The 54105-nt window shown below is 54.2% G+C and overlaps 1 protein-coding gene across 1 annotated transcript; it reads left to right on the top strand.

Annotated features, from left to right (window-relative positions):
- The first annotated feature begins 5550 nt into the window (after positions 1–5550).
- On the top strand, positions 5551–39194 carry NALF2 (NALCN channel auxiliary factor 2). Its single transcript, XM_005229178.3, has 3 exons — positions 5551–6695; positions 30070–30241; positions 30794–39194. The coding sequence occupies exons 1-3, from the start codon at positions 5697–5699 to the stop codon at positions 31216–31218; spliced, it is 1596 nt and encodes a 531-aa protein (XP_005229235.2). The 5' UTR covers positions 5551–5696; the 3' UTR covers positions 31219–39194.
- The last annotated feature ends 14911 nt before the right edge of the window (positions 39195–54105 follow it).

The raw sequence follows: 54105 nt of genomic DNA, 5'->3' as shown, positions 1-54105 counted from the left end.
GCGGTGCTGCTCTGGCACAACATGCGTGTAGGTCGTCTCGGGCAGCTGGTGAGTCCCTCTCACCAGTGGCACAGGCTCTTGTTAAGGTGCCACCGTTAAAGCCCCCCTTCTGGGAGCACTGGTGGTGCTGGGAGCCCAGTCCTGTGGGTTTTCATGATCAACTGCTGCTGCAGCTGCAACCTGCACCCAGCAGCTCCCCTCTTCCCTGGGAGGAGCGGGATGCAAACATGGCCATTCCCAGAAAAAAGTGCAGGACAGTTTTCTCCCGGGCTATGCAGCACAGGTCCCTGGGCACAGGGCTGTGCTGTGAGGTGATGTGGTGGCACCAGCCGTAGGACCTGATGGGAAAACCAGCCCGTGGCCTGAAGGCTAGCTGAGAGCCCCCGCCACCACCCATTGTTTGGAAGCTGAAGCAATAGGAGCCCTTGCCCAAGGAGTCGGGAGCCTGGCAGGCCTGGCCAGCAGCTTGGCTATGTGGTCTGCAGGCTTTCCCAGGAGGGCCGTATAGAAGCAGGGCTGGACGCTGTTGACATCATCCCGGGTATGTCTAGAAACGCGGCCAAGCGGCGCCGTACGAGGGCCACTGGGGTCGAGAGGGCATGGAGCCAGCCTGGGGATGAGGATTTGTGAATGAGAGCAGTACAGGCAGCGCCAGTGGGGCGAGACTGTGGTGTGTCCCCTGGAGAGGGACTCCCTGAGCCCCTCTCCCTGGAGGCAGCCATCCCCTCACAGCCTGGCGCCAGGCAACAGCGAGTGGGTCCCATGGGCAATGCTGGGCAGGGGACTACCAAGGTCTGACATCAACGTGGAAAACCCTGGGCACTGGGGCATGGCTTCCCTGCCTTTCCCAGTCTCATTGCAAGAAGGTCCAGGATGTACATCCACTTCTTCCCTGCCTTCTGGCTATTACATCTGATTGCACTTGATTTACTCGCTGCCAGAGCAAGGGCTGCTGTGGCTGGGGAGCTCTCAGGGCCTCTGTATGAAGCAACCTCTGCTGCATTCTGGCTGCAGCAAAACATCCCACACCAGGGGCATCCCTTAGGAGATTCCCTGAAACCCTTGCAGTGCCTGCCCCAGCTGTGGGGTCCTCCACCTCCCACCTGGCTGGGAGATGGTGAGCAGCAGGGCTTGCTAGGTCTGTCACTGCATCATGAACGAGACCACAGTGCAAGGCTGATTCCAACTCTGTGCATGTATCGCTCCTGCGATGGGTGAAGTATCTCCTGCTGTCAGCCTCCAGCAGGGGCACAGGGGCTCTGCTTCAGGGTGGGATTTCAGTGACTCAGAGCCAGACATTGGTAGAGGGCTGTGGAGTGGCACTGGGCGGCGGGTGAAGGGGTCCAGGCAGGAGAGTTCACGTGCACACACGCACAAACAGAGGTGAGCACAAGCCTGAGCCCAGTAACCGTGTGCTGAGCCCTGGCAGGGGGTGAGGGCAGAGCCCTGCAGTTTGGAGGCTTGGCTGCAGGATGCACCAGAATGAGCATGGGCAAGGCTGCTCCTGGGGCAGGACCACCACCCCAGTGACTGCGTTGGCTGCAGGTCCTCCCTCCGCCCCACAAGGGGCCAGCCGTGGCCCCCCAACTCTGGGCTTTCCTCTAGGGCTACACCAAACAAGGGCTCTTGCAGGAGCTGGGGCACATGAAGTTGCATGCCCTGCCCCACACTTTTCTCTTGCTGGCTCAGGCCCCAGAGCAGTCAGCCACCAGCCAGGCTCTCTCTCTTCTCCAGGTGACTTTAATCACAGAAAGCAAAGGTTTCCCTGCACCCTGGGTACCCAGGGCCAGTCTAGAGTGGTCCTTCCCAAATGCTGACTGGGTGCAGAGGCAGTTCCATCACTGGTGCTGTGTGTGCCTGCCAAAACCCACATGTCGGCAGGGTGATATGGGTGCACATGCAGGCCTGGTGCAATTATCCCTCCTGCCACTGTATTGTGTCAGCCCCCAGGGTCTCTTCAAGGTGCTTTGACTGTGCCTGGGGATGTGTGTGCCCTGGTGCCTCTGATAGCTGCTTGGAGCTTGGGGTCCTCCTCATCATCATTCCTTCTGGTGCCTGGGCCCCCTCCTGTAGCAGCTAATTAATTTGCCTTTCCCAGTAGAGTACCGAGATCCCATAAAAGCGCATCATGGAGAGCCCTTCGCAAAGACCAGCCCAAAGCTTTGTCAGCCGCAGCGTGCAGTAAGGAAACACTGGCCTCATGCTGGTGGTGACTTCCTCGCCTGCTGGTTTATCCCCATCAGACGGTGTGCCTAATTAGTCAGTGGGCTAATTAGCATCAGGTAATGATAGCAACTTTCCAAATCCTTGTAGGTGCCAGCCCTCCCCGGGGAAGCCTCCTGAGCACCAGAGCAGAGGCTGGCCCAGGGCTGCCTCTCCCACCCATCTCTGCTTGGTTGTAAGAACATCACCAATAAACCACATTGCCCTTTGAATGCCAGCAGCAGCAGTAAATGGAGAGAAACCCGGGAAGGCTGAGCAAATGCACCCATTATCTCATGAAGGGCCAAGTGTAAACTGCTGTTTTTGCAATGCAAGAGCAGGGAGTGGGAGGAGCAGTTAATGTTTTCCCAGCAAGGGGAAACTCCTGGGTGGAAATAGTGCTGCACCCTGGAAACGGAGCCCTTCACCAAACAGGGCAGTGCTTGTGCAGCCTCGTCTCAGCTGGGTGATGCTGAGCAGGGTACAGGCTCTGCAGTGGAGAACTGTTCCCAGTGGGTATGGGAGTGACAAGCTCCCGTCAAAGCCCTGCGTGAGCATGTGGGGAAGCTGAGGCCGGGGCTGAGCTCAGCCTCGCAGCGTGTGCCTGCACGGGTGGGCTCCCCGGGAAGCCCTCCCCATGCCCTCCCTGCTTGCTGCTTGCCCACCTTTCGGTTGCATTCAGCCCACCAGTATGTGTTTGCCCCGGGTGCAGGAAAGGGACAGGAGTGCAGGGGAAAGTGGAGTCCTCTGCCTGGGGGAAGAGCTGAAATAAGATGGGGATAGCGGGGCTTTGGGGAGATAAGAGAGAAAAGGCTTAAAGAGCAGCTCCCCACAGAAGGCAGAGGGAAGGGAAGATCCACTCTGCTGACACAAACACAACCTAAAGCGCTGGGCTTTTCTGGGAGCCAGCTAGTCTTCAGCAGGGGTCACCAAACCCTCTGCTGGGAATGCGGGATGCTGTCTCCCTTCCTGCGCTGAGTGTCCCAGCGCCGGCACGTGGAGCACTAGAAGGGAAGAAGCTGCTGCCAGCAGCCAGGGCCAGCGGCCAGCAGTGCTCCGTGTCAGATAAACAACAGGGTGTGCAAAGGTTTGAGGGGCTCCATCATTATCTCTTCACAATTTTTAGGCCTGACAGCAGGCTATACTGCTGGCCTCCTGCCTGCAGGGCTCTCCCTGAGACATTTTGGATTCGCGCAGCACAAAACTTAACACACACCCCCGGGCTGAAACAGCAGTAGCTCACCGCGGGGAAGTGAAAGCCCTTGGGCAGCACAGCCTGTCAAGAGTGTGAAAAACTGCAGTCCCACGGCCGCTGCTTCTTGGCTCGGCAGCACAGCTTAGGGAGCCGCGGTCCTTGCTGGTGTGCCCAGAGCCTGTACCAGGTGTGCTCAGACTGCCTGAGTTTTTCCCTCCATACCTGGTGCCCGGTGCCTTTGTTTCCCATTGGAAAGCAGGGTGCTGGGCTCCATTCCCAGCAGCAAGGAGCTGCTGCGGTCACAGCCTTGTGCTTTGTACCCCAAGGAGCTCTGCCTGCACAGCACAGGCACCGGAACTGTGGGGGATGCTGCTCCTACACCATGCACAGGTCAGTGAGGCGTTTGTGCCCAAGGTATCGGAGCCACTTCATTGTGAATACAAAGGGAGCACAGTTAGTATTTACTTCCAAAATAATGGCTCCAGTGCCACAGCCATTGCTGCGATCCTGCGTGCAGAAGGCAGGTACTGGCAGGCCCAGGAGAGACACCCCAGCCCTGCAGGAAGAGTGTGCTCGGCTATTCCAGCATCTCATGCCAGCCGGGCCATGGGCATGCTGAAGGGGCAGGAAGGGACGCGGTGGAAGAGCCAGAGGGAAGCTGCCCCATGAGCTCTGCCCTCTGCTCCAGGAGCTGCAGGTGTCTGTGCCACGGCTCAGAGGAGTTCAGCCTCCAGCCTGGGCTGCAGTTTTCCTTATATCACTTTCAGTGATGTTCGACATTTGTTCGTTCCGGCTGTAAAACCTCTCCTGGCTCAACACCAGATATTTTCTTACCTCAGTGCCTCAGCCAGAGCAGAGCTAACTGTTGGAGTATGTGCAGCTCAGACACGGTGCCTTCGTGCCGAGTACACCCTTTGTGCTGTACAGCAGGAGGGGTGGGAGCTCGGCGCCGGCTGTACGCCCCCTGAGACGCCCTTGCTGTTGTAGACGGAGGCCGGTGGCCCGTGCCCTGTGGCGCAGGGCCTGCGTTCAGGGGAGGGTGGCTTTAAACAGGAGCAGGGACCCAAGGGATGGCCATAGCAAAGCAAAATCCTGCCTGGCTGGCCTGGGCCCGGCCATTTGGGCTCGGCAGCGCAGCGGCCAGGAGGGTTTCTGTGCATTGTGCTTATGTTAGAGCAGTGCCCCAGGCACTGGCTGAGATGACAGCCCTCCCGAGCAGGCAGAAACGCCGCAAGCTCCCCTTTGCCGTGGGGCTCATGCTCCTCACAGGTCAGGCTGGCAAACGGGAGAAGGACAAAGCCTCTAGTGACTTTCCCCTTGCCCGCAGCATCCCACCCACGCCAGGCTGAGGGAGCCCGGACAACCGGCTCCAGCACTTCTGACGCTGCCAGCACGGCTGGGTGGCACGGAAGGGTTGGTTGGCTTTGGGACGGAGCTGGATGGAACCCCAGAATCGGGAACACTTGCCACAGTTCCCGCGGCCGGGCTGGTGCCCCGGGGTGAGGACGGCTGTGTGTGCGGAGGAGCCTCAGAGCCGGCTCTGCCTGTTGCTTGGCGGACAGCCGGGTTCACGTGGCAGAGCTCCGTTCATTTTTCGCTCTCAGGAAGCCGACAGCCTCCCGGTTAACTTGCCCAAGAAACCCTGAGCGGGGCACCGGCTGGGCTCGGGACACAAGGAGCGGTGCTCCCGGGAAGCCGGCCTCCTCTTCCTTTCGGTGCCACCTTGGAATCCTGCCCCGGTGCCCACAAGCGGAGCGGCTGGGGGCTCCTCTCCGAGGCCACCGGCAGTGGGCCACGGCACGGCACGGCCCTGCGGCCCCCCGGGCGCCGCGTCCGCCGCAGCACCGACCCCCTCCCCGCGCAGGCTGTGTCTCCCGCGGCCGGGCCGGCGGCCGGCGCCGCAGCGGGGCTGCCCCGGGGCCCCCTCCTCGGCGCCCCCGCGGGCCGGCGGAGCCCCGGGGCCGGCGGGGTCCCGCGTGGGGGTGCCCCCGCCCGCCGCCCCCTCCCCGGGGCAGGCCGGCGCGGCGGCGGAGCGGCGGGGAGGAGCTGTCCTTCAGCACCACGGCACCTGCCGGTGCGGCGGGGGGCGGCGGGGCCGGGCGGCGGGGCGGCGGGGCGGCGGGGCGGGGGGGCCGGGCGCGCAGGCGCAGGGCGGCGCGGCTCCTCAAGGTGTTGGCGGCGCGGCCGAAGATGGCGACAGACTGAGGGCATGGGGCCCGGCGGCGGCGGGCGCGGCGGGGCCCGCGAGCTGGCGCAGCCGACGGGGAAGCGGAAAGCCGAGTGAGCGGGGGGCCGGGGCATGCCCCCGAGCGGCGGGCGGCGCGCTGCGGCCGGGGCCGGGGCCGGGGCGGGCAGCGGGAGCGGGGCCGAGCCAGCGCGGCGGCGGCGGCGGCGGCCGGCGGCCTGTAGGCGGGGGCGCGGGCATGGCGGCGGCGGCGGCGCGGCGCGGCGGCCGCAGGTGACAGCGGCGGCAGCGCGGCGTGCCCCCCCCCCCGCCGCCGCCGCCGCCGCCCCCCCGCGCCGCCCCCGCAGCATGATCCGCGGCGCCTGGATGTACCCCCGCGGGGGCGCCGGCGGCGGGGCGGTGTGCTGCGCGCCGCGCCGCAGCGACAAGCCGGTGGCCGACCCCGAGCGGGCGCAGAAATGGCGCCTCTCGCTGGCCTCGCTCCTCTTCTTCACCGTCCTCCTCTCCGACCATCTGTGGCTCTGCGCCGGGGCCAAGCTGCGGGCGCGGGAGCGGAGCGGCGCCGGGCGGCCGAGGGGCCGCGGGCCGCGGGCCCTGCTGGCGGCCGAGCCGGCGGGCGGCAGCTGCGAGGCCCTGCTGGGGAACCTCAGCCGGGCCCCCGGGCCCTGCCCCGCCGCCCGCGGCGACCTGGACTCGGCCTGCGCCCGGCTGCACGCCCTGCAGCGGCCGCGGGGCTCCCCGGCCGGCGCGCCCCTCCGCTCGCCCCCCGCCGCCGCCCCCTTCTTCGCCTCTCCCTCCTCCTCCAAGAGGACCTTCCTGCAGGCTTACTTTAGGAACTTCAACCTCTCCTTTTGTGATACTTACACGATCTGGGACCTGCTGCGGGAGATGGCCGGCCCGGACGGCCTGGACTGCAGCGTGGACAACCTGATGGTGGACTTGGTGGTGGCGGCGGCCGGGGCGCTGGGCGGGGAGGCCTGTAGCAGCTGCGTCCAGGCGTACCAGCGGCTGGACCAACACGCTCAGGAAAAATACGAGGAGTTCGACCTCTTGCTGGAGAAGTACTTGCAATCGGAGGAGTACTCGGTCAGATCCTGCCTGACGGACTGCAAGGTAGGAGGGTCCGTCCTGGGGTCCTCTCCTCACCCCCGCTGGCCCGGCCCGGTGCCGGCTGGGGGGGCCACGTGCCATCCCGCAGCCCCACCGAGCCCCGGGGTCCTGGCTCTCAGATGAGTGCCGCGGTCTCCCGCCTGTCAGCTGGGGGGCTCCCGCTGCCCCCCGAGCCCCCAGCCTGGCAGTGCTGGCGGCAGGGGTCCGGAGCCCCTGGGGAAGCTGGGACGGGGATGGTGGGAGCGGGAGGGCAGAGAGGGCTTGGCCCGAACTCGTGTGCACTCACGCGTGCCTTCCCGCCCACCCAGGCTCCAGGCATCCCGCTCCCCTCCAGCCTCGCCTGCGCAGCGCTTCATGCACGCGGGCCAGGACGGGGCAGGCATGGGGCCCCGCGCCACTGCCTCCGGCTCTGCCCAGCCATCGTTAGGCTGAGGTGTGCAGACGAGCAGTGACCTGAGATGAACCGTGGCACTGGAGCCCCTTCCCTGCACAAACCAGTTTTCCAGCTCTGCCACCCCTACTCCCCAAGGAAATGGGCTGGGGGGGCCGGGATGTGCCTGCCCCCTTGGAGTTTTCCCCATCATCGCTGACTGTCCCCAGCCCTGTGGCATGATCGGTGTTCCGAAAGCGAATGGATTGCCTCTCCCAGCGTCAATCAGAGTGAGCCTCAGCACAGTGCTGTATCCTCTCCAAAATGAGAGCCACAGTTGTGTCTCCTTCTGGAGCCCTGCTGTGGTTCTGCTGGATGCTGCCCCGCTCCTTCATGAGTCGCAGCTCCTCCAGCTTCTGCCTGCTCCAAGCTGCCTGGCTCACCTGTGCACGCTCCCTCCAGACGTCACCTCCGGGAAGTGTAATGGTCTCGATGATTAAACCTGCTTCCCTTTCTCAGAGCCGCGTCTTGGGGGAGAGGTGGCAGGGTGTGTTACAGCATCGTCCCCAGAGGGATGGTGGCAGAGCTTTCCCCCTGGTGACAGGACGGGGCTTGGCCACTGCTCTTCTGGGAGAGTTTTGAGAGACGCTTGGAGCTGTTGCTGCGTCGCAGGTGGCTCTCGGCACAGCACTTGTCCCCTGGGACAGCACAGGAACAGCACCGGGGCGCAGCGATGGGGACACCGAGGCGGTGTCTTTCAGCAAGGGCATGATGGCAAGATCCTGGCCGCCACTCTCAGGCCCGCGTTTCTGCATTGCTTTTGTAAGGAGCCGGGTTTGGAAAGGAACTAGTGCTGGCGTTCTGGGTCAGTGCCAGGCCAGGTAATTACAATCTGCTTGTCCAAATTCCCCCTGCGGTTTCAAAGGTACATAGTATTCAGCCTGCACCGAGCGGTTTGGTCCTGCTGCTCCGCTTCCGTGGTGAGTGGAGGGATTTGGCGCTGCCCGCTGTTGTGCTGCTTCTGCTCCCAGGGACTCAGCACAAGTAGGGTCTTCCCATGCCATGTCTGGTAGAGTGCACAGACACACTCGCTTCAGCCAGAGCATCCATCTCCGCTGAGTCTGACTTGCGCTCACTGGTAGAGAAACCCACAGAGAGAAGGAGACGGAGATAAGAAAATAACCATTACTTTTGGGTCTTGGGCAAGAAGATGTTCCCATGGACTCCAAAGCCCCTAGAAACAGAGCTGTGCTTAGATGAGTCTTCATTAAGCATCGCTGGTCTTAACATCCTTGATGAGAAAGCAGGAAACAAGCTTAGAAGATGCAGAGCTGCAGGTAGCAGCAGCAAGACATGTACCTCCTAACTCGCTCTGTGTCATGTTGACGGTTGCATCCTTAAAGCATCTGCAAGCACCAGCTTTGCAATTTCACGGGCAGTGTTTGGGAAGCAACAGGAGGGCATGAGCAGCAGGGCCAACATGTATGCGCTCGCCTGGGCCACCCACGAGGAAATTTCCAGTGCAGGTGGCCGAGTCTGCACGCACCGACCGGAGCCCTCGTGGCTCCCACTCGTTTCAGTCTGTTGTGAAAATCGGGTCACTTATTTAAGGTGCTTCAGTATGTATTTAGGTGCTTTACTTTAGACTTTCACAACTGTGAGTCTCAGCCTTGCCCTCTCGGGTGGCTCTTCCCTGTTTGTGAAATGAGGCTAATGCCAAACTCATCCAGTGTTGTGTTGACGAGTGAGTTTTGGCTTGATTTTGAGTCCCCTGGCCTTCAGCAGGGGCTGCAGTTACTCGTTGCATTGGGAAAATATGACTGGAAGGGTTTTTAAGGCAGTCTGAATTTGTGATTCCTATCCAGATGCTAAAATCACCCACTTGTAAGTGACAGCAGAGAGCTACTGCTTGATGGTAACAACATACGTGAGCAAATGACAGCGAAATAGGAGAGGAGTGAAGGAAAATATAATAGACAGCTTGGCCAATGTGAGAGGCTCCCGCAAAATCCTTGTAGCGGGAGTCCGGTTGCAGAGCACCCTGTAGCTGAGTAAACGGGATTTAAATAATATTTCTGGGGCTAGGTGAGTATGCAGGGCAGGGGACCACACTTGCTGTGAGAGCTGGGGTCCTGTGCCACATGGCTGTGTGCAGGGGATTAGTGCTGCCTTCCATTTGCATCTTCCTATTCCGTAACAGCAGCTGGAAAATAGAAGGTGAGGAAGCAAAGCAGCTCCAGCTGACCAGCACACAGCCTCCCTCTGCAGAGCCGCATATCCCCCCGTAATTTCATCCCCAAGGAGCAGTGCGGCTCAATAAACAGCACACACTGAGCTCTTTGGCAGCCGAATCACCCCGGGGATTTTGGCTCTTTATTGCATCTGCTTTAAAACAACAACAAAAGCCCCACCGGAGCAGCCAGTTCCTTACAGCAGCAGGTTTGACCCCGAGTTAAAAACTTGGGAACGGCTGAGCGTTGCGGGTTCGTTTCAGGAGACACACAAGGCACATCGTTCCCCATTAATAAATCGTCCTGAGGGCTGCCCTCGGTTTCAAGGCTCGGCAGGGGAAAGACAGGTGCTGCCGGGGGGGGTAAGCAACATCCCGAGTATCCAAACCCCGGATCCTGTCTGTGCCTGGAGCTTGGGGGAGCACTCGGGGGAGGCTGGGCCAAAATCTCCCCGGGCACTGCAGGGCATAAAAATACTGTGAAATGGTGGGGTCTCTGTGTAATTCAGCTGCTTAGATTACTCATTGCTGTAATATTCTCCTAGGCCTTTTTATTTTCTGCTTGGAAATAATTCCTGGGCAGATCCCACTTTCTGCATACACTGTTGTTGTTCCCGTGCAATGCCGTCAGCTTCCAAATCACACTCTGAAAATGTTTTACTTCTTACTCCTACAGCTAACACCAAAAATCCCTATGGCTGAGAAACAGTGAAACGTGAAAACACATTTCTTGGGTTTATTGTTCGCTTGCATTTTGTGTTGGATGGGGTTTTTGTGGAGGCTGACTGTCACAGCCCCTCACGGGCAAGGTCCCTGGCACCGTGCAAACAGGGGAGGGAGAGGACGAAGTGGATCTGCAAGGTCCATCCGTCTTCTAAAATACATTTTGCCTCTTGCCATGAAGACCCGAGTGCCAGCTGCTGGGGTCGTGGTGCTAGTTAGTGGTGATGTGCATAAAAGAGGTGGAAAATACTTGTGTTTGCTGGTCTGTAAAAGAGAAAATTCATTTAAATATTCAGGAGCAGCCATCTGCCACCTCCATCTCCCCTCTTCCTGCGCTACTTGTACCCTTTGGCACTGCAAGACATGATGAACTTTGTGCTCTGAGTGGTTGTGGTGCCACGTTGGTAGCATCCTTCAGAAGGGCTGGAGGAGGTCATGGCCTGGTGACGTACGTGTTGCAGCTGACTATCCCTCGGGAAATGCGGGGCAGCAGCAGCCCTTGCAGCACGCGAGCTGTCAGCTCAGGCTTTGCAGGACTTTAGTGCAGGGAGAAATCCCCATCCCTCTGAAGCGATGCCCTGTGGGATGCTTTTGGCCGGTTTGCGCCCTTTTATCCGAACAGGCAAAAAGCGGCGTCGCTCCAGCTCAGCCACCGCCAGATGAGAGGTTTGCTTCTGCAACGGCAGAGCGCTGTGTTTTTGCTGTCTCCCTCACGAACAGCCGCTGTGGAGAGCTCTCCTAAAACTGCATGCTCCCACCAATACTAGGGCAAATCAAGATCTATGGGACAAAGCCAGCTGAATTAAGGAGTCATTAGGTTGCAAGAAACAAAGCTGTGGAGAGAGAAGGACTGACAGCCAGGAGCTGCAGGGCCGGGGCTGGTAACAGAGCACTGATGGGAAGGCAAGGCTGGACAGGACCTGTTGCATCTCAAATTATATTAGATTACCAGGGTTTCTCTGCGTGCGTGGGCTGGTGGCTGTTGAATCCTGCTGTGACCCTGGCCAGATCTGTTTCTGCACCTCTGGTTTCCCCGTTACCTACCAGAGAGCCTGTCTGGGGGAGCCTGGCAGGGCAGGATTTCACGCCCAAGGCTTTCAGGACGTGCTGGTGTTTCCCTGCTGTGGGTGCCCAGGTGATGCAGTAAGAGGCAGAGGCTTGTGCCCCTGTAAGGTGCCTTGACATTGCACCTGGCACAGTCTTTACCAGGCGGCAAAGCCCCCACTGAGTACCTGGGGAGCTGGGTTCAGCTGTGGTGTCTGGGTTCAGCTCCCTCCAGGGGTCCTGTTCTCTTGCTCTTGTTTAGCCAGAAATAGCATCAGCGATTGGTGCCTCTGCTGAGCGTCCCTCCCTGCAGAACATCTTTTAGAAACCCAAGCACACCAGGGCCAGCAGCTTTGGGAGGGCCATGTCTTGGGGGCATCCCAGTGCTAGGGATGCCTCTTGGGGGAACCAAAGCAGCATTTTACCTTCACAAAAGCAGCTCAAATTGAGTTTGTCTGGGCTAGGCTTATACAAAACGCTGCACAACCTGGTGCACTCTGGCTCTGAGTGTGGATAGCGCTTTGCACGGAGGCTCGTACACAGAGGGGAGGTCCTTCAAGACCCACAGCAAAAGTGGTTTCACCAAAATCTTGCTTAATTTTTTTTTTAAAAAGTGTGGGGTTACATTAATATTACGGCTTCCAGAAAATCCACTGATGGGTGACAGCAAAGCTGCACCCTGGGCTACATCCCCTCTTGCAGCTTTAATGGACTCGTGGGTGCTGCACCAGGAGCAGTGGCACCCGGGAGGGGAGAGGCTGCTCCCAAGCACCCGGGCAGCTCTGGTATCTGCACCTGGAGGTTTTCCTCAGAAACAAGCCTGGATGGTGAGGTGGAGCTTTACTGGCATTTCATGAGGTGAAAAAAAAGTTCCAGAGTAATTCCAGTGGATCAGCGCAGTAAGTCATTTGGCAGCTTTAGCAAAACCATGTGCATGAGCTTAGCCAAGCATGCAGCTCCATGTTACACACTGATTCCATGTAAGCAAATTGTGTAAAGAATTTGAACAAAAGGAATGTTTGCGCTTAGGTATGCAGTTACGTGGCCACAGCCCAATTAGTGCGCCTTGTGTCAGGTGCCACCTAGATGCTTGAAAACAGAGATCAAAGATCAAAAAACAGAAGAACCAAAAAATGAACTGATGAAATGAATTTGCTCTGTAATTAAAAAAAAAGCATCAAGGTGTCAGGAATGCTCCAGTGGTGCCTGGGATGCGTAGGAGCACTGCAAGCTGGGAGGGAAGGGGGATGCTGAGCCGGTGCTTGGACAGTCTTGAGCTTTGCTTGGGATCGAGGCATCTCAAGATGCCTGGGTGTGTGCCGTGGGCTGGTGGCCGGACCTACATGGTTGCTGTGGGGCAAAGCAGCCTGGGGTGTGAATGGGGGCAATTTACCACTGATTTCCATGGTGGTTGCCTGCCTGCTTTGGGCTGGTTCATTGTCTATTGTTAACGTCTGTCAGTGGCGCTTAAGGGAAAAAAATAGGAGTTTATAAAGGCAGCAAGTCTCCGTGCAGCAACAGGCAGGTTGGCAAATGGTGCAGGGAAGAGTGCAAGGGAGGGTGAGAGATCTGTCTCCATCAAACTGTCACCAAGTAGCTACAAGTGACGCAGGCGCCAGCGCCTGTTCCCGCTCCCGTGTGCTCCTGGCTGCGCCTGCTGCCTCCAGTGCTGCATGCACGCACGCCCAGGCTCCTTTCTGCATGTGCCCGGCCCTGGGAGCACGATGCGCATGGAGGCTTCGCTCGCGGGGTGGAACGACCTCAGAGAAGCAGGCTCAGCTCCAGCAGCAAAGGCACGGTGTGATACTTCAGCAGCTAATGATGCTTTTTGGAAAGCGTCCAGTGTGCCATGGTCCCGTTGGGTGCAGGCAGCTTCTGGGAGCCAGTGTGCCCAGCAGCATGTGCGACAGTATCGGCAAAATGTGTGACCTGCTAAAATTTCACAACCCGCCCAGGTCCCCCCTTTTCTGTACGCATCCATTGCCATGGGCTGCCTGGGGTGGCCCAGACTAGGCATGGCTTGCAGTGCTGCTTTTTGTAACAGGCAGTGATGCATGGTGTCCCCACGGACAAAGGGATCTGCTAGTGTCACGCTGACTGCCAGCTGTGTGAGCATCCTTGCACTGCCAGGGGAGAGGAGGCAGCACCCTCCCCACAGCTGGGCACTGAGAGGTGCAAAAGGACGCGCACAATGTCTGCCTGAACCCAGGACATCGCTGGACCTGCTCACACAAAGGGTTTCACTGGGTCCCTGTCCGGGGGCAGGCATCTGTTGCATCAGGAAAGGGGCCTTTTGAGCACAGCGGGGGTCACGCACAACCTGGCCTCCCCCCATGGCAGAGACCCCAGGCACCACCACAGGGCTCGGTGCGGGGGAGCCCTGAGGACCACCCGCAGCAGCCCCAGCCCCTCCACACCCCAGGAAGCAGCGGGGGTCTCATGGAAACATCCCATGGCCCCAGGCCTGGCCCTGCGGATGCCCCACGAGGCTTTCCCCCTGCTTCCCGGCTCTGGAGCTGCCTGCCAGGGTTGGAGGCAGCAGAGGCAGGAGCGCAGGGTATACCTGACTGCCGGGGGCTATTCCTGCTGTCACTGGGATGCCATTAGGATGCGACTCATGCCTGGCTCCACGCAGAGGAAGCTCGGCTCGCCTGTCGTTTGAAGGGCAATGACTCAGGGACAGCAAATCTGTGAATGAGACACGGAGGCTGCTTGGGCGAGAAGTAGCCATCTGTCCACGCTGCCTCCAGCCCCAGCTCCTGTGGGCAGAGCCGGTAGCTGCCTGCCTGGGGGGGGCTCAACCAGTTTAGCCTCGCTCCTCTTCCCTGTTTGGCTTTTGCCCAGGCTTCTCCCCAGGGCCTCTCCCAGCCATGCTCCTGAGGTGTCAGAGGGAGGAGTGGTGCTGGGTGCGGGCAGCCAGCATGGGCTCCCCCAAACTCTCCTGATGTGGCTGTTGCGTTAAAAAAGGCAGCATGGAACAGCATTGCTGGGCAAGTTTTTGGCTTTCTGGAGACCCGCCTGCATAAGCATCCCAGTGCTCCTTGTCCCAACTGCAGAAGGGAAATCCTGCCTGCCCTGTTCATCTCCTCAGGTGTAAAAGATACATGTGTTTGGCATCTTGGCTGACATGTTATCTCTGCACGGCAGCTTCTGCAGCACTTGTGGTGGACAGAGGCTGCAGGAGGGTGAAGGGGTGTACAATGGTAAGGGGAGCTGGAGAGGGGGGACTGAAGCCAGCGCCAGTGGCAGGAACGGGATCTGTGTTTCCTCCAGAACAGGGAACCTAGTGCGCCTCGTGCCTGCGGGCACCGTGCTGCAGCAATCCCCAGCAGTCTCCACTATTGGTTGTCACAGAGGGAGTGGAGACAAGCAGAGATTTTCTTGGAAGTTTTTAAACAGGCATGTTTTAGGAAGGGCGGCAGGGGCTGACCAGTGCAGGGGGAGCAAGAGCTGTATTTTTGCATTTAGCATACTAAGAGTGCAAACTTCAGCCCCCTCCAGACCTGGGTCTCTCCCCGACCTGCTCCTGGTCTTCAGTGTCATATTCTGTGCAGCTGGATGGTAGAGAGTAAGAATGACCCCATAGCCAAGAAGTAAGCTGTAAAAGATCGGTCCTCATGGCTGAGGATATAAAGCAACTACCACCAGGCCAAGATCAGATGGGAGCTCTGCTCTGGATGGTTTATTCCTCCCAACAAGGTCTCCAGCATCATCCCCAAAGCCCCTGCTTCTGGGGGCCTCTAGGGATGAGTCAGGGCAGGTCCTGGTTTCCCTGGGCCCTCATCCCACCCCAGGACCCCTTCAGCCCCACTCCTGGGGGATCTCCACCTGCTTTCACTAGAACTTCCATTCTAGACCAGGGGAGCAAGCTAATGTCTTCCCATGAGATGCATCAGTTTCAAAGAAGTGGTGTATTCAAAAAGGGAATAAAACCTTTAGCCAGAATGTTCCCAGGCAGCCACATTACCAACCACTGCTTGCAGCTTGCCCACCACACAGACCTGCCTCTGCAAACCGGGGCAGGAGATGCTTGTGGAGGGAGGGAGAAGTCCTCATCCATGGCCACCTCTTCCCCTGCATATTCCCCATGCCTGGGTGGTCCCAGCACTTTGAGCTCTCACTGGGCAGGAGGGGTGGGCAGGCAGGGTCTGGCAGCCTGACTGAGCCCAGGGCAAGCAAGGTCAGCTGTTGGCAATGGTTATTTCACAAGCAGCAGCCGCTCTCTTCCCCTTGCCATGTGTGAGCTGTTACTAAAGGGCCTGCAGCCCCCAGTGTGGGGACAGGGGATACCTGGGTGTGCAGATGCTGGTTTGTGTTTGCAGAGTGCTCTGATGGTATGTTTGAGATGTTCCCTGCAGTCTCTGCTTCCACCTCCATCCCAAAGATGTCCAGGAACTCCTGTTCTTCCTGATCCCACCCAATTGCTCAGGCTGGCTGGTGGGAGCAGGCATGGGTAGGTGATGGGAGAGGTATTGGTGTGGTAGAGAAGCACGGCATGTTTTGCTGGCTCCCTGCACTGGCTGCCTGGTGCAGTCAGCATGATTTTGCTACTGGATGCAGTCTGCAGTCTCCAGATCCTTATTTGATCCCTGGGGTTCTTCAGCACATGGCTTCTAGCAGAAACACCATTTGTAGAAGTGCTGTTTGTTGCTTGTGTTTGGCAAAATTTTGTAACCTGTTCCATGCATCTGTCACCTCCGCCTTAGCCTGGCCCTGCTTCCTGTGGGACTGGCAAGGATCGGAAATCTCTGTGTCCAGGGAGTGTATCTGCCTGCCTACTGAGGAGGGATGTTTGTGCAGGCAAGGCATGTGTGACACCGAAGTCCTGTGATTTTTTTGCTGCCTCCTGCTTAGTTTGTAGATATGTGGTTTAGATCTGTACACCTGTAAGTTATTTGGATCTTTGTAACTCTGAGTGAGGCCATTTCTCTTAAGCGGGCAGCAGAGCTTCCCTGTCTGGTGCCCTGAGCCCAGCCATGCCCGCAAAGCAAGCCTGCTAGCTGTCATACCTGGGTTGGAAGCACTTGGTGTGTTGCAGCCTGATACTGAGCTGGTTGGACATGTGGAAAATACACCTGAGGAGGTGCTTGCAAAAAATCAAGGCATTTGACTGAATGGTGTTTATGAAATTTGCCCAGTGTTCCCCTCATACCTCTGCGGCACGGGTGGCAAAGCAGTGTCTGCAGAAGCCTCTGCATATGTATACAAGAGCAGCATTTGCCCTGATGTGTTACTTGTTTGTTGTCTTTCATTGCTTTTCTGTTAGAATGAGATTGACGGGGAACAGCAATAGCTGCCGGGATGGAGGGCTGGCTCAGAGCACGGTCCTGGGGCAGCAGTGAGCCCAGGGCACAGGGTGGCTCTCTGGATGCTTCTTGCTGGGCAGAGAATGGAGCAAGAGCAGCCCTGAGGAGAAGGACTTGGGGGTGCTCATGGACAGAAAGCTTGATGGCCTGGCCACGTGTGCTTGCAGCCCAGAAAGTCAACTGAATCCTGGGCTGCACCACAAGCAGTGTGGCCAGCAGGGCAAGGGAGGTGGTTGTCCCCCTCCGCTCTGGTGAGACCCTCCCTGCAGTATTGTGTCCAGCTCTGGGTCCCAATGTAAAAGGGACATGGACCTGTCGGAGCAAGACTGGAGGAGGCCACAAAGGTGGTCAGAGGGCTGGAGCCCGCCCCTCTCCTATGCCAGCAGGCTGAGAGAGCTGGGGCTGCTCAGCCTGGAGCAAAGCAGGCTCCGGGGAGACCTTGTGGCACCTTCCAATACCTCAAGGGGCCGACAAGAAAGCTGGGGAGGGGCTTTGTACGGGGGGGTGCAGTGACAGGGCGGGGGGGAATGGCTCTAAGCTGACCGAGGGCAGACTTAGGGCAGATACTGGGAAGAAATTCTTCCCCGTGAGGGCGGCGCTGGCAGAGGCTGCCCAGAGCAGCTGTGGGTGCCCCATCCCTGGGGGTGCTCAGGGCCAGGCTGGACGGGGCTGGGGGCAACCTGGGCTGGTGGGAGGTGTCCCTGCCCCTGGCGGGGGTTGGGGCTCGGGGGGCTGTCAGCTCCCTCCCAGCCCAAACCAGGCTGTGATTCTGTGATGCGATCTATGAAATGCAGAGGAAGCACTTCCCCTCTGCAGAGGATAAATAACTTTCATACCATGCTTTGGAAATTCAAGTCTCTGTGTATTAATGCTACCAAAAATGCCAGCCTCTTTGCTCACCCCCTTGTCTTGCAGCACTCTGACTGCAACTTGCTGCCTTCCCTCCTGCACCCATTTGCTCTGTGGGTGGTGGGGTGCTGGGCACGCAGCCCACAGGCTCCGTGTGCTGGCTGTTTTCGAGGGTCTGGCAGGCAGCAGTGGCCAGGGAACCCCCAGGGCTTGCCCACATCCTGGCTCTTGGCTTGGGAGGGAAAGGCAGCCTATGGGCAGGGCAGGCACAGGAGGACCAAGCAGATGTGCAGCTGCATTTGTGGCAGCATTACAGAGAGGAGAGGAGAGCCCGTGCCTGTCCTGGGCATGCTCCAGGGTAAAGCAGCAGGGATGGGGCTTCCCTGCAGGAGCGCATCCCTTGAGGCTCAGTGCCTGAGGAGGAGTAGTGCCAGGTAGGAGCATCTGCCTGCTGCTCACCATGGAGACTGGGAGTTATCTTGGGGTTTTCCTCACCTCCCTGGGTGCCATAAGGCCCCACCTGGAAGGGACGGGGAAATTTCTGCAAGTGGTGTTCAGCCAGGGATAAAAAAAAAAAAAAAAAAAAAAGAGGTTTCAGGTCTGACAGGAACCATGTCCAGTTCTGTTGTCTTTGTCAGTAGAAGCTGCCAGGAGTGGTGATAAATGTCTAGAAAATTGTTTGCTATATTTAAGGGATCTCTGCACACAAGTTAAGTGTAACAGGCCCTTGCAGCTGCCTAAACAACCCCAGCATCAGTGTGGGAGACTGTGCACCTCCCTCAAGACCCCGAAGGGTGCCTGCGAGCTGGGCTGCCGAGGCAGGATGCTCCTGTCTTCCCACTGTTTGCTGCGTAAGGGAGCTGGGAAAAGCCAGTTCCTGCTGCTCATCCCCTCCGTGAGGTACATCAGGCACGGTGTGAGGCAGGCCAGGTTCCTCCCACTGCGGGGTGTGCCTTAGACCCTGTACCATGTTGTATTCCTGTTCATGCGAAATGGGTCTGTGCGGGATGCTGCGTACCATGCAAGCACTTGAGCGAGAGCAAGGGGCTCCTGGCAGCACGCAGGATTGGGCCCTCACGTGTGCCAGTTGTGAGGGCAGCCCTGTTGTGACACCCCAGCATGACCCTTGCTGGGCTGGGCACTCGCACCCTACTGAAAAGGATGGTCCAGCCTAACTGCTTCCTTGGACGGTAAAAGCACCCGCTCTGCCGAAAAACTTCTTCCTTGCCCCCGTCAGCGGGTGGGTAATTTATGGCTCGTGGCACTGAAGTGTCTAGCCTTTATTTTTTTATATCCTATCTGATATAACAGGATGTTCTCATTATCTGTATGAATGTTTAATCTACTTTTGAATCCTGCTAAGCTCCTGGCTGCAGCAGTATCTAATGGGAGTGAATTCCTCTAGCAATGCTAATAGATTGCAGGGACCTGACTTTCCCTCTGTCTCAACTCAATGGTGTTCATCTTCAGCTTCCTAGCAGTCTTTAATTACTTTTAAAGTGATTGGGCTGATAGGAGGCTGGGCTGCTAACTAACCCAGAGGTTACCCGCAGCCTGGCCGGGGGCTGGCCGGTGAGTGCTGGGCACATGGCTTTCCGGAGCCATGCTGGCTAGGACAACTACGGCTCAGACGTGGCTGCGTTTGGAAGCAGCCCTCCTGCCTGCCTCCCTGAGCCCTACCACCTTCTGAGGCACTCTGCAAACCTCAGGAATTGTTTTAGGATGCTGGTTAATGGTCCTCCAGATTCTGTCTTCCTGCAGCCAGGCTCCTGCTGCCCAACGGGTGCTTGCGGGAGTGCAGCGCTCGGGATGGGATGCTTCCCCCAGCCTGTCCCCGTTGTCTCCTTGGTTTTGTAGCTGAGCCACGGTTCAGTTATAGCTGCTTAAAGAAGTGCAGTGCTGAAGTGAAATGCTGCTCTCCCAGCCTCTGCTTGGCTTTTTCTTGCCTTCTGCTGCTCTTCTTTCTCCTGTCACCATCTCTTGCCGTTAGCGTTTAGGTCAGTCACCTCTGCAGGGCAGCCAGGCAGGGCCGTGTGCTGGGGGGGCGGTTAAGGAGTGGTTATTCGGTTACTCTGCACCAGCATCTGTGTTGCTGGAGATGCTCGAGCCTCCTGTGGCCTCAGACAGGCTGCTCAGGGGAAATTTCATTTCTCATCATTGTCTTGCCATGACACTTGACCAGTCTGTAGGTGGGTAGCTGGAGTCGCTCATCCTTTGTTACTGGGTTATTCAGGTTTTGTTTCTGCCTTGACCCCGCTCTTGACAGGGATCAGTGTGGAAATGCTTCCCACGTGGCTGCACACCAGTGGTGGGGTTCTCTGCCTCATCTGCTTCCCACTGGCCTTCCCATGAAAAAGTGTTGTGTCAGAAGCTTCTCTGGGAGGCTAAAGGCTTAGTCCCGGTGCAGGGGTGCAGCCTGGCTGCAAGCACCGAGTGTTGGGCTCCTGTGCCCAGACAGGGAAGGGGAGCTCTATGCTGGAGCATCCCAGCAGCATCGCTGCCTGGGTAGGAGAGAGGGAAGGGCTGTGGTTCTGGGGACCTGCTGAAATGCATCCCTGGCTGCACAGTAACCAGAGTGTTTTCGGGAGGGAGGACTTGGCACATCCCCAGCAAGGGATGGCTGCATGACTGAGCTGTCCCCTCTCCCAGCTCCTCTGTGGCCAGCCTGTGGGAGCAGGACAGGGGTGGGTGCGCCCATGCCGGGGTGTGTCTGGGCCGGGTGGTGCTGGTCTGTTTTGCCATTTCCCACCCTGGGCTGGGGCTGCCATGGTGTGTTGGAGCCCTCACGAGCTGGCAGGGTCAGGGCTGCGCGGAGGGGGCTTGGTGTCTGCATGGCCTGGCCTCCCCCCAGCTCTGGGACATCTTCCCCCCGGGCCCTGCCATGTGGTGTCTCAGGGGAGGTGGAGAAGGACAAAGCCCTCCAGATGCTGAGGAGAAGCTGCTTGTTCCCTGGCCCCCAGTTGTTTGTCCCAGTCTCCTGGTATCCATCCCCTTCCCACGCATACCTTCACCCTCCCATCCTGGCCTCATCTTCCTGGCGAGCTGGTCTTCTCTCTCAACCCCAGCCAAAACCCTTCCTGAAAGGAGAGCATAAAGCAGCAGTCTGGGTTTACTGTATCTGCTCTTGCTCGACGGGCTCAGTGTGGGAGTGCTGGTCCCGTCTGCCTTTACTGTGCTCTCGGGCTTGTGTGCATCAGACGTTCCTCAGGACAGAGACTGCTGCTGGTGTTTGCGCAGCCTGTAGCACAATGGGGCCCAGACCTTCCTTCCAAGGCACTTCTAGAAGGAGCAGGCTCCATGTGCATTTTGTTTGGATTCAATACATTTGTTTTACAGCAGTGCCTGCAGGCAGCCCACCAAGACTGGGGCCACATTGTACTAGACACTGTCCAAGCGAGGGTAGTCACTGCCAGAAGAAATCACAGGGTGAGCAGAGGGGACAGATCCAGGGTGCAGCGGGGGACTGAACGCGCTGCCGACATCATGTATGCTAGAGCAAGAGCTGGGCACTGTGGGTTGCAGTGAGCAGAATGCTTCACCTCGTCATCATCCTCCCTTGGAGGAAGGACGCGTCTATCGCAAGGTGGAGTTTGATAATTAAATGAATATTATTTCATGGGGATTGCAATGTTTTCAAGCAGTGAGACGGTATCAAAAGCCTACTGCAGTGGGCTGGGGTCCGCAGGAGTGGGCAGGCAGGGCTGGGTGGCTGGAGGCAGGCAGCTGGACCGCAGGGGTGAGCCCCATCCGGGTCCCAATGGCCACGGGGCCACCGTGGCAAACCAGCGCAGGGCAAGGCAGGAGCTGCGGTGGGAGGGAAGGGGCTCCAGGCGCCGCTGCCTGTCCTGCGGCCCCAGGTCCCACACCTGTGCCCCTGCACCCCGCGTTGCTGTGGCTGCAGTGCCAGCTCCTGCACTGGATGCTGTGACCCTGCACTGCAGCGAGAATCTGTATGGGGTGTTTTGCTGGGGGGTGCATGGGTGTGCGGGGAAATGGGGGGCCCTGTGCCATACAGGCACGTGGGTACTGGATGCAGAAAGTGAGCAGGCTTAGCTGTGGTCACTGCCTTTGCATTTGTCAAGCTGTGATGTTAATTAGCGTGATTATTTTTGTTCTTGCTTCCTGTGTAATAGAAGCAGCCACACAGCCGCGCTGGGGTGCCAAGTGCTGTGTCCCCTAAGCGCAGTCCCGGCCACAGAGCTGCTGAGGGCTGCCCGGTGTCCGAAGCAAGGCTGGGAGCACGGCTATTGCAGGGGATGCTTCCTGTTTCGGTCCAAACCACAATTACGGGCTATTCCTCCTGGTTTTTTTCCAAGTTGCATCCACTGGGATGAGACCAGGCTTTTCCCTGGCCTCCACATGCGACAGCCCTCGCTTGCAACGAGCAGATTAGCAAAGAAATAAGCCTGTAAATGTGGTGCCAGTCCCCTGATAGCATCCCCGGGCTGGGAGCTGGCACTGCTAACCAGCTCCTGGGACAGCCCCTGGCCCGGCACACTCGTGGGTGTGTTGAAGGGGTGCATGTGTTTGCAGGCTCAGATGCTTGTTCTCCTGTCCTTTGCTCCTCCAGATGTTCCCAAGGTGTGTGTCGAGCTACCTGGTATTGTGAACTTTAGTGCAATAGGATTGTTAACCTGGGTTTTGAGTGTATAAGGTGCGTAGAAGTCGTGCTTTAAAGCTGTTCTCTCTTAGTTTTGAAAGATGAGTCCATAGGGAGTTGTGCGCATCTCAGACTTGTTTGGAGTAGCTTGGAGGGGGTTATTTTGGGGGGCTTTTTTTCCCCCCCCCCCGCTATAAAAGAAGGGGCATTCAGGTTGTTCTTGCATTAAAGGAATTAAAACTAAAATGCTAAAACCTATGAGCTTCTTCACAAAGTCATCGAAGGTGTTGAGAGTGGGTGGCTCTGACTTAACGTTGCTTCTGGGTAATTTGGGAGTGACTTCATCATTGAGGTCAAGGGATGCAGGTCTGGTCCTGGGACGTGGGTGGGAAGCAGTGGCTGGGGAGCACAGGGGTGTCTTCTGCCCAGGACTGTCCCTGAGGACAAGCCTGATGGGTGCCAGACCTGGCTCAGCACCCCCTGCCCCCATTCTGCCGTGGCATGCCACGTGATCATAGCGCTGGGGTGACAAGCCAGGATGCAAACTGGCTTTGTGCATGGGATGGCTGGGGGAAAACTAATGGGGAAACAGATCCTGGGGAGGGGTGGGCCTCAGGATAGCAGAGAGCCTGGCATGGGCACGTGCCAGCCAGCCCCAGTGGGCAGCAGGCGGGATGCTGGTCCAGCAGCACGATGCGGTGTTTCCAGCGGTGTTTTGAGGATCACCCACTCCGGCAAGTGGATGGGGTTCACATTGGTGCTGTTCCCAGCACCCTGCAGCCTGCGTGCAGCCAGCCTTATTCCCACCGAGTGCATGTCCCCATCCCATGCTGTTCCTGTTGGCAGCCTTGGTAGCAATGCCTGGGGCCAGACGCTGACTCCCCTCCATGCCCTACGGTGCCAGGGTACAGTGGGCAGAGGCGCCCCACCTCTTGCCTCCCCCAGCTGTGAAACGGAAGATCCATGGCTCCACAGCTGTCATCGCCAGGCAAAAGTCAACTTTATATAAAAAAATAAGTAAATCCAATAATTTAACAAAAAATGCACACAGTTGTTGGGTTTTGGGGTTGGCTTGGGTTTCTCCCACCTCCTTCCCCAAAACCAGAGCCTGTGAATGTGGCGAGGCAAGGATAACACAGCTCCAGAACTATCAAAGAAGTTACCCCAAAACCAGCTGTTACAGATACGATGTTAGAACAGCCTATAGCAAGGCTAATTTAAAAAACAAAAAAAAAGCTGTTTAAAAAGCTCAACATTGTTAACATCAGAATTACAGGCGGCAGTAATTGAATACAGTGGTAACTGGACATTGCAGCTTGTGTTTGTGACTCCTGGCTGGCCGTGGATGTTGGCATTCCCTTAATCCTCTGCCATCCAAGGGGGCTCTTCTTCCCGCTCCCCCCCACACACACACCCCAGTTTCCTGTGCTGCACCCTGATGTGCCAGAGATTGGAGAGGTGCCAAGCAGCTCATTAGCAATCCTCATTTCCCTGTGTCCAAGATTAATGAGGCACAGCCACTCCAGATGCTCATCTCAGGCCGTAATGGAAATGTGAGTCCCAGAACCGCACTGGGAGGGGAGGGGGCAGCTCTCAGCCAGGGGAGTCTGGCAGGGGCGGTCAGGGATTCCTCTCTGTCCACCTGGAAGCTGGTGGCTGGGCACATGCAGTGTCCTGATGAGCAAGATACGAGTGAGCCCTCTGCGGGCGTCAGTGACCCGGGCAGTTTTGGGAGGAAGGTTTCGGGCAGGTTGCGGGGTGCTGGTGGGGTCTGGTCTGAGGGAGCAGTGAGCCCAGCGGGGCTGAGGGGGGTTTGATGGATGCTCACGTACCACCCCAGCCCTGTGCAGCTGCAGCCAGCTTGAGTACTCGTGGCCTCAGCAGCAGCAAAGAGGAGGAGGAGAGTCGTGACAGCAGAGCCCAGCAACTTCCAGCATGAACTACCAGCCCAAGCACGCTCCTGGGTCTCCTTCCAGAGTTGACCCCAGTGTTTCCTTGGATCAGTCAGCAGAGCCCAATATTATTGCAATTAAGTACAGCCCTGGGCAGCTTTGCCAAGCTATAAACTCGCGTTCTGTTTCTCAGAGCATCCAAATTGCCTGCACCTGGTGTAACCACTTATTACTGCTGATCAGCAGCTCCACTCTCCTTGGGCGTCCCCTCAGTGGGAGCAGTGTGGGTGGGGGGTGCCCCTGGGCAGTGCTCTGGGTGAGCTCCCCACCCTTGCAGGAGATGAGCACCAAGTCTTGACTCTTCTGTGCAGAACGAGGTTATTTTGTAGGGGAAGGCTTCCCTCTCTGCCCTCCTTATCCTCACCCCCCCTCCGGTCTGCAAATCCCCCTTCCAGAGAAGCAGGTGCGGGCCCCCTGCACCATTAGCAGGATTATCCTGGGGAAAACTTCCTAAACATTGATGCCTGCTCTAATGGAAAACAGCAGCTCGTTGGGTTAATTACAGCTGGTGGTCCTGGTGGGCATCCAGACTATCCCAAGCACTGCATCCTCTGCAAAGGTGTTGCATCCACAGGATGCTGCTCCATCCCTGCCCCCTGGCTTTCCCGAAATTTAGCTGGGGTGGTTTAACAGGCAAACGCCAGTGTTTACAAAATACTGGCAGCAGCTAGACTGGTACTGAAAAAAATGAGTATGTTATTTTGTGCAGAAATGCTAAGAATGCAGAAAGACTCTGGAAAAACTGTTTGATGGGGGATGCTATCCTGGTACTGACAGCAGGCAGCGGGAGAAGTGCAGGCAGCGCGGAACTCAATTTGGCACATAAGTGCCTGCGAAAAGGCTGTCCCTCTGCCTGCTGCTGTCAGATACCGGTGGAAGCGTGAGCAGACAGGTAGCTTAATTAGACAGTTACTGGAAGTCCAATTCCTTTTGTTTCTTTTAAATGTCTTTTATGATGGGGCATTTCGGCACACCTGCAAAATTCAGATGCAGATAGATAGCCTGTCCTCCTCCTCCTCCTCACATATAAATTAGGTGTCTGAAGTTGGCCCCTTTCCTAGGCAGCAAAACTACTTTTGCTTTCTGAGAGTCATCTAGCCAGTCCTCTGAGCTAAAATTGCAGGAAGAGGGCACTAAAATAGAGCTTTTTGGAGTTCAGGTCACTTATATTTCCTTGGCCAGGCTGGAGATCAGCCAAAAGCAAAAACAGAATGGAAGAAAACTCTGATTGCAACCAAAGTCACTTCCTGAAGAAACCATAAAAGAAACCAGTGAGCTTCTTGCCATTGATTTAAGCAGAGAATAAATTTCTTCCTGTCCTAAATTCTCACACACCTTTTATAACAGCAAGATAAAGGAGGTTGTGTGGGGTAAGCTCAGAGATATTGAAAGCTGTTGAAAAACCAAAGCCATAAGGCTGTGTTTGAGCATCCCAGGGAGTTTGCTCCTTGCCCGTAGTGCTGATTTTTGCAGATGCATGACGGGAGGATGCTGGAGTCTCGTAAAGATCTGCTCGCATCTCAGCCTGATCCCAGTGGAGCGGGGCAGCTGCCAGCGCTGTTGCACCAGCAGGTTTTTGCTGTCTTTGTTTTTGAACAGACGTGGGCAGTTTCTGTCACGCACAGCTGCGGGAATGCCTGCTGCAGCCCCCGGAGGACCCGCAGCCCAGCAAGGTGAGGGCCGGCTGGGACCGAGGCAGCCGCACAGCTCCGGTGCTTTCCTCTGGGCAGGTGGGTGCTCTCGAAGAAAAGGGAAAGGGGAAGGCACCCGGGCAGTCCTGGTGCCTAGTTGCAGTTTCTGTCTGGGTGAGAGCACATCCTCTGCCCTCTCTGGTGGCAGAGGTACCAGCAGCTCTTTGCAGCCTTTCACTCAGTATTTTCATTAAATTCAGGGGAATGTCCTCGTCTGAGACCCCAACCCTCTGCCAAACTTCCCTGATAGGCATCAACAGAAACATTTTAGGGAGAAAACATGCAGATCGATGCAGCATCTCCTTGTGCAAGCTGCGTTTCCACAGGAGAGCGGGATGAACCAACCCAAGCTCCTTCTTACCAAGCTCTCAGGAGTCTCCCGTGCTGGCTGCCCCTTGTGCCTCCGGGGCCGAACAGTGGGACACTGCAGCCCAGAGCCGGAGCTGGGACAGTGCAGGTGACAGCCACGGTTCTCTGCCAGGGGTCAGGTGTAACAGCATCCCTCCTCAGCAGTCTGCACGTGTCCCCAGGTGGGAGTGGTGAATGCGACTGGGCTTCGACTGGGCTCTGGGAAGCAGCGCAGGGGAGAGTCAGGATGATGAAAGGGCTGGGAGGGAGACTCACAGGAAAGCGAAAGAGTAAATCAGTCGAGCTTAGGCCTAAGTTACGACTAAACGGGGAGCATGAGACATCTGCAAATATCAGAAATGTGTAAACAGAAAGGAGGGAGAGGAATGGTTTATGGAATGATTGAAGGGAATGAACTTTTGGATAGAAAAATGTAGGTCAAGTATGAAGGAAATCTTGTAGGCAGCAAGATAACTGCTTTCAGTGGTAAAAGAGCCTCCTCAGGAAACGCAAAGAAGTCCCGTTGATGGAGATGTTAAATGCTAAGTCAGGTGAGGGCCTGGAAAACAGGCTGAGCTGGTGGGACAGACTCGGTGTGTCCCATGCGATCCTTCCACCCCCAGCCTCTGGGCTGGCACATGGGGCCGGGCACACCAGCCGTACCCATCCGGCTCTGCCCCAGGCTTGCAGGGGGTCTGCTAGGGCTGCCAGGTGGGAGAGCAGGTAACCTTGTCCTTACGGAGCAGTTACCCTGCAGACATGGCTTGGGGGGGTCCCTGTGCAGCCCTTCTGTTTCCCCTTGGCACCGTTCGGCCCCCGGAGAAGCAAGGAGCAGCAGCCTCGCACAGCTGCTCGCCCCAGGGAGGGACACCAGCCGCTGGCCCTGGGCGGTGTGCTGGCTGCGTCACCTTGCAGCTTTGATCCCTTTCCCGTTCATGACCCCTTTGTGAGTGGATGCAGGGGTCTGTTGTCGCGTGTGCCATCACTTCGCATTTACAGCAGAATTTTTGTGAGCACATATAATGCTGCGAGCTGTATATAAATGATGCACTTCACCTATTTGCTAGTTATTGTTCGTTACCGTGGAGCATTGAAGTGCACTTGCAAGGGAGAGGCTGAAGTGGCAGGACACTTTTGGTGCTATGTGACTGGCAGACTGGTTGCATAGAAAAAGCCCAAGTGCTTAATCACAAAAAGGGAGTGGCAAGTTATCTTTCTGTGGTACGTACCTTATAACTCTTGTTTAAATTTGCAGTCTGTTTGGGGTGTAGTTAATGCATCCAGTTTCTAATCCTGGAAAGTTTATGACTTTGGGGAATCATCCCACCCAAGTCCAGTCATTTAAAATTCAAGCAGCTAGTCTACATTGGCTTCCAGAAATCCTCTACAGCCAACAGGGAAAGAGGGCAACCCCTCCAACCCCCTCGCTGTTGGACGCTTGGGGTACTCCAGTGCTTTGAAGGGCTGCGTTGTTCTCAGGATGCCCTCTCTCTGTTGCCTATAAAAGCAGCCCAATAATAACTTATTTTAGAAGATTGAAATTAAGGAAACTCACCCCTTCCTGGATGCCTGAAGTCTCCAGTAGACCTAAAAACTCTTCAGAAAATGTGTTTCCTAGCAATTTCCCCAGGAGGGCTTGCTGGGGGCAGGTCTGTGTGCCTGCCTGCCCTCTAAAAGGGAGAAGGGGATGGGATGCCAGAGACGTCCCCAGATTTCGAGCTATCACACAGCGTGTCTTTGCAGCTGCAGGCTCTTTGAGGCAGGGTCCTCTCCGTTTTGGTCCAGATTACCCGTGTGCCTGTAGTCACACGTAAATAACAGCATCGTGTCAAGGCAGGGGTTTGTCGAGTCCTCGGACTGATGTAGGGATGCATCCTGTCTGGCCAAGTCCAGGACTGTCGGTGGATGGTTTGAAGCCCATTTTATACCTTCTGGTTCTCTGTCCCATCTATCATAACGTGTCGGTGTCCACTGAGACATCTAACCTTCCTTTACACCTTGTTGAGGTCCCATGGAGAGCAATGATAGGTGCTGCTTTCCCAAAGGAGAAAAGCTCCTCATGTTTGCAGAGGTGCTACCTTGCTGAGGGGTCTTTCTGTGTCCTCCTCACTGCCCCACTGTCCCCTTGCTCCCTACACTGTTCCTGCGGGAGCAGAGGCCAGTGGGGAGAACACACGTTGGGACGGGGTTGTGGCATCTCTGGAGCATGGGCTGTGCTCACCCTGCCTGTCTCCCCTCCTCTTCTCCACCCCAGGGGAATCACCTTGGGCAGACGCAGATCCAGGCCTCAAAGCGCTCCCTCCCAGTTGTGTCTTTGCAGTCTGATTGCAGAGTCAGTCCCTTCTTTGGAGCTGTTCCACTTTGTCAAAGTAGTTAACATCCAACAGGCCAGGCAGAAAAAGCAGGACCACAGCTGAATTTCCCACATCCCAGCTGAAAGTCCTGACCACAGGGCTATTGACTGCTCTGAAATGCTTGCCCTATATATTGTGTCCTGGTCCTGATTAAACTTTTTGTGATAAAAGTTTCACCAAAACTAACATGCTTCCATGAAAATTCTGGTTTTCATGATTTGGCATTTTCCAGGGAGAAAAAAAAAAGAGACTAAAATAACTTGCCAAGAATTTCCCAACCAGCTTTAATCCTGGACATCTACCATGGTCCAAACAAATGATGATAAGGATCTATGGAAAACATGGGGAAACAAAGAAGCGATGTTTTTAAAGACTCCAGAAAATAAAAATGCAGCTGGAAGGAGGAGCACGGGGTTTTCTCCAAGCCTGCTGAGGAGGGAAATTCATTCCCTTTGAATCACGGGGAGTCCTTTCTAGTTGGTTTCAAAGGAAGTTGGATGTGGTCATTACCATGACCTTAACACTGTTGCTAGTGCCTAGATATATTCATAGATGAGCTGGAAGCGCTACGGAGGGTGCTGCTCTTCCCAGCGGTGTCACGGGTTTCTTGCAGCCTGAGGAATGACTGCTCACCATGAGAAATGAGAGATCTCCCTCCCTTTTACAGAGAGCGAAGACAAACAATTTCCACCCATGCCTGATGCTCGGGAGATAAGGGTGGATGCGGGTTAACCGAAGCCATCTGGGCCGTGCCCAGCCGGCTGCAAGGGGCACGCACGCACGGAGGGTGGAAGGGAAGAGCTGGTTTGTGCCGAGAAGGGCCATCTCGGCCAGCTGCAGATGGAAGCCGCTTTCTCTCCCCTGCTCGCAAGTGGCTGTGCTGTTGGCAGTGGACCCAAGGGAGGAGGACCAGTAACTGGGGAGGCTGGAGAGGCAGGGGTTGTGGCACAGCCTTGCAGTTGCAGGTGAACCCCCAGGTGCTTTTGCATCAGGAAATGTTGCCAGGCACAGCTCTAACGAGTGGAAAGGCAAGTGGAGCACACAGGGGCATCCATAATGCTGTTTGGTACCTTCGAGTGTCAGAGTATGCCTGTAAAATGAAGGTGTTCCCCCCAGGGTCTGCCCCTTTGAGCCAAAAGAAACGGCACAGTGAAGTGCTAGGCTTCTGTGAATGGGGAATCTCCCCCAGAAGTGGGTAGAGGGGTGGGGAAGGCAGGGAAGGAGTTTTTTGGTGGCAGAGAGGGCCGAGTCTGAGGCTGCAGCAGCTGCATGCACTGCATCCCAGCGATGCCCACCTGCTTGTGGCCAGTAGCTTTTCCAAAGCGCTGCCTGCTGGAAATTTCCAATAAAGTTCAGCCCATGGTCTGTTCTGCTGTCTCGTGTTCAGAGCTGGTGGGGACCAGAGTGCTTTAGAGAAGGTGTAAATCCCGACCCTGCCCAGGGGGAGCAGCGGGAGTCTTGGGGAGGAGGAGGATGCTCTGGGGGGGTGGGAGACAAGCAGTGTTTACTTTTTTCTTTCAATGAACCAAGCTCTCAGGTCTTGGCAGAGTCACCGCAGTCTGTTGCAGTGCCTATCTGTAAGGGATGTTAGTCCATGTAGTTAATTAGCTTTATTTTTGTGGTGGATTTAGTTTGCTAGATGAGTTCCACAGTCCCAACATGCCAGTGGTTTATTTCAGTTGATTGGTGAGTTCAGTAAGCGACCCTGATGCACTGACACACATTCCTCACATGAGCTGAGAGGAATTCTCCCTTCCCCTTTTTCCCTGTGGAAAAGGCACGGGATTGGGGGTGGCGCACACACACACACACATGCACCCCCCAGACACGTGCGTCCCAGTGTCTCTGCGATGCTTCGGCTACCCCAGTGTTTGGGGAGGTGACATGTCCCTCTCGGTGGCTTCCCCTAGGCTGTCTACAAGGCCTGGCTGTGCTCCGAGTATTTCAATGTGACCCAACACCAGTGCCGACACCGGATCCCATGCAAGCAATACTGCCTGGAGGTGCAGACCAGGTGCCCGTTTGTGTTACCGGACAATGACGAGCTGATCTATGGAGGTTTGCCTGGCTTCATCTGTACGGGTAAGGAGGTCCGGGGAGCGGGGCCAGGCTCCCGAGGGACATGGGGGGACAGGGCAGGGGTGGGTGCTGGCAAGCCCCATTGCGCTTTGCAAACCACACACCAGATTTTGAAGGTTTTGGGGGGCGGAGTGGGAAGAGGTACAGTGTGGAAAATACATGAAGCACTCTGCATGATTGCCAAAACGTGGCCATCCGGGGTGAGGTGTGAGTGGTTAATGGAGACCCAACAACAGCCTGACAGCTTAGTGCAGGAAATGAGAGCCCTACCTTTAACTGAAAGCTAAAGCAAGCTTGTAAGGGGCTGGAGGTGGTGGGATTAAAGCAGGGCAGGGATGTTTAACCACTACAAGTGGCGTTTGTTGAGCCCTGAATGATCCCCAGGGCTGGGGTCTGTGCAGGCTCACAGCCCTGTTGAGGGCCAGTCCTGGGGGGTCGCTGGGTGTCCTGGGCCTCTGGTTCTGCCCGTTCCACGGTGCGTGGCTGGCAGGCACCAGGGCTCGCTCTCTCCGCTTCCTGCTGACCCGCTCCTGTTCCTCTGTTTCCTTCCCGCAGGGCTGCTGGAGAACCAGCTGCCGGATGAGGAGGCCAAGTGCTGCGAGGTGCAATGGGACTCCTGTGACCACCCCCCAGACAGCAACGACAACACATCCCCCAAATCCACAGCATCAGAGTCACTCCATTTCCACCGCCACGACCCCCACCTCCATCACCAGCGACAGAACCACTACCACCTCTACCACCACCACCACCACCACCACCACCACCAGTACCACCAGCCCCGCTCCCCATCCTTGCTGCCGGTCTCCGCAGGGTCTCGCCTCGGCAGCAACAGGATCAGACTGTGCGTGCTGGTCCTGATGCTTCTCCACACCATGGTGTCCTTCTCAAGCGTGCACGGCGGCAGCGGGGCGGCTGGCGGAGGGCTCAGCCTGGAGGCCCTGCCCGCCTTGGAGGAGAGCGTGGCACGGGACGAGTGATGCAGAGGGGAAAACCGAACTCCAAGAAGAACGCCAGATCTTTTTCCACTAAGGGGGGCACATGCTATTCCTCCAATGGGAGGCACGGGATTGGGGGTGGCGCACACACACACACCCCCGCACATACCCCCAAGAGCTGCTCGCCGCGGGGCATCCCCGTGATGAAGAGTCTCTAATGCGCACAGGGCTGCGGGACTCGGCTTTGAGAAGGGTTCGGTCAGTAGCAGCCAGGCAGCGCGGCGTGCCCGGCCTCGCTGAGGTGCCAGCGCAGGAAGGTACGGCACGGGGGTGGGGGGAGCGGAGGGGAGGGAGTCCCTTCAGAAGAGGTGTCCCTGTGGGACTGCCGCGCATCTCCCGGCCGCCTGCCGCGAGTGCCTTGGGCGCCCACACCTTACCCACCAGCGACATGCCAAGGGTTTGACAGTCAGACCAGCCCCCATTTCTTTTCCTCCTTGGTCTGTAAATGCTGAAGGGCCAGGCAGGCAGGGGGGCAGCACCTCTGGGCACAGCCTGCCCCCCCGACCCTGGCTCCTGTCCCAGGGAAAAACCCAGCAACCCAATGCAGAGCCACCCTCATGGGGTGCAGCGTCCTCAGCGTGGCATTCCCCTCGCTGGTGGGATTTGGGGGACAGGAGTGGGATGCTATCATGCTACACTGTGGTACTACTTGGGGTTTGTCTCATGACATCCCTGACCTGCTCATCCAGCCTTCCCTCTCCTCCTGCTCTGTGCAGGGAAGTGGAGAGGGAAGGAGGAGGCGTGGAGCAGGAGGGACATCTCCAGCGTTTCCGCATTCCACTTTGCCAAGTGTCCTGATGATCTGGTTTAACCTTTTTTGCTTTCTTTCCTGACTGGAGTGGCTGGTCTCCAAGAGGCGTTAGGGAGATGTTACTCCAGCAGTGCCCAGGCTAGGCGAGGGAGGGGGATCACGCATGGTAACAGTTGGATGCAGGCTGTCAGAAGGCATCTTTCCATGCTTCCCAGCTACAAATCATCGCCTGGATGGCAGAAGGACTGGGCAAAAGGGCTGGAGAAATCTGGCTTGTAGGGGGAGTCTCCTACACAAAGAGGAGGTGTTAGTAAAGCCCAGCTGGGGAAGAGAGTTTTTGTGAATACTTTCTATCCGTGGATGCCCCCAGATCAGAAAATTTCTAGAAGCCCAGCTGGGACAGCTGGACTTGGCCGGGCAAGATGCTGGCTGGTGCAGCCTCATTCGGCTCACTTGTTTTCATTTGTTGTTGGTTTTTTTAACCTGAGCTCAGCGTATCTTGGGATTCAGTCCCAAACAGGGATCTGCTTTCCTAGGAAAGTTTCCTAGGAAACTCCCAAATTCTCCACCCACCCACTAGGAACTGTTCCCAGCATGAAAACTCCATGGGGCACGGCACTGTGCATGGGGACCAGGGACCAGACACAAGAAAGTTCATGCTTGGTGTGGATGAGGGGAAGGAGGAGAGTGCGTTTTAGCACAAGTCAGCTGCAAAATGTCCTGGTCACGATACGGATGAGAACCTGCTCGTTGCCTGCAGAGGACGTGGGATGGTCCCTCTGTTTCTAGGCTGCCTCTTGCCGGGGAGCCTACAGCAGAGCCCCGGCTGGATCGCCGCAGCCCTGCTGGGAGGCAGAAATGGAGCAGGAGGAATGCCCTGCTGCATCTCAAACCAATCCCAGATCCCTGCGAGGGTCCAAGAAGTCAGAGCTGAGGACTGTAAGTCTTGTGGTTTGTGGTCTGTTGAGGTGAAGCAAAACCAAGCAGAGCCCCAGGAGCAAAGCTACTTCCTACCTGGCTGGAAGAAGGAAGTAACGGGCATCTCGTGGGAAGGACAGGTTTCCTGATGTTTCCAGCCCATTTCCAGACCAAAGAGGGCTCTGAGAAGCAGCTGAATGTTTTGATTTCTGCTTTGACTTGAATCTCAGAGCTTTGGGGTGATGTTTACACGTTATCAGTTGCCTGTTACCAAAGTCCCGCAGATACAAAGCCCATGAAGCTGCTGTCCCTTGACTGTCGGGCTAGGAGAGGTGGTGTTAGTGGAAGACACAGAGTGTTTCCCGAGCAGATTTCCTTGCTGTTGCTACCCAGAAAAGGTAGGACGATTCTTGTTTGACTATTCCTCACAGCATCAATGTGTTTTCAGTCTAGTTTACACCAGCGTGAGAATGTGGAGATGCAACAGTTCAGCAAATAGGGATCTGACTCCTCCATTTTCTCTGCTGCTAAGAAATGGGTTGTGTAGCTGCTTTGATAACTAGCAAAAGCATACAGCCAGACCAAGGGAGGGAGCACAGTCCTGCTCCTGCCTGGAGACAGCCGGATCCAGTTCGCTGTTAAGGAAATTAGATTTTTCATGTACTGCCAAGAGTTAAGCTAATTCCAGGCGCCTCTCTCAGAGATAGGCTACATCCAGTCTTTGAACGACTCATCTAGAGAGAGAAGAATAGCCCAGTGTGGTGCGTCAGCAAGTGGCCCTGAGTCACTGGCCCTATTCATTGTCTGCTGGGGTGACACTGAGCAGCGCCCGAGCCTGTGCGCTCGCCGATGGCGTGGTGGTACGGGCATGCTCTCCCGCACACGCATGTGCGTGTGGATCCAGTGCAAAGACCCTGCTGGAGGGGATGTCCCTTCTGCCCACCCTGGGGCTGTCCTGCAGCACCGGCGAGCAGAGTGATGTCCAGCGCGTTAGTGGCAGCCCGAGCTCAGGGAGGTTCTGGTGGCACCGAGCGTGGGGGTTTTGCGACGGGTGATTTCCACAGGGAGTGAGGTCGAATAGCCCAAGTTGTCTTCAGGGACTAGGGGAGGCTGGCAGGGTTTTGCTGGAATAACCTGGGAGCTGTGACAAATGTGTTTGCCTTCCATGACGTCAGCTGACGAGCTTCATCTCAGGAGGCAGAGAGCCCATGTGACATCCCAGTGAATCCGAAAGCTGAGCCATTTCAGAACTGGGGTCTTTGGCGTGATTGCTGAGGAGGTGTAGTTGCGTCAGCCTCATCAGCCGGGGAGTGAGGAGGCTCTGCAGGGCAGTTATGCTCTAGCTGGAGGAGATCCACACGTTTTCCAGGCTGTGGCTTCCCAGGAGGTGTTCATGTGAGGATAACGTGCCGGGCCAGCAGGGAGGCTGCCGGGTCCGCGGGCAGGGGGAGTGCACAGGGTGCGGAGCCGTGCTGGCAGGCGCAGGGCTGGGGCTTTACCTAGTGTGACTGGAAGGAAAGTGCTGAGTCTTCACAGAGCAAGGCTTTTGGAAGGAGTTCTTTTATTTAGCAGTCTGGGCTGCTGTCAATAAGTTTTGTGGTTTTAGGGCACCATATGCTGTATTCAACACTTTGCCAATCTCGTTAAATGAATCCAGACTAGGCTGTTCACAGAGCAGGACAGAGCAGCTGGAAGCAGTGTATGTCGCAGTCCATCATTATAAGGCCATCGGATAAAAATCTTCTCTTTGGTCTGACATTACAACCTTCATAGTCCTTCGTCCATACTAGTTTTCTCTTTGCTGTACAAGAGAAAAGCCCAGAAAGGAGACATTAACATTGCCTCAGTTAATGCCACTGACATTATTTTGATTACAACACGGAGTGAGCATGCCTGGGATAAGGAGAGGATGGGTTTCTTTGCCCCCTGCATGCAGGTACGCTTCAACCTGAGCCCCTCCTATGCCCAGCAGAGCAGGAGCCCTTTGCAGAGCCATTCTTCTGCAGCCACCTGGGACCCTGGAGAACACCAGGTCTAAATGGATTTATCCTACCAGGAATTTAAACCAAGGTGTTTTCTCCTTTTCATGCAATGATCTTATTTCTTTTCCCTAAAGAAGGCACCACACTTTGGGATTAATATGTAAAACTCAGCCTTCCCTTCAGTGGATAAACTTCTCTCTGCTTGGAGAAAAATGCCCATTGGACAGCAGGAATTCCTCCTTGCCCTCCCTGGCAAGAGGCTTTCTCTGCCCCGGGGAGCAGGGGGATGATGCTGTCCCTGTGGGATCCGGATTCGGGAGCGGGTGCAGGCAGGGGAGCGGGCAGAGCAGGCAGGGCTGCAGGAGGAAAGGTAGCCAGATCCTGCCCAGCTGGAGCATTAGTCCTGGGTTTTGCACTTTAATGTAACTGCCAGTTGTACAAATTAATTAAAAATAACTGAAGAAAAATCCCAAAGAAAGGCCCTGCTTCCTCTGGTGAAGATTAATCATTAGTTGAGCCTTTTTCTTATGAAAATACAGATCCATGGTAGCCCCAGGCAAAAGATTCCCAGGGAGAGCCCTCACCATTCGTGCTCTGAGTTAGGGAAATCGCTTTGAAAGCATCTGACAACTAAAGCAGAACATGTTGAGTAACTTGGCAACACTCAGAAAACATCTTGAAATGGTTTTTGTTCAACACATTTTGCTTTGCTTCAATAGGAGATGTCAGGGCAGTTCATTCACTGCCACTCAGGACTGCAGGCAACGCTGGGAGACGGTTCCTCTGCCCACATTTAAAAAAAGAAGACAGAAAACCCCTGATATCTGCTACTCCCGGGGCAGGATCCTCCTCGGCGATGCGATGGAGCTTCCCATTGCTGAGGTCTGTAGGTGCCTTCTGGCTGGCGAGGTCTCCCCGTGCCACGCTTGCTGGGGAGGTGGGTGACTTACAGCACGGAGTGAGGCTGTAGCGCTGCTGGTGGGACAGGGACCCCCGTCCCGTCCTGCTGGGAGGGACACTGCCTCGTGCTCAGCCTTCGGGCTGAAGGCTCTGCCCTCAAAAAGTCATGCAGCGGCTTGTGATAAGCTGTGACATGATAACTCACCACCAGCCTGGGAAGGAATGCCTGTAGAAATTGGTAAAGACAAAATCAGGACAGAAATGTACTGAGATTCTGCAAAAAACCCTACTAAAATCTATGTGATGTGGCAGACAATTCCGCTTATAGGCTTTTTGAGCTGCCCTGTGGCTTCCCATCCATGGGGCTGTAAATCTCTCTTAAATTATACTCGGAAGGTTAGGAAGGGCAGTGTCTAAAGTTTAGGCTGGACATTAACGATCTACTTTAGCCCATCAAAGTCAGCTCTTGGGCATCTCAGCAGGGTGACAGAGGTACCTACATGACAAAACCCTGTGATCATCCCTTCTCCACCCAAAAGGAGCCTGTTCGGAGCTCCTGGATCATGGCAGCTCTCGGTGGGACTGCACAGGTCCAAGCATTATTTAGTTTTATTTCAGAAGTGAAGGTTTTCAGCAGCTCTGTTTGGGTATTCTTGGTCCATTTGGCTCTTTGGGTGACTGCTGCCAGTTCTGTGTGACACTGCGGGAAGGGGGATAGAGAAAGCCTGCTCTGCTTGTCTGAGCACCAGCCAGGAGTCAGCACCTGACTCCTGAAAATCCCGGCAGGTTAGAATCGTAGCATCACAGCCTGGTTTGGGCTGGGAGGGAGCTGACAGCCCCCCGAGCCCCAACCCCCTGCCAGGGGCAGGGACACCTCCCACCAGCCCAGGTTGCCCCCGGCCCCGTCCAGCCTGGCCCTGAGCACCCCCAGGGATGGGGCACCCACAGCTGCTCTGGGCAGCCTCTGCCAGCGCCGCCCTCACGGGGAAGAATTTCTTCCCAACATCTGCCCTAAGTCTGCCCTCGGTCAGCTTAGGGCCATTCCCCCTTGTTCTATCGCTGCAGGCCCTACTGAAAAGTCTGTCCCCATCTTTCTTGTCGGCCCCAGTTGACACCACTCCTGCAGCCCCAGGCTCCAGCTCAGCCAGCCAGCACCAAGCATGGCTGAGCAACGAAGAGCATCCTCCCAGAAACGGGGCTCCCCCAAACGGGGCTGGCTCTGCCACCCATGGGCTGGTCCTCGGGAGTCCCATGCGTGGGGCCGGGCAGGGCGTGCAGCTGCCACCGGGCTGGGCATGGGCTGGTGGGTGCTGGGCCCGTCAGGGGGAGGGGAAGGGGAGGTTCTGCCTCTGCCCCCGTTGTGCGGAGCTGTGTGAGACCCCGCAAGGGAGCTCACCCACACCACTGCTGCAGGGCGGGCTGCAGAGGGACCTTCGACTCTGCCCTGCTGGGATGAAGGGAGCAAAGGAAATCCTGTGGCCGTACACGATGCATAAATAATTGTCCAACAAAGATCATTAAAGAAGAAATAAAATTAATTCCTTTTTGAAGTTGCTGGGGTTCTATCAAAGTTCTCAGCCCCTGCTCACAGGACAGGGTGTTCACCGGCAGGAGATGGGCTGTGTTACCACACACCATTCCTCCGCCTTCCCCTTGGACGCTGCATATCTAGTACTTTTGTTCGAAACAAGGTTGGGAGTGGTTTCCAGTCTTGTTAGCATTTTGTGATGATCCCTTTTCTGGCCAGGAAGTCGCCAACTTGGGTTCTTGTAAACTGAAACTCAAAAAAGAAAAAAAAAGAAGAAAAAAAAAAGAAGGGTTTGGCTTGTGAAATTTGGGTTTGGTTTTACCATTTTTAAACGTATTGGGGAATGGTACGTGCTTGAGTTGCAAAACAAAAAGACATTTCAAGCCAGACAGTTATTTTTTCTTATTCTGAAATTTGTCAAAACAAGCCATACTGATAATTGTGACCAATTTTTTTCAAATTGAGAAATGTATCAAGAACAGCCCTTTCCCACAAAACCTTTCATTTTCAGAAAATAAAATGAAAAAAATCAATCATACTTTTTCTGCTCGCACAGTTGGAACTGGTGGCAGTGGATTCGGAGAGAATAGCAATTTGTAAGGAATTCCAACCAGCTCTACTTAAAATAGCATCCAGCAAATTTCTTGGGGGCAGTAGGCTGAGCGGCTCCATGGTGAAAGCAAACTGGAGAGCTGCCTTTCTTACCAGGATGGTTTCAGTCCAGGGTAACACACCTTGAGAGCCGCACGGGCACATTCCCTGGGGAATTTGCTGAGGTGCTGCTGCCAGGAGGAAGCATCTCTTCTTCCCTAGGACCTCAGCTGGTGGTGGGTGCCCCCAGCCATCCCTCGAACCAAGCTCTGTTTTCCAAACCAAAATGAATCCAGCTTCTTCTAGCCTCCAATACATCCAGACATCACAGTTTAAGGGATGCCTTTGAACCAGAGATACTCCCATATGTTCGTGGGAGTTTAGATTTGGAAGAAATCCAGTGCACCGGTCTGGCAGGGATGCCACAGAGCCAGGAAAGCCAACGCTGCGGTTTAACAAGAGCTGTTTGAAGGGAGAGCACTGGAGAGCCCCAAAGCGAGCGCCCTTGCCTCTTGCCCTGCTCCGTTCGGAGCGTGGGAGATGCTGCTCCTGGCAGCCGAGGTGAGATCTCCCAACCCCTCTGCTGCCGGCGAGGGCTGGGCTGGGGGGTCCCGGCACGCCGGCAGGCACGAGGGGCATGGGGGACCTCAGCAGGGACCAGAGCCCCCCCCCGCCAGGATGGCTTTGTCTGTGTGTGACCAGGCTGCTTGTGACCGAACCCTTCTCAAGTGCTTGTGAAATGTCGGTGGTTACAGAGCTCAGACCTACAAAAAAAAGGTCCTTTTACAGTACACGGTGGCGAGGTGAAAAAAAACACAAAACAAAACAAAACCATACTGCTGAAGTCAAAATACTCTTTCTAATCCCCCTGCCCGGTTTCTCTTTCTTTCCAGCTTTCTTCCTCTGCCTCCCGGACCCTCCCTCCCTGTTCCCACCCCCCCTTCTGTTTCTCTTTCTCCCCTCTGTCATAAGAAAGTGACTGTGTCCTCAAGGGGACAGTTTTCTTATGCCATTTTATACACTGTGCTTCATGTTTAGAACTTTTTTGCACTAGTTCCTATTACATTTATTTTCCAAAATGGTTTGACAAAAAACAAACAAAAAAACCCAACAAAAACACAAAACCATGCTATAATTCAGTTGTATTAAAAATATTATCCTACTACTCTCTGTGTTCAATAGTCTCTGTACCTGTAATGCTTTCAGTTCTGTTGTATTTTGGGGCAGAGGTTTTCTCCGCTCCTTGTTTAACCCAGTAAAGAAATAAAATGTTAAGAATTGATGATAACTTCCTCCTCCCTTTCTCTGCGGTTTAATCTGGGCCGAGTAGGTCCCGGCGCGCTGCTCGCCGGCCAGGAGATGCGTGGGACAGGCTGCCGAGCCCTGCTCCCCACCAGAACCTGCCCTGCAAGCTCCATCTGTCTCTCCTGTGGGTGCTTTTTTTCCTGCAAAATCCAATCTCAAATGGAGGACAGAAGAGGCAGAATGGAGGGACAATAACCCTGCCTTACTGAATTTGATTTCGTAACCTTTCTTTATATTCTTTTGTTTCTTGCCTTCACATTTCTTGCCATGGGGCTCACCTCAGAACAATAGGGGCAAAGACTGTCACCAAGAGATTCATCAGAGAATAATGACTGAACCAGGGTATCCAAATTTTGCCCAGCTGAAGTCCACACCCACATATAATCTGGAATTAATTCATCTGGACAACAGATCTCGGCATGCAACGAGCTAGGACACTCCGCTCCAAATTGAATGCTGCATGCCAGGCTACAAAAGGCCATGTAATAAAATGCTGAAGTTACACTTTGGCCACTCTTACCCTGAGCTGAAAATTCTCAGTTTGGAAAGAAGACGAGGAAAAGAGAGCAAAAAAAGAATGACATTGGATGGAGACAGAAATATTTTTTTAAAAAAGCAGATGGGTGCAGAAGGCAAATGCTGGGGGGGAGGGGGGGGGGCGGGTGCTGGGCGGCATAGGCCCTGCTGTAGGACCGGAGCAGAGAAGTGGTGGGTGCAGGAGGGGGGACATGGAGGGCACAGCCAGGAGGGGGATGGCTGGTGTGTGACTGCACGAGGGGCTGGGTGGGTAAATAATTAACGGGGTATATCAGTGCTGGAACTGAAGAAGGGTGTCCTGGCCTTCCATGAGGTTCTTGTTGCCCTCTGCCCAAACCAAATCACCTCTACAAGAGGCTAGTTTCCTTTGTGTCTCAGAGAGAAGAAAAAAAAAAAAAAAAAGAAATTATATATATATATTCACCAGAGTTTCTCAAAGAGAGGAGCTGGCCCAGGAGCAGGAGGCAATGCTGGCAGGGTTGTGCTCAGGTGTGGACCAGGGCTGCACCGTCCCCTTTCCTCTCCCGTCACCTGCAGGGACACCATTGGCTCTTCTCTCCTTTTTGCCCCACATGGAGCCAACATCCATGTTCAGCCCTTCAGCTGCAAAACCCAAAGCATTCCAAAGCTGCCTGCCCGTGCCACCAGCATGCACATCTTTTTACACGTGGACAGAGGTGCACACATCTCTCCTCCCTGGCCACTGATGGTGGCAGATGGATCGGTACCTGATTCTCGTTTCCACAACGCTCTGCTCAGGGTATCTGCCAGCTGGGTAGAAGATGGCATCACACCTCCTCCCAGAGGGAGCCATTTCGTTGGTACAGCCGCCTGGTTGCCTTTTTGCCCAAAAAACCCAGAGGGAGGAGGTCCAGGACACCAGGACAGGCAGGTGGGAGGATCACGGTGCTACTCCCAGTCTGGGCAACTAGGGATCAATGTTATCCAGCCCATTTTTAACCGAAACCACACTGCTCGCTTGTTTCTTGAGTCACATTAAGTCATCCACAACCTCTCACAAGGTTCCAAGCAGCAATAACTGGCTGAGTTCCCACCAAATTTCTCAGGTAACCTTCCCAGCTTTGGCAAGGAAGCAAGGGGACAGTGTGGATGCTGTACAGGAGCAACATCGATGCAAATCAGCAAGGGGTGTGCAGGGAGGAGCAGGACTTCTGTTCTAAAATCCATTTGTCCTCGTTTGTTCCAGCTTACTGTTTGGCTTTTCAGAAAGTACCATGTTCTGGGGCCACCACAGTGTGAAAATAAGGCGAAGCCAAGAAGGTTTCCAGGATGAAGCATGAACTTCTAATGCACATGCCTGATGGCCAGCTAACAGAAATGGGGCCGGGGGGGGTGGGGTGGTGGGTGGTGGCTCTTCTTACTTGCGTACAGGGGATCGTGCTTAGCCCCACAAACAGAAAAGGGTATACCAGGCTGTCTCCAGGTTGGCACATGTCCTGCTGTAGGCAATTAAATCCAACTCGGCCATTTCCTAATGCCTGCAGTCCCCCCACTTGTTTTTCATGAGGTTAATTTAGTGATTCCTCATGAGTGTGTCCTGCTCCGCCCCAATCTGAGCAGCTCTGGGCTTTACCTGGGCTCCTACAAAGGGCTTAAGCTGTTAAATAGCTTCAGGACCCAGATGGGACCAGACTTCTCAGAAAAGGTGCTTGGGCTCACTTTTTCCTGTGGAAGTACTGCTGGCAGGATGGGTACCAGCAAGCCACGTGCCATGTTCATTCCCACCAGCCTCCTGCTGCAGCGAGGAGAAAGCACTGGCTGGCACCGTGCTCGGCACTGGGGAGGCAGCACCTGCCTGCTGTGAAGCCTTCCAAAAAGGGCCTGCTGCTGGAGGGTGAATAGCTGGGTCCCGGGGCTGGCAGGGAGACCGCAGCCAAGGGGGGGGAGATGAAGCCTGAGCCGCTCGCTGAGCCCATGGATAGGGACACCGTGGTGTGGTTTGGGTGGGCTGCCCTGGCAGATGCTCAGAGCAAGCATATGGCATTGCTGCCTCTGGAATATCCGTACAGCAATGTGCAATTAATGGGATTTCTGAGCCAAATGCAAGGGATATCTCTTTGCATAACAGCTCTGGACTGATGGTTAACTGCTGGATTTGTGTAGCTGCATTCTTGGACCCAGCTACTCTGCGGGCATTCCTGCTCCTGCGGCAGTGGCTGCTGGGGTGCCATGTGGCATGCTGGAGGACCTGTTTGGTCTTAGCAGCTCCTTTTGATGCCTCTGTGTCTTATCATCTGAGATGTCACACCCCCAACCTCCGTTCCCTGGGCCTCTCATGGTGTAACAGACCTTGAGCATCTCTCCCCTTGGTCGCTGCCTCTCCAGAAAGAGAGGTACCACCAGCATGCCCTGCCTCCACGATGCCTCAAAAGAGGCATCTCTTGGGGCTTGGCTGCCATATAAAGAGCCCTCAAGATTTACGGGGCTGAAGAAGTAATCAAGGCGGCACATGGCTGCCCAGCCTGGGGAGCAGTGATGCTGCTCCTGCTGGCAATGAGCACTGGACACAGCACAAGGAAGGGTCTCAAATGGTGCCTGAACCATTGTAGCAGCTAAAAATCCACCCAGGAACATGTCAGTTCCCAGGGATTTCATTAGCAGGGATTTGAAGTTGATGAAAGTTAAGTGGATATAAATTTTCATGCTTATAGGCCTGCAGACTTCAAAGCTGGAAGGCAGCGTGGAGAGAGAGAGAGATAAATTTCTCAGCTATAAATTTGCCTTGTGACTCCATAAAAACTGCAATGGGCAGCGTAAAAATATTTCTGCTGGAAAGAGCATGGAAAATGCTGCACTCCTGAGAAGACAATGCAAAGCGCTGCAGACCCAAATCAAACTCCAGACTTGGAAATGCTTTGAGGTGCAAGATGGGACTCTCTGGGCCCTGAAATCATGGGTGGGGTGCAGATTTCTAACAGCATCTCTCCTGGATGTGAACTAGGAGTTCCCTTTGTGTCTGTATTTATTTATGTAGTTTAATAATGACACAAAAGGTTCTGCATTCTGGTTTATCAAAAAAACCAGTGTGTCATTTTCAAGCATATGCATCTAGAAACCACACTAACTGCAATTATATTTCTGGACAATTTCAGAGCTCCTGAAGCTTCTCAGTCTTCCCTGGGCAGAGGAGTGCTTAGGGCTCATGAAAATTGGGCAACTTGTTACCATGGATCTAAAAATATGCTCAAGGGCCCTGTTCTTCACACCAACATTTGAAGATGGAAGACCAAGAATCCTGAAAAGACAGCCTGTGCTTTATCATCCCTCCTATTCCTTGCCTTAAGAGTACACTTTCAGGCTGTGTTTTCCACCTACCAGGAAGCTCAAGGATGTTTCTAGGTCTTTCCAAGTCTGTACGTCCCGGAGTGCCCTGATGTGGGTGAGTTCTTCACTTATTTTTATGTGATCTAACAGGTATTTTTTTGTAGGTTTATGGATCTTGTGACTGGAAAGTTAGTGTGATGCCACCTCAGAAATCTGATGAAAATCTTGTAGTTAAGGGTTGAAGAAATTATTAATGATCATAATTTTCCACATTTTTGCCTGGAGGACTCCTTTGTTCTTGTCTTTTTGTCTAAAATTTCCCTTAAGTAAAAGCTAACAATCTATTTTTCATTAGCAACCCCCTTGCCGTAGCAGAGCTGGAGTTGCCTGCACGGGCTGTAGAAGGTGGGTTTATGTGGCTTTATCTGTCAGCTGCTACGAGCCAGATGGGTTTTACTGCGTGATGTCTGTCTTGCTCTGTTTTTCCTGGTCTCTCCTTTGCCCACTTTGGATCATGGCCTTGGCACTGCGCACCGGTCTGTGTCATTCTGCTAGACCTGCTTCGGTAACTGAGGAAGATCAAGGCCATACCAATGTGTTTCCTCCATTGAAAACATCAGTGTCTTTTATTCATTCAGCTTTACTTGTATTGAAGTGAAGCCCTGTGATGGGAAAGGGCTGGAAGCAGTGTGTTTTCTGCCTTCATGTGAAAGCAGAAGTTCCTTTCTTTTCTCATCCATATTTGTAGAGATGCATATTTCAAGGAGAGAAGGCACAGACGGAGAAGGTGTTGCTGGTGCCATGTGGGACTTGGATGACCGTCCTCTCTTGTGAGCTTGCCCTGAGCCAGCAGTGTGCCCAAACCCCTGTTAATTAAACCACATCAGGTGAAACTTTAGGTCCCAGTATTCTGAAAAAAGGGGTGGGGGGAAGAATTTCAAAAGCCTGAGGGTGAAGCACTGGAAGCGGGATGACCTCGGTCACCATGTTTCCCTTTTACAGAAGGGCAGGTCCTCAGCTGCTGAGCAGATTCGTTGGCTGTCAGCAGGAATGTGCTGGTCCCATCCTGGGGACTTCTTAAAGAGTGGCAGAGGAGGCTCGGTGAGGTTAGGCTGGGTGTTGTAGGCTGAGTTTGGGAAGGACTGGACACAGTCACCCTCCTGTTTCCCTAATGGGCAAACAGAGCAATAGGCAATTGTGGCGGGAAGTTTGGTGGTGTGTTAGGGGAGCAGCACAGGCATGCCAGGATGATCCAACACGGATCCATCCCTTGCACTGCCCCTTGGGCAGCTTTCTGTAAGGAAAAGTGTGCAGGATCTGGTTTTCCTTTGAAGAAGGAATTGTTAAGTGCAAGCAAAGATCACAGGCCTGATAAATATGAGGGATGTCAAATTACATCAGACTTCCTCGTCTTGATGTGGAAATGTCAAGACAAGTGCCCTGAACCAGGTACCAGCAGCTGCTCCAGGAGATGCCACATTAGCAGGAGGTTATCTTTGTACGATCAGTGGCCCACCGCCACATTTACACCCTACTTTGCTCTTCCCTGCCAGTCCTCTTCATGGTTTTGGTATGGAATGGGTCCGCTGTATGTGATAATTAGGATTATATCCTCTGTCTCTCTTGGGCTACCTGCTGCCTTTTCCAAGGCTTGCACTAGCAAGTTCTCGCACTCTTCCTCCGGCCCTTCTCAGCTTTTTCCTATCACCCTCCTCTTGATCACTCAGCCTTCTTGCCTGTGACTTGATCTTTGCTCTAAAACCAACGGGGACTGCCCCACACCTTCTCTAAGCCGGGATCACTGGGTCACTCCTACCCCAGTGTTTGTGCCTTGCCAAGTCAGTTGGTGCCCTGCCTCCCCGCCGCGGGGTGCCCAGGCTGGGGAGCATCCAGCCCCGCAGGTGAGTCCACGCCCACCTAGAAGGAAAGCTTTGCTGTCGGGAGAAGATGCCCTGACATGTTTGTATTCACAAGCTTGTCAACATTTGGCTTTTTCTTTCTCTTGGGGAAAATTGCTACTGTTTCTAACACCATTTCAGATCCTCCAAGCCTAGTTGTGAACAAGTCTAGCGTGAGTACGAAAACACCAGATGCCATGGAGACCCGTTCTTGGTGAGTCTATGCTAGAAGCTGTCACTACATTTGCATTAGGGATGGTGGAGTTAGGAAGCCAAAGAGAGGACCTCTTTTATGTAAACTGTAAGTTTTTCATAAAAGCCTTTCTAATTTGTACCAAAGAGACTCTAGCACACCCTTGGGACTGGTAAAAATAATAATAGCTTAAGTGGTAGAAGACTGTGAATTTGAAACAGAAGGTTATGAGATTTAGAAGTATTACCAAAACAGCAACATTATATATCAATAAATGCAATTTAGATATACAAAGGAGATAGCAAAGACCTTAACAAAGAACTGTCAAGTCTTACCTCTTCAGATCTCTTTGAAATAAAGCAGATGTCTTCATCCAATTGATCCAGTGAAACTGGCCTTCACATCCAAAAGTATGTTATTTCAAATCGCAAATGAATTACTTCTTTCAAAAATTACATGGTTTGCTATTTTTCAATCTTTTTTTTTTTTTCATTCTGAGATGAAACACACATGTTTGTATTGGCTGGTTTAGCCTAGAAATGCAGCTTTCCCCAAAGCTAGCAATCCAGAGCTCGTGGAGACATGGCTGCTGGACCTGTAATAAGAGATGAAGGCGAATGGCACTCATTAGGGCTGTATCTGTTTGCTGCTTGAAATATGCCTTTGTAATAAGCAATTTGGAGTTTGCTATTCCACACCATAACAAACGGCTACTGCCCCTTTCCAAACCCTCCAACCAAGGCTCAAATGGCATGCTTTATTGAGCCCTGATCCAACGTGGGATCCCCAGAGGAAATTGCCGGTTTAAGGCTGTGTTGCTGTAGGATATTACATCTCAGCCTTGTGATCTTTCCCCTCGCTTAAATCTGCGACTGCTGGGATGCATCTAAGAACAAACACTCGGGTTTTCCTTCCCCTGGTTATTGCTGTCATGTCATATTAACAGTCTCAAGGTTGCAAATCACTGATGTCCCAGGTCACCTGGAAACTAAACCCCATATGTGGAGGTCCTGGAGCCGGATCAGCGCCTTGGGCATGCAGTTTCCAATAACTGAAGCGAGCAGCAAAGGACAGCTCCATATGTCCTCCTTATGACCTTTCCTGCTTTGATATAAATCCCTTGGATTTACCCTTCTCAAAGCCAAGGCTTTACTTCTTTACCCTGGGCTCACCCTACCATACCTGAAATGCTCAAAGTTCAAGTTTAACCCAGAGCTCTGGTCCCTAGCTCCCGATATGTACTGACCTCTCCTCCCCGCTGGCACCTCTGCGGGCACAGTGTGGGGAGGGGCAGAGGGAAATGCCTGGAGCCAGGGGGTGGGGGGCTTCACTCCACTGTCTGCCCCCCTGCAGCTGTGTTTGCTGGGCAGGCTGAGGCTGCGTGGTGGGCAAGGGCTGAGCTGAGACCCTCCACATCGGCACTGGCTGGCGATGCTGCTGGGAGGTGGTATATCCACGTGGATGCCTGTGGGCATCAGGCACGAGGGCACACTGGCCACCACACTACCAAAACCCACTGCAATCAAGGTAATTTTTCATTCTTTTTCCATTTTTCTTCAATAATCTTTAATTTTATATATATGTTTTTTAATCTGCTTAACCCAAAACAGCTGTTTACAGCAGCCTAAATCATCTGTGTAGCTGCAACCAGAGAGACGTGGCATGTTGCTATACCAGGGCTAAAGCTGCCTTAGGAAGGAGGGCAGTGCTGTGGTCTCCTCCAGATCCTGGGCTTTTTAGTGCTAATAACGAAGCACCATTGCTCTCTATATATAGTGCATCAGAAATGTAGAAGCTGCAGGCCAGATGTGCCTGAGGAAGGGCAGGATGAGTGCTTTTTGCAGAGAGGGGTTATTAGGAAAAATTTCTTCACTGAAAGGGTTGTCAAGCATGGGAACAGGCTGCCCAGGGAGGTGGTGGAGTCACCATCCATGGAAGTGTTTAAAAAACTGTGTAGATGTGGTGCTTAGGGACATGAGTTAGTGGTGGGCTTGGTAGCGCTGGGTTAAGGGTTGGGCTTGATGATCTTAAAGGTTTTTCCAACCTAAATGATCCTATGACCCAGGGCTGGTGGCTCTGGGGGTGGTTCTGGAGGGCAGACAGGCTCCTGTGATGATCCCACCAGGTAACAAAGCAGAGACACCACAGCCCACAATGCTTCCATGGTAACAAGCGATGGTGCTTCGTGTGCTGACTGCATTGGAGCCCACAGCCACTGGTCCTGCAAGTCCATGTGAAGGAATCAGCAACAGGGAGATGGGACATCAGTCAGTGCCACAGATGCCCTAGAGCAGAGCTCCGGTAAGAGCCACACCACTGCTGCTCTCCTGATGGGCATCGAGGAATACCAGGAGGAACTGCAGCAGCGCAAGAGAAGTCTGTGGCTTTCCACTGAGGTGCAGAAAGCCGGTTTAGTCCAGTGGGTACCAAACCTTCGGGTATGCTGAGCTATGGGACAGGCCAGGCCAGCACCATGCATGCAGCTGGGCTGGGAACAGCCTTGCACAGACTGTGTTGTGTCAGTGGAGAGATGCACGAGCATGGGATGGTACTTGGGCTCATGTGCATCACGGAAATTGAGCTGATATCATTGAGAATTAACTCTGCTGGCCAGTACTGCATTTTGTGCTTAGGCTTGTCCCTGCAGAGCAGGTGGTAACCTTGGTTTCATGACCATAAGGTCTCCTCCAGCCAGAGGGAAATCCAGCGGGAGATGTTCTGGAACCCCCCTGCCTTAGATTTGTGGTGTCGGTGCATATTTCAGCCTCTCTGGCTTCTGCTTCTCTTGCTGTAGAGATTTAAATTCTATGGATAACAATTTAATCAGGGCTGCTTCTCCAAAGAGGTAATTTGTGCTGTGCATTAGCAGAGACAAAGGGACCAAAATTATTTGCAGACGGAGCAGGGCCACAGCTTGAGCCCCAGTACGGACAAAGACTGCTACGCTGCAAGACCCCTCTGCTCCCACGCCGAGGGCGGCCACTCTGTTTGTTTAGGTGGGACGGGGTGTACCTTGGGGGTCTCCCAGCAGGGCAGGGGCAGCGCAGCTCTGCGGGATAGCTTCCCTCCCGCAAGGAGCACTGAACCCAGAGCCGGGCGCCCCTGCGGACAGGTCGGGCGAATGCCTGCAGCAGGAATGCTGGAGCCTGGGGAAACTCCTGCCATCCTCTGGCAACGGGCAGAGGAGAGGAGCACCCTCGTCGTGGTCCTCTAGCTCCCTTTGCCTCCTCCCTGCATTCGTGTGGGCTGGTGGGGGGCGAGTGTTGGCCATACGAGGGGCAAAGCAGGCTCCAGGCTTTCTGGAAGGGTGCCTTGCACATATCATGTGTGTTCCTCGAGGCAAAGATCATATCCTCTTGCACTGGCAACAGCGAATCCTGAAACTGGCACCCCAGGACAATAACTTGGAAGGCTGCTCTGCTGCCCGCTCGCCTGAGCGACCTGGGTTGTGGGGAGCCGAGGGATCTGGGGCGATGAGGCAGCAAGTACCGGGGAGGTTGTATAACGTGGTGTGGAATATCATTGTTCCAGCCAGGATGAGTAAGAGCACAGCTGACGCTGGTCACCGACTGCACTTCCATGTGTCTGAGGGAGGGGGAGGCTGAGAGACGGTTGCACAGTTGAAAATAAAGACAATAAGTCTATAAAAGTTTAAGAACTGAATAGATTCCGAACATTTGTTTTTCATTATCACCAAATAACATATAAATAAACATACAACAGAACCAAGAGCAACATCCTAGTTACCCTCTCTAGAAGAAGCTGTGTTTAGGCTTAACTGAGCCTTCTTTGGCCAAACCTCCTCCTCGTACGCTCTGTAAAGACATAGCAAACTGGCTGAGCAGTTGGGCCTCCATCTTCCCTTAAAGCAGAAAGCACAGCACAGCTCGTCTGTGCAGGAAAGCTCGATGGCAACATGCTGCTAATTCTTAGAAGTTGGTAGTACAGGGGGAAGAGCATGTGAAAATAAGCACAATAAGGTTCAATAGACCTGTTGGGTTTTTCCTCTCTGCAAAAAGGGTGCAAGCATACAAGCGTACATAACTACTCTTGTTATTATTGCTCGTTGATAATTGTTACTGCTTCTCAAAGTAAAAAATGTCTCTCAATACATAGTGGGAGGTTTTGCTTTGCCTTCTTTCATGTTTAATGATGTAAAATGTCCCCTCGAGTGATGCTCTGTGCTCTGTAAATGCTGCCTAGTGCTTATGAGAAGAAAAATAATTCAGGCTTACAATGCAGTGGCTGTTCAGCTGAGGCTAGGATATCAAGTGTTTTGTAGTCATCCTCTGTCTTGCGCCTCTCATGGAAGCCTGTTACAGTGACTGCCAGTCAGGTGGGGGGAATGGGATGATACTGGTGCAGGAGAGCTTGAGGAGAGGCACAAGAAGCTTGGTAGGTGTCATTTGAAATGACAGTTATAAGAATTCACAGAGTAAGGTGGGAGAGATGGATGAATGATCAGAGACAGGTAGCGATGGCCTGAGGGAGGGGGAAATCTCAGAAGAGTCCTGGGCAGAGCCAGGAAAGAGGCATCCCATGAATGCAATTGCTTAGTATGTGTTTCTTTTATAACATGAACATGTTGCTTGATCCATACCCCAATGGAAGCAGTCGGACCCAAGTAATGAGCTTTCCTGCACAGGCAGAGCTCATAGCTATTGAAAAGGCAATCTTAAGTAAACCAGCTTGTACGAAACGTCTCGGCTCATGCTGAGGAAAAATAATTGTAATTGCAGTGATGTATGGAGGCTTTATGAAAGTCAGGATCCTTTGTCCTAAGGATTTATAAATGTATCTGAGGACACAGTCGGCATGCTATGACTTCAGGTTTCAGGAGACTTTATTGTATTAACGTTAACGTTGCTGCTAACATCACCGAGAGAGTAAGGGATGGCTTTCCTGCAATTTAGCGGAGCTTTCCTCAAAGGAAAGTCATGAATTCCAAAGCTTTTAGGTCACACATGTTAAAATCTACTCTATTGCCGCTGCAAGTATTACAGCTGTTTTCAAAATGTAAATGGGAAATGGGCTAAAATCTTCTTTACAACATCCTTCTAAGAGGATTGCCTGATCCCTTACATATGCATAGCCCCTGGCACTTGGACCTGCCATAAAGTGCCCTGTGTTATGCTGAGAGAGTTTTACCCATCCCAAAAGGAAGGGAGATCTTCTACACTGACAAGGCTGCTGTAGCAGGTTTTTCCTCCCACCTTTGGTTAAACCCTGCTTGGATGGGAAGGCTAGCTCGGTTGCACTGTGGGGCTGGGAAAAAACCAGCAAGTTTAGGAATCAAGAGAAAAAGTTGCCTGGCATTAGAGATGTTGCCTCTGCGCGTTCTTCTCCTCTCCAGCCTCTGCCCACCCTCCAGAGGACTCTCGCTCTACATGGGCTGGAGGGAACAATGCCTTTATTTTTGGAATGTTTCCTTTTTTCCTAGATTTCTCTCTATTGTTCACGGGCGGGGGGGGGGGGGGGGGGGGGGGGGGAAGCAGGGGCAGCTGGACCCAATAAAGTCCAGCAGATATAAAGAGGCAAAATTTGGGTGGGGGGACCTCTTCCTTGTGAAAGAAGTAATGTTATTTTCTGATTAAAAAGGACTGTTCTTGATTTTCCTATTGTGGACCCTGCCTTTGATCAGCCCATCCGAAGCATTACGAATCTGTGCCATTTCTGCAGCCGTTAGGAGTGGGAGGGTTTTCTGTCCTCGGGTCCTGCCTCTCCTGGACTGGGACTCCTTGGAGCGATGAGGCTGGGCTACAGAAGACAACTTAAACCTTTGAGGTTCCTCATCCATATAATAAAGTTTATCACGGATGGCATAGTAAAAGGGGATGAAACTTGGAAAAGAACAGGCACAGGCTGCATTCAGCAGAGAAAGAGGACTCGTGGCTCAGAAAGAAAACATCTCCCCACCATGCGCTCACCAAAGCCTGAAGCTGGCAGCAATGCTCAGAACGAGAGCCATTAAAATAAAACTCGGCAGAAACAGAAACCTCCATTTGTGGGGCTTGACCGGTGCCACGTGGTCAACGGGTGAGGACCTCTCTCGGGTCTGAGATGACACATGTTATATATTATTTATATCATAAGATGGGATGTCTTTTTAATTGGTGGGATGCTGCACAATGATCTCCTCTAGCAGGCAGAAGTACCTCAATTTGAGGATTTGGCAAATGTCCCTAATGAGATCTGAGCAGAAATGGTGAACTTGTTATTAATGTTAATTAATATTATTAACTTAGTTAATATTAATAACTGATTGACCCCACTACGCAGCTTGGACTTGAGACGTTTGCAATACAGACCTGTCTTTAAGACCCTATGGACATACACAGTACAAAGTATTTCAGGGACTTCTGGACTGGCTTGAACCTCTAAAACTCATCTTAAAAGTAAGAAATTACTCTTGAAATTGGAACTAGGCTATTGCAAGCCTCGGCAGGTCAATGTATGATTGTTTTTAAATATCCTGATCTTGTAAAACAGTAACAACCATAAGCATCCAAATAATTATAAATCATCCTAAAATAATTACAGAATTTTGTACAGAGGATTCATTTGCTTTTATTTGCTTTTTTCTCTTGAGTTGTTAGGGTTGGCAGTGGTTAATTCTTCCAGGTTTTTTCTTCACAAATATTAGGGAAATATTTCTTTCTTAAATGAAAACAGAGACTCATATAATTTCATGACTATTACACAGAACTTAAAGGGGAAAAAAACCCACTGCAGAAAAATAAGACTAGGAAGGGCTACAAAGACGTCATCTAGTTCATCCTCCTTCCCAAAGGCAGGATAAACAGCAAGTATAGTATGCTTTATAGCCATAATCTGTGAAATACTGAGCGATGAGGACCCCACAAATTCCCAGGCAATCTGTTCCAGGACTTGGAAGGCTTTCTCCTGGAAAGGCCAGCCTCGTGTAAAACTTACCTTACACACAGGACAACAGAGCATGGGAACAGCCCTGCCAGGGACCACCCAGCTCACCAGCCCCGAGAGCCGTGCAGCAGCAGGTGTGTCCGGGTGGGCTCAGGGGACACGTCCCTGGGCACCACCAGCTACACGAGACCCTCCCGCAACACATCCAGCACAGGCCAAGAGCAGAGCTCCATCCCCAGGGGAGCCTCCCCAGCACTCCCTGAGCCTGGGGGATGTCATAGAATCAGAGCATCACAGCCTGGTTTGGGCTGGGAGGGAGCTGACAGCCCCCCGAGCCCCAACCCCCGCCAGGGGCAGGGACACCTCCCACCAGCCCAGGTTGCCCCCAGCCCCGTCCAGCCTGGCCCTGAGCACCCCCAGGGATGGGGCACCCACAGCTGCTCTGGGCAGCCTCTGCCAGCGCCGCCCTCACGGGGAAGAATTTCTTCCCAGTATCTGCCCTGAGTCTGCCCTCGGTCAGCTTAGAGCCATTCCCCCCCGCCCTGTCACTGCACCCCCCCGTACAAAGCTCCTCCCCAGCTTTCTTGTCGGCCCCTTGAGGTACTGGAAGGTGCCAGAAGGTCTCCCCGGAGCCTTCCCTTCCCCAGGCGGAGCAGCCCCCGCCCCAGCCCACCGGGACAGCAGAGGGGCTCCAGCCCTCTGACCATCTTCGTGGCCTCCTCTGGACTTGCTCCAACGGGTCCAACAGACTTGCTCGGTGAAAGCCCTCGGTGCGGCTACCCTTCCTATCGATGTGATGACCATTCTAACGTTCCCTCTCAGTGCTCGCTCTCCCCGCACGGATGATCTGTTCTGCGCTATCTGATCCTCTAAAACCAGCTGGCAGTGCTCCTCCGCAGTGCCACCTAGCCACTCCTGCCTCAGCCTCTGCAGCCTCAGCCCTCCTTCCTTCCATTAAGACCTTTGTGCTCCTTTTTTTTCCTTGTTCTTTTCTTTTCTTTTTCCAGATTGTATCCTATTTTCTTCAGGCCGCCTCTCCAATTTGGTAAGATAACTCCTAACGCTGTACTCCAACTTCCTTGCAGCTTGAGGTATGCAGGCATCACATGGAATCTCACTAATCTCACTCTTTTGCATTATCAAGTAGAACACTGGTCAGTAATAGAGCCAGCAAACACTTTTGCAGAGTTCCTTTTGATACGTTGCTTCCTTGACGATAGACTATTGACAAACTGCTCGCTGCGTTGCAGATGCTCATTTGAGGAACCTGCCCCGCTCAAGGAGGGGCCCCTGCCCTCAGCCTGCCTCTGCTCTTGCAAGCCCCAGGGGCTGGTGGATCTGATGGTGACCCAGGGGAGGGAACCGGCCAGCAGCAGGAATGTCACAGCACGCTGGAAATCAAGATAAAACAGTTGCTGGCTTTGCTGTACCTGGTCACCGAGGAGGTGAGATTGGCCTGGCAAGATAACCCTCAGTAAACCCCCCCAGCTGTCCTCCCTTCCATCCCACTGTTCAGGTGCTAACACACGCCTCGATGATATGCCATGTTTGGGGGTATTTAGCCAATATATACAGTAATAATATAATTACTTCCCAACATTTTATTCAGCCTCACCCAGTCTTTTACGCTTCCCTTGACCCCACGAATTCCCAGTGATAACCCCTAATGATTTGGCTAAAACATCACCTTCATTAGGCCCAGCTATTTGCAAAACTCCTGATGTTCTCACCTCTACTCCTCCCTCCCTTCCCTAGTCTTACCTGTCACTAGCGTTAGCTGTCGCCCGACTGAAATGTGAATTTATTTTTTTTAATGTACTTTCTCACTAAAATAGTCCCAACCCTTCTGTTTGCTTCCATTTCAGCTGTATGTGCTCCTCCTCGCTGAGAAGAACCACCTGGTTTTTCTCTCCTTGTTTACTGACATACTTGTTGATGTCTCCTTATCTCCCATGCCACTCACTGCTTGCCCCCCCCACCCCGCTCTTGTCCCCACATGCTCGCACTATTCTTTTACACTGGGTATTAGGGACGGCTCTGATTTATACTTTCTGTGCGTGTTCCTTATTGTGTTCAAGATGACCAAGCTGATCTCATGC

Source organism: Falco peregrinus, chromosome 13 (genome assembly GCF_023634155.1).
Source record: "Falco peregrinus isolate bFalPer1 chromosome 13, bFalPer1.pri, whole genome shotgun sequence".
Lineage (NCBI taxonomy): Eukaryota > Metazoa > Chordata > Aves > Falconiformes > Falconidae > Falco > Falco peregrinus.
This window is presented reverse-complemented; position numbering and strand designations above follow the sequence as displayed.

What these genes read in the sequence shown, in the direction of transcription:
- NALF2 (XM_005229178.3), top strand. Translation starts at nt 5,697, where the DNA reads ATGCCCCCGAGCGGCGGGCGGCGCGCTGCGGCCGGGGCCGGGGCCGGG. An exon ending in CCTGCCTGACGGACTGCAAG is followed by an intron (nt 6,696 to 30,069) that starts GTAGGAGGGTCC and finishes GGCTTCCCCTAG; the next exon opens with GCTGTCTACAAGGCCTGGCT. An exon ending in GCCTGGCTTCATCTGTACGG is followed by an intron (nt 30,242 to 30,793) that starts GTAAGGAGGTCC and finishes TCCTTCCCGCAG; the next exon opens with GGCTGCTGGAGAACCAGCTG.